The 62,065-nt window shown below is 50.5% G+C and overlaps 1 protein-coding gene across 1 annotated transcript; it reads right to left on the minus strand.

The window, feature by feature from the left end:
- Window positions 1–12,440: 12,440 nt before the first annotated feature.
- GRIN2C (glutamate ionotropic receptor NMDA type subunit 2C) lies at window positions 12,441–58,481 on the minus strand. Its single transcript, XM_024215216.2, has 13 exons — window positions 58,397–58,481; window positions 45,128–45,551; window positions 38,601–39,193; window positions 36,564–36,678; window positions 34,338–34,549; window positions 32,537–32,705; window positions 28,163–28,316; window positions 22,804–22,929; window positions 20,303–20,532; window positions 18,894–19,054; window positions 16,988–17,175; window positions 15,634–15,866; window positions 12,441–14,414 (listed from the first exon to the last, which is right to left on the minus strand). Exons 2-13 carry the CDS (start codon window positions 45,533–45,535, stop codon window positions 12,843–12,845), a joined length of 4,161 nt encoding a protein of 1,386 aa, XP_024070984.2. The 5' UTR covers window positions 45,536–45,551; window positions 58,397–58,481; the 3' UTR covers window positions 12,441–12,842.
- Window positions 58,482–62,065: the final 3,584 nt, after the last annotated feature.

Below are 62,065 nucleotides of genomic sequence, written 5' to 3' on the forward strand. Positions count from 1 at the left end.
TGACTTGCTCAGGGTCACACAGGGAGGCTGTAGCGGAGAAGGGACCTGACCTCAGATCCCGGAAGTCCCAGTCCAGTGCCTTTCCCATAAGGCCAGCTGCCTTCGCTGTGAATTAATGAGGCAGGGATTTCCTGCCATGCTAACCAGTGAATTCACATGCGTAGTGGGCACCGCGGGCAGCCGTCTCCTCATCCAGCGCTCGCAGGGGCTCCTGCGAGTCATTAATTTGAAATAAAACACAGTAAGGGACATGGGGCTTCAAGAAAATTGCCCGTCACTGCTCTCCCAGGAAGCAAGCGGGCCTGCAGGGACCGGAGCTGCTCTCTCATCCGCACCCCGTCCTCACCCAGATGAATCTAATTATCACGCACGCACAAGGACGGGAGGACCTGGAAACAAGCTGCCCAATTAGCATATAAATAAGATATGCAAATGACTCCAGCGTTGCTCCAGCCCCAGCCTTTCGTTACCACTCGGTCGCCACCACAACAAGCCGGCCGTTTGGGGAAGGGGGAGCTGTAGCCAAGTCGGCCCTGCTGGAAGCCAGTTGGGGTGAGGGCCGTGGCCACGGTGGGTGGAGCTCTCAGTCTGGATGCTGTGGCGTGGGGGCAGCGCTACCTTTTTCTGATCTCCAGGCGTTTAGCGCCATGGAAAGAAAAATCCTCTCCTGGCTGGCACCCATGAGCTGGACAAGCTCACCCACATCCGGACAAATCCAGCATCGTCCGACTGAGCTCCGCAGCGTGACTCTGGATTCACTCTGGTGTAATGGCAGGCAGGGTTTGGCCTGCGGCAGCCGCAGGCTGAGCCCTGGAGCAAAGCCTGGGGAATAAAATACAATGCAAATCCATTTGGCTTGGGGGTGAGTTGTAAGAAAAGTGCAATGAATTAATTAAAGGTTTTCAGCGGCTACTTTGGGGATGGGAGTGTCAGGGAGGAACCTTCCACTTCAGCTCCAGTGCTAAACCACTGTCTAGGGCCCTGTCTGTGGTCTAAACTGACCATAGAAGTCAATCAAAAGACTCCGTCGTGGGCTTTGAGTCCGGCTGGAAGGGCGAGCCCCATCCACTGACATATCAGATTCTGGCTCCAGCTAGGAGGACCGTAGAGCTGAGTGATGAGGAAAATCTACTTATTAGCTCCTTGAGTCCATCCCCCTGCCAGGACCCGCTGGACTCCCCTTGGAGAAGATGTATTAGACTGTGGCTCAGCAAGGCACAAAACGTTGAGCGCGTCTTTAAGCACGTGCGTCGTTCTGCAGGGATATAAGCAAGCCTTGAAGGGGGGGATTAGTCTCCCGCGTCCAGTTAAGCAGGTGCTCAAGTGCTTGGCTGAATAGATGCCTTCGGTATTTAGCTGATGCTAGACGTGCTTCTCGCCACAAGAGCTGACTGGGCCAATGGCCAGACCCCACCCAGCAACCCATGTGCCCCTCTGTTTTAAAACAATCATGCTGATTTTTCTGTATTCCGTTCCTGGCTGTAGCATGCTCCCCCCTCCCTCACTGAGATGTTTGGGGTGGTGACATGGAAGCCGTTAAGAGACCTGCAGCAGTAGATAAGTAACATGAATTAACCAGCGGGTGCTGATGGGAAATGGCCCAGTAGGTGGCCATTCAGGAGTCCAGGGAGATGGAAAGGGTGGGAGTTACTTGGTTTTAGACCCGAGGCCTTGCTGCAAACCCGTTTCCACCCAGGGCTGTAAACCTTGAATTTGATACTCAGACCCTTCTCTGACATGGGCCAACCCAAAATACCGAGTCCCTGCCCCCTATACATTTGGGGAACGCTTGGATCTACATCCAAAGACCGGGATGTGGGCCCATCTCTAGTTGTTAGCACTCTGTCATTGGCATTAACCTGTTTGCTCTTCTCCCACCACTCTGGTCCGTTCCCATTTGGCAAAGGAGGCTCAATTGTTTCCCGCTTCGTTTGCGGTGACGTCTGCCCGTCTTTGGATTGCTTCCCAGCATCATCAGCCAGGCTGCCAGTAGGCACGTGTGCCTCTTCCCTCACACACTTCGAGCTGTCCTGCTGAGGCACGCCCCTTGTGCCTTTCTGCAGCCACCCGGGCGTCAGTGGGCTCTGCTGGGCTTTGCAGGGTGAGTTAACCCTTCGTACCAAGCCGCAGGGAGGGGACACATCTGCGGTGAGTGCCACGGAAAAAGGTGCCTGGTGTTTTGTTATGAAATTCTCTGAGGCAGAATGATGGATTGTAACAAATGAAAAACATAGTCACTATTTAGCATCCCGACGCCTCTTCCCACCAGCTTGATTTCGTTCCCAGCCTTGAGGCACATCTTAATCAATAGCATCAGTTTAGATCACGGTAAAAAGTGGCATGGGGGGAGGGGAGATGAATAGAGTTGAATAAAGAAGAACCGAAAACTAACTTTCTTTACGTGTGTTAGAGCTTAGAAATAGCTTCCCTGTTTGCTGGGGGTTTCCTTGGAGGACTGAGAGTGAAAAGGTATTTTCTTGGGAGAAACCAGCCGCATGGGCTCTGTTGGGTGAATTACTAAGCGGCCAGGAAGTTGGGTCTCACACATGCTCAAGGTGAACATGCCATCTTATGCTATGATCCCACACATGCATTGAGCTAGGTTAGTACTTGCACGAAAACCCTGTCAGGAACATCCAGCTGCTGGAGTCAATGGTACTGATGATTCACTATCCAACCTTCTCCCTGAGTCCACAATGAACCAAGTGCCCAGACTAGGTCTAGTCTCCTGCTGGAGGAGAGAAGACGAGCCTCAGGCTGGAGGTCCCGACCATATGTGGTCACTGAAGAACCTATGGCCGTTTATAGGAGTAGGAGTGTCAACTCTGATGACCTGGCTGAATTCCATTCCGCCTTCATCTATGCTCCCTGTAGTTTTCAGCTGGATGCAGTATTTGTCACTTCCTGTCCTAACAGGGCACAGGGCACTGTGTTTCAGTGGTGGTTTGGGTGTTTGTGTATTGATGTACAATGCACCTTGCTCTTTCTCAGGCTAGAAATGGAAGACCAGTACCAAGCTGTACTTCCCAGGAATCAGTCTTTAAAAGAGTTGAGAGCGGTTTGGCTTGCACAGCCCCAGCCGTGTCTCGTCACAAGTATAAAGTGGAAACCACTGACTCCATCAGAGAACGACCGTCAGAAAGCCTCCCCTCCCCTTCCCAGAGATCAGAAACGCGCCCCCAGCTCCCGCAGGTAATCTGCCCCTTCATTTCCCCCACGGCTGCTGCTGCTTCATTCCTCTTCTCAGCTTATGGTTTCTGATGCCACATGGGAGCCAGCTCACTTCCAGTGAGAAGAAACTTACACTGTTTGATCTACAGCTCAGCGTGTCGGCTGGGGCTGACTGTTTATCAGCAGTTCAAAGTGAAGGCTGCACTTTCCCAAGCTATAGTCTCCCCTGACCTCTTGCTGCCTCTCAAACTCTATTTAAAGCTCAGGCAGGGGCTAGGGTGCTTGGAACTCAGGGTACGGTTCATAGCGTTCCCCTTAGCCCTCCCACGTGCCTTTACAGCTCTGCAATCGCTTTTGTGGCCCTCGCTACCAGGATCATATTATTGCAGCGTAATTCAGAGTTCAGAAAAGGGCAACTAAAATGATTAGGGGCTTGGAACAGGTCCCATATGAGGAGAGATTAAAGAGGCTAGGACTTTTCAGCTTGGAAAAGAGGAGACTAAGGGGGGATATGATTGATAGAGATATATAAAATATGAGTGATGTAGAGAAAGTGAATAAGGAAAAGTTATTTACTTGTGCCCATAATATAAGACCTAGGGGCCACCAAATGAAATTAATGGGCAACAGGTTTAAAACAAATAAAAGGAAGTTCTTCTTCACACAGCGCACAGTGAACCTGTGGAACTCCTTGCCTGAGGAGGTTGTGAAGGCTAGGACTATAACAGGGTTTAAAAGAGAACTAGATAAATTCATTAATGGCTATTAGCCAGGATGGGTAAGGAATGGTGGCCCTAGCCTCTGTTTGTCAGAGGGTGGAGATGGATGGCAGGAGAGAGATCACTTGATCATTACCTGTTACGTTCACTCCCTCGGGAGCACCTGGTATTGGCCACTGTCGGTAGACAGGATACTGGGCTGGATGGACCTTTGGTCTGACCCAGTATGGTGGATGGACCTTTGGCTGTTCTCATGTTCTAATTACAGACAGAAAATGTATTGCCCCTAGCCATGGCTGTTGAGGGGTCCACCCACACACAGGTCAGTCCTCTGACAGCAAACTGACTGTACAATCAGCCCAGCCGGGTGTAAAAACTCTTTTACACAGCTGCAGGGGTGGGCTCAGCGCTCCCTGCTACAGCCCAGGAGGTAGCTACGCTAAGGGCAAAGCTTGTCCGTGGGAAGGCAGCACTGCCTCAGGAATGACCCCCCCCCCCCCCCCCCAAGAATGCAGCACTATCACAAACTTCAACCCTTCCCAGCCGCGGGCACGGCGTGGCTCTTTGAACCTCACCACCTCTAACCTAGCTAGATTTAAAAACCAAAACACCTCTACAACCACTGCGCCCGCTGCCCTCTCTGAGGAAAGGCTGGGAGAACAAACACCGGACAGCCGTTGGCCATGGTGTGTAATGCACTCCTGGAAGGGATGAATACAGTACAAGAACCTGTGTAGAGTAGCCCAGGAGCCTCGCACTCCTCTGGAGTCAGTCGTCTCCATTCTCTCTGGCAAGGGCTGGTCTCTCTCTGGTGTTCACCCCACCACACAGGTTGACAGCACTGTCCCTGGGTGTCAGAGCGAGCTGGCAGCAGCTTTCCATTCCAGGGCTGGGATTGCTATAGGATGCAGTCAGGGGTTGCCTTGATGTCTTGTGGCAGATGTCCCTGAATTCCTGGGTTCTCTGAGACCCCCCCCCCCCTCCCCTCCTCATGTATGGCACCAACATTTCTCCATGCAAGGTGTGTAAAGCCATTACTGTGTCTGTGGGGGCAATTACTGGCAGGCGTTATCCTCACCTTGCTTAGCCAGGGGCTGGCACTGACCAGCCTCAGCCATGCAAAGGGTTTGCCCTGACCCCGTTGACGTGGTGAAATGCTTCCCCGTTACCACCCAGCTTCTAACCGCCTCGTCTGGGGGAAGATGGTGGCAAAAGCGGTGGCTGCAGTGTGGGCTGCTGTGCACTCTAGTGCCAGCTGGGGAGAATTCCAGTATACGGGCGAGCGTTTTGACTGTCCGCTTGGGGGGGCTTGCTGGAACATCTGCTTTAGCTAGTGAGCAACTGGCCAGTCTGGCTTTGTCTACCCTGCAACTATAAACCCGTGGTTGGCCCATGCCACCTGACTCGGGCTTGCAGGGCTCGGGTTACGTGGTTGTTTAATTGTGGTGTAGACATTCAGGCTTGGACTAGAGCCCAGGTTCTAGGACCCTGCAATGTGGGAGGGCCCCAGAGCTCAGGCTACAGCCCAGCTAAACAACCCCTTAGCCCAAGCCCATGAGTCCAAATCAGCTAGCACGGGCCAGCTTCTTCTTCTTCCTTATGCCATTGTTCCTGGTGGCAGCACGGAGAGTAGGGAGGCCCAGACTGCCCGTTCCTCCGCGACAGGTTTCCCCAGCATCCCCAGGCCAGCCAGGAGGTATAATCCCGCCAGCGTGTCCAGGGTCGGCCTTGGGGCCTCTTCCAGTAGGCCGTGCCGGTAGAGTTCCAAAGGAAACCTCCCAGGGGGCCTCCTTCTCAGGTGCCCAAACCACCTCAGCTGGCTCCTCTCGATCTGGAGGAGTAGCAGCGCTACGCTGCGGGTCTCCTGACTAGCCGAGCCCCTCACCCTGTCTCGGAGAGTAAGCCCAGCCATCCTGCGGGGAAACCTCATTTCCACTGCTTGTACCCACGATCTCGTCAGCCCCCAAAGGTCATGACCATAGATGAGAATGGGGACATCCATCGCCCTGTAAACGAAGAGTGTCATGTGCAAACTCAACTCCTGCTTCACCACCACGGCTCAGTACAGCGCCCACATCACTGCTGTTGCCGCACTAATCTGCCAGGCAATCTCCCATGCCCGTTTACCATCAGGCGTGAACGAGACCCCCTAGATACTTGAACTCTTCCCCTAAGGGCAGCTGCTTCCCACCCATCACCTGGAGCGAACAGTCCATTTCTGCTGCGAGAGGCCCATGACCTCTGAGTTGGAGGTGCTGATTCTGATCCCAGCCACTTCACACTTGGCAGCAGAACATTGGACTGCGCATCAGAGCTCACAGTCTGAAGAAGCAAGGACAACATCAGCTGCAACCAGCAGAGCTGTGTCCCCATACTGGCTGCACGGCACAGCTCGGCTGTGCCTTGCTAGCCTGGCCATGAAAATCATGAACAGGAGAGGGGACAAGACACACCCTTGGTGGAGCCCAACCCCCACCTTGAACGAACTCGACAGTGCCATGAATACAAACACACCTCTCCTTCCAGGACTAGAGGTACCAGTTAGCACGCAAAAGCGGCACCACACAGTCCTGCAGTACTTCCCACACGACATCTCGGGGAACACGGTCATAGGCCTTCTCCAGGCAGGGGTGCTGGAACAGGGGTGGGTGGAGCGCCATGAGGCCACGGCTCCCATTTTGACCATGGAAGGGCCTGTCCTGTCCACTTTTCACCATGGGCCCAGCCCCTTCCGCCCCGGGGTGCTGCCCCCTCCTCCCCGGGGTGCTGCCCCCCACCAGGCCCGAAGCTGGAGTCTGGCCTTGGTAAGAGTGACCCAGGCAGCTGTGGGGAGCCATGGCCCCACCATCTGCCCGCAGGGTGGGGCCCGAGAGCAGCCCCTGGACCATGTCCCCATCCCCCGGGGTCCTCTGCCCATGGGAGATGGAGAGTCCACAGCTCCCCACAGCTGCCTGGGCGGCTCTTACCCATGGCCGGGCTGTGGCTCTTCAGCCCCTGAACCCCCCCCCAACCCTCTCCCTCCAGGGCAGGCCAGGCCACACCGGAAGCTGAAGCCGGGGTGGGGGTAAAAGCCATGCAGGCAGCTGTGGGGGCCACGGACCCTCTATCTGCCCTGGGAGGAGAGCCCGGGGGACAGGGACACAGGCTGGGGGGGGTGCTCTCAGCCCCCCCCCCCCACCTCACCTGGGGCAGGTGGAGGAGCCCGGGCTCCCCGGCTCCAGCTTCCAGCTTGGTCGGGGGTCTCGGGGGGAAGAGGATGGGCAGGGGTGGGGCCTCATGGTTTCCCCCCACTTTTAGGCAGAACTGTCGCCCCTGTTGCCAGGTCTCCAAAACCTGCACAGGTCAGCTGCAGGTGTCTAATGGCACTGTAGCCATATCCTTTGAACTGCTGGGCTGCTCTACAGCTTTTGATGCAGCCGACTGTGGGCTGTGATTTAGGCAACTGTATTGCTGGTGTGTCTTGGCCTGCCCAGCAGTGGGTCAAGGGCACTCACATAGAACAGGCCTCAGCGATGGTTGCCTACAGTGATTGAACTAGCCCCCGCATACTGGCGAGCTCCTGCCCTGTGGGCCCTGGAGAACTGAGTGACCAAGAGTGCCAGCTGGATGCAAACACGCGCCTGTTATTGTGTACAGCTCACTGTTCTGAAGCTGCACGTGCTTTCCTCAGAGCCCTGCTCGCTGACAGGACGCACGCGCAGGAAGTGGGCCTGCTACCTTTACTCATGTGAGTAGGCCAGTGCCTTCAGTAGCGTGACTCATTTTGGTAAGGCCGGCTCACGCAAGCCGGCTAGCAATAGACCCCTTAACAGCGCCATGGCCTAGCCCTGCAAAGCTGCCAGGCGTCAGCCTGACACACAGAGTTTATTGTAAGCTGTTCAGGCTGGCATCTTACTTATCCGATGACGACACAGCCACGACAACCCTTGCCCTTGTGCCCACAAGATTTGCTTATCATAATTCCCTCTCAGCCGGGAGTCCAGCAGTGCCTCGCGCTTACCAGCAGCTTCTTCAGGCAGCAGCAGCAATGTGCTGGCTAGTGCCGCAGCCCTGTTCTCTCCTGGCCGGTCTTCTTCTTCTTCAGGCTGGCTGCTGCTAGTGGGTCAGAGTGACTAAGGTGTGCCAGGTTGGGGAGCTGGGGTTTTTAGAGACAGTCTTGAGCCTCATCCGGGTGGGGAGAGGTGCTCTAACAGCACCTGCTTTTTAGGGATTGCAGTGGTGTGTCCTAAACAAGATAAACCACTCGCTCCTTAGGGTGTAACTGGCCCTCTAGCGTGAGCTCCAGTTTAGTTCCTCTCATTCCTTGATGCTCTTAAAGTTGCCTTCTCAAAGGTGTCAGTGGTGGTGTTGTGGGGGCTTTGGTATTGTGCCCTTCTCTAGCCCCTTTTGAGTATCCAGGTCCCTCTTTCCCTTTTTCTCCTCTCTGTCAGGCAGCCCTGGCCGACATTCCCAGAAGCTCATGGCTTCAGCTGGCCACCCGCAGTGGTCAGAAGGGTGCCCTCCTCATGGACTCTGTGTTTTTTGTTTTCTTTTTTGTCTCCTTCTGAAGCATCAGGGGTGGCCCTGGCTGGATATGAGACATTGGACAATGCAGACCTTTGCTCCAAGATGGCACCAAGCAGTGTCTCTCTCAGGTGCTTGACTGGCTGGTTCTTGTTCACATACTTGGGATGAATTGGGGGGCTTTTCACCTTCCTCTGCAGCGTGTGGGTCATTTGCAGACATGTCTGGATATAGCTCACCTAACCATTTCCTTTCCTAGGCAGGGGGCCTCACCCACTGTTGTATCTTACTCCAGCCTGCTCTCGCCCTGTGGCACCAAATAGGCTAGTCTGCTGTGGTCTAGGTTTGGTTGTTGGGTTTAAAATTAATGGAGATATCCTATCTCCTAGAACTGGAAGGGACCTTGAAAGGTCATCGAGTCCAGGCCCCTGCCTTCACTAGCAGGATCAAGTACTGATTTTTGCCCCAGATCCTAAGTGGCCCCCTCAAGGATTGAACTCACAACCCTGGGTTTAGGAGGCCAATGCTCAAACCACTGAGCTATCCCAGATGCTAGGTGAGGTTTAGTGGCCTGTGATACCAGGTGGTCAGACTAGATGAGCTGATGGTCCATTCTGGTCTTACATTCTATACCTGTGACTGATTACGAGCTGCTGCCTGGTTGATCACCTTTCATAGCGCAGCACCTACCACAGGCTCCCCTTTGTACCATGTACAGAAATAAGGTGCTGTCACTCCCATTCCCATGTGTCCACAGCTCCAAGAGCCAGCCCCTGCCATGGCTCTGGTGGGTGGTTTCACTAGAGGCCAAGGCATGAAGGAGCATAGCTTGGCGGATGTCCCTTCAGGGCAGGACAATGGCCCGTCAGCAGAGTAGAGGGTGCTTATGGTCAACTTGTTCTAACGGGCAACAGAATTGCAGGGAGTGATTCACGGTTATTCTGCTCTCCTCTCTCACACAGGAACAGGAGAAAAGCATCTTTAAGAGACCTTGGTGGTCCCTCGATCCTGTGACCATGCCCTCACGGCTGCTCTCGCTTACTCTGCTTCCCAGGGCAGGAGATAATAGCAACAGCACAGCATATTCCTGTCATGCTCCTGCTCTGCCCCCTGCTGGCAGAGCCTTCTGGCCCAAGAGTATTCTCAAGGGGTCAATGACACCTTTTCTATGGTCCCAGGGCAATAGCATAGGTAAGGATCGGCCCACAGGCAGCAGGGCTGTAACCTCTCTCCAGCACCACATGCACTTTAAAAAAACCTGAAGCCAGAGTGAATCCCAGCACTAGTGGGGTTTGGTCAGTCACTTCATTAGGGGCAGAGGTTCACCCAGGCGCTGCTACCCTTTTTCCCTCTGCCTTGCCCGAGCAGCTCTGCACACTTGTGCCCTTGCCCAGGAAAAATAACCTTGAGTGGCCAGTACAAATAACCACTTCAGCTGGCTGCAACCCCCAGTGCAATTGATTTTTAACGAAAGAAATGAAACGTCAGCAGTTTCAGGTCAGAAGACTCCAGCGGCTGCTCCTGGGAGGATGGTGGGGTGATCTGGCAGGGAGACAACAGCTCTGCTTGGGAACCTAGCAAACAATACCAACCAGAACATCTCCTCTTGGCTTTAGTGTGTGGGTGTGTGTTTACCTTCTTATGGCTCAGTAGCTGTTCCCAAGGGCAGATAATTAAGTGCTAGTTGCTCCTGTTTCAGGACGTAGGGGAGGGAGCACAGGCAGTGCAGCATGGCCTGGAGAAAGGAACGTAGGCTAGAACAGGCAGAGCTCATGCCCTCTGCCCTCCTACCCCCAGCCAAAGTTAGATTTTCAGTGATGATGATTTAATTTCATGTCCCATAAGTCCCAGAGGCTCGTATTAATCCTGTACTTTTCCTTCACAGCATTTTGTTTGTTTGCACATTAGTTCCCTGGGATTTCATTTTGTTGTATTTAACTGGCCGTGGCCTCAGGTAGGAGAACAAGTGCAGGGCCCACATGCTCTCAGTCGCTACCCGGGCATTTTGACACTTGTGTTTACTGGAGAAGGGGGGGGGGTAGGCTTGCTTTCCTGACTGGGGCTCTGTAAAGCCATTGCTGAGACGGCACATGCCCACACTGATGCATGGCATAAAAAAAGCCCACCTCCGCCCATGCAGACATCAAGCCACACCCCTTTAGGGGAAAGATTCCTTACCGTTCCCTTTACCTGACAGACAGATCAGCAAGAGAAAAATAAATTGGTGTGATTCTGAATGTTCCCCAAGTTTTTGAAAGCAGCTGCACTCTAGTGGAGGGGTGGGAACTAGGACGCCTGGGTTCTATTCCCACCTCTGCCAGTGACTTGTTATGACACCTCACCGCTCTGTCCAGGAAAAGGCACCAAGATCTAGTGCTGAAGAGGGCTAGGTGGTAACTGCATTTATTATGTCCAGGAAGATGAGTTGGGCTCCTTGTGCAGTTGCTGTGCTAGGAACCCTGCCTGCTAGTCGCTGTAGATACAACATTTGAGGTTAGTACATGAGCCATACAGAGGCAGGGATGAGACTAGGCCTGAAGCATCTTCACTCCCGCAGCAGCCCCTGGGCAGGGCAGCAGCTGTGATCTCTCTCTGGCAAAAGAACAGTGAGGTGTTTTGTGCAGAGACGGGAGAAATGGCAGCTCAGCGAGAGAAGGCAAATGAGGAAACACATTAGTCACGCCAACCCCTGGCTATCTTGTGACAGTAAATGAAAAATTAGCAGGTAGGTGATGTCTCCTCCTGAGGCCTTTGATCCTGCTGTGACTATAATGAGACCAAGTGACTGAACACAAGGGAGTTAATAGAAATAAGATACAGAATAGCAAAGGGCTTTTTCTAAACACTCTGGATTTAAATTAAATACACTTCTCCTGATTTCTATTCAACAGCTCCACTCTCCTCGCATCAAGCTTTGGGTGTGAAAAAAGGCCAGGCAGTGGCTGGATTGAATTATCGTGTTAACCAAACATGGGCAAATAGACTGTGCCTGTGAGGATTTACACCGAGTTAAAAACCCATCAGTGAGTGTAGCATCTCCAGTGGAGTTCCCCTCATTGCATATTTACCAAGTGAGCCCAGATCTGGCAAGCAGCACCCAGCAACACTATTGCACACCATAGGTGCTGACTCCATGGGTGCTACGGGGGTGGAGTGCACACACAGCCCGGCAGCCACCCCCGCATTAGCTCCTCCCCCAGCACCTCCTGCCCACCGGTGATCAGCTGTTCTGTGGAGTGCAGGAAAGGAGCCAGGGTGAGGCATGCTCAGGGGAGGGGGCAGCGCAGGGGCAGGAAGAGGTAGGGTGGAGTGGGGGTGGGGCCTGGAGTGGAGCGGGGGTCGAGCTCCCCCTGACAACTCAAAGACAGCGCCTCTGGCACAGCTTCCTGTTGGACGGCTACCACCTTGTATCCCAGTTACCATTTCACACACACCCTCCCCCAGGAAACCAGAGACTTGGTCCCTGCTCCTGAAGTCAGTGGAGGTAGGTGCAGGCCCCAGGGCCCGGCTGGAGAGACTCAAGTGCAGGATTCTGGTCGGATCCTCAGCTTGTGTGCATGAGTAAATCAGTGTAAATCCACCGATTTCACTAGAACTCAGATGATTTGCACAAGCTGAGAATCTGACTCATTTACTTAACCAGTTGCAGGCCTTCCGGATGAAAAGGCGGCTCTCTGCATGTTAGATAGCAGTAGAAACCTTGGCAAAAATGACCCTGAGTTTGGTTCAGAATGATGGCAGAATTAGAGAAATAAGATTTAAAACGTCTCTTTAATGACCTGGGCATGGCCTTGTGAGTTCTCGCTTTAAGAAACCAAAATGTGAAGAAAACTATTGAAACTATCCTAAGAAATGTGGGTGTTCCTGTCCCTGGTGTGGTCCCCATTCATTAGCAGACCATTTCAAGCAGTGCAGCTTTAGAAGCCAGACAGTCACAGTTGGGGGGTGGGGAGCAGGGCTGGAAGATGTCCCCATTTTTTCACAGAGAGCAGAGCTGGGCATGCGCCCCCCAGTTAACTGGAACCAAAAATAAATGATTGACATTGTACTGGATACTTTATAGCTATAGCCACATATGACTGAGCATTTCAATTGGACAAGACACAACCAAGAGCATCGCACTGCCCATGTTAAGTCCCAGTGCCCAGCAATGGAAGACTTCAGAATTCACACATTAAAGTGCCTTCTACAGTTAGATTTGTGCCCCGTATCAAATAGCTGCTGCTTTATTATTTTTTTGGTCCGTCAGTAGCTGAGGAAATGGGAAAAGATCTTCCGGCTGGTGCCAAAGAGCAGGGGAAACTCATGGACTGATATTTTAGAGTCTCCCTTATGGGATCAATCCCCAAGAGTCCCACCTGAAGCGGTTATCTCCAGATGGTGTGTGACAGCAGTAACATGGATATAGGCTAAGTAACGATAGCCCTAACCCTGCCCCCCTCTGTACCGTCACACCTCGGACTCTAGGCTAGAGATTCGTCTCCAGGACCGGGCAGCGTAAGGACTGTTCATTCTCTGGGCTGCCAGGAGGTCCCTCCTCTCCGTATTGACCATCTGGAGGAAGGACGGCTCTGCTCTGCTTCGCTCGGTACAGTCTCTGTACATGCTGTCAAAGTACATGGTCCTCCGGCTGTCCTCTTGGACCAAGTAGTCCCTGCTCCTGGGTGCCCAGGGAGCCCGACTGACACAGCGCTGGCTGGTCCTGGAGTGTTCGCAGAGCGGGGGAGGCCCCTGGTAAAGCCGCCCCAAGTACATGGGCAGGTTCGTATAGGAGTTCATGTAGGCGTACTGTTTGTGCACCACGGTGGAGGAGGCCCGGTGCACACCGGTGGCGTTCTGCAGGCATGCCTCCCCGTAAGAGGGCAGCCTCACCGCCTGAGAGTGCAGGAGCCGCTGTCCTTTCCAAGGGAGCCTGGAGTTTGCCTCCACGCGTTTTCTGTTGCACATAGCACTGGGCCTGAGGGCTTCAGTGGGATAGTACATTGGTGTCTGCCTCAGCGCCACACCGGCTTTGGGGAAGAGATCTGGCACATCTCCTCGGGTGGAAGACTTGCCATCGTATCTCCGGATGCCTAGGGAATGGTGTTTCTCATTCTGCTCCCAGGCAGACCTCAGCAGGCTGGCTCTCCTGTTCGGCTTCTCCTTGCCCAGAAGAGGTAGCTCCACTGGTTCCGGTTCCTTGAACACAGTAACTAAGGGTCTGCAAGGCCTGTCGGCTTTTGAGAAGGAGCTGTACATGCAGTCGGGAGGCAAGAAAGGGCTCTTCTCGGAAGTGGAGAACAGCTTTGTCAGCTGGGCTGGGCCCCCATGTCCTCCTTCCCCATACACAAGGTGAACATTTGGTGGGAGCTTCTCCTTTTCCTCTCCCCTGGACACAGGGTGCTTGTGTTCTTTGTAGATGTCTGGGAGGGGAAGCTCCCTTTGAGTTTTCAGTGGTGAGAGGGGAGTGCTAAGATGGTTTCCCAGGGGCACGTGGCTCCCGAAATGGGATGGAGGCATGGTCCTCACCAGGAGGTGCGGAAAGCCATCCACGGTGGAACCTGGAAGAACTTTATCCCCAGAATAGCTTCCTCTAAACTTTAGGGGGTGAAGTATTGGAGGTTGCTCATTTACTGCCCTCCAGTTTTCATTAGCTGGCAGCCTAGAGTCCACAAAGGGCTGTTGGGGAGCAGAGATGGGTGATGGAACAGCCCTCTGGGCACAGTCCCGCCCAAGCTTCTCTGTTGCGGCCATATTGGAGGAGTAGGGTGGCCTGTTGGACACACTGGTGTTCTGGACAACAAGCTGAGGAGTTCTAAGGGAGAACGTGGTCTGGAGGTTTTCGCTCCGGTTCGTCCAGTTCTCGATGGTGCGCGTGGCATTCTCAAGGGAGCTCCCAACAGTGGCTGTTGACACCATGTCCTTGGCAGCCTGCAGCATCTTCAGCACGTTGGCTTGGGCAGAGTTAGCGGTGACATCGGGAGTGCGAACACGAACAGGGCTCTCCAGATTCTGGACTCCATTGAAACAGCTATAAATGCCCTGAAAAGCAGAGAGAGAGAAAGTGGCCAGAGCAACCCTGAGTGCAGGGGGCACAGGGTGGGAGGTGAAGAATGATAAATCAGTGCATCTTGGGTCCTTGGAAGGGATGAGCCAGGGCAATCCCTCATGTACAAGCTCCATGTTCATGCAGGATAAAGTGGATAAATACTACAGAACAATGATAAACACCCATAGTTGAGATGCAGAGCAGCCCAGGACTGGCCTGAGGTCACATTGCTGTGGGCCAGGAATATCGTCTACTGTGCAAAGATCTCTGTATTTCTTCCAAATACCCTGATTCCAAACATCTTCCCTTTTTAGAATAGTTTCCTCCCACTAGTGATCCACTGGACTCATCCCCAGAACAAGCACTTTGATCAGCAGTGAAACTTGAGGGCAGAACACCATCCATCCCCAGGCCTAGCCAACAAGCATGTCTCCACGATGTCTTCCTCCTGCCTAGAGAAACCCAGACCTTAGTCTTTCCCTCAGTTCTCTCACTCACTCACCAGCCTCGCTTTGAACAGCATCCCCATTAACTTTGGTTTCACACCAGATGAGGTGAGGGCTTGTTGGAGCACGAGCCATATACTAAACTCAAGGCATTTCACGTGCGATAAGCTATCTTGGCTTAGGAATGTGAAAGTGACAAGGTGAGGGACTGGCGCATCCATTCATTATTCATTTCCTTGGTGCGCTTTTAATTGGTGCTCGATTGTTTCATGTGAATTTAGGGCTGGGAAAAGGCTCCCACCAGAGAACCCCGCAGCCATTCAGACAAGAGGCTTGTTTTTATCCACAGAACACAGACACTGTGGGCAGCACAAGCTTCCTCCCTCCTGCCCCAGCAATGTGCCTCTGACTTGATCTGGAAGGACATCTCTAAGGGGGAGCGGACAGGCCCAGTCAGTCCTTGGGCCAGTTGTGAAAGTGGCTCTTTGATTCAGAATGTTATCCGCAAGGAGCAGAACCGAGCCCACATATCCCTCTCATGCAGCCACCAAAGAGCCAGCAGACGTTGGCAGCTTTTGGTTACTCATCAGGACCATATTCTGATCAGTAGCCTAGAGGCAAAATACTCAGCATCCCATTACCAGACACACCCACTCAGCCCTTGCTCCTGGTGACAAACTAGCCCCTCCTGAATAAATAAGCTCAATAAAGAGCGACTTGGGGGGAACATGGCCACGTAGAGGAAACGTGTGGGGAAGGCACTTACCCTGCTTATGGCCAGAAGGAAGTCAAGTTTGTGCGACTTGGGGACAGAGTGGCGCAGTTTCCAGTACACCAGGTGCTCCCAGGCAAAGACCAGCAGGCTCAACCCCATGGCCACCAACAGCATGTAGAAGACCCCGGCCATGTTGTCAATGTCTAGCTTGCTGCTCATCACCTCATTCTTCTCATTCTGGCAGATCCCCGACAGCCAGACGGTCTCCAGTTTCTGGGTTTCCCCTGGGAAACAATTACACACACAGGGACAGACTGAGATTCTAGCCAGGTGCATCCTGTGCCCCTGCAGCATGAGGCACCGACCCCCTCACTTCACAGTCTAACGTCTACGTTGTTTTAGGAGCAGAAAAGAAATCCACTGCGTCCCAGAAGTTATTAATAGAATTCTCCTCTAGTCAGCCTTCAGGATTTCTCCCCGGTTTGTGCCTTCACCGAACTCTCCTAGATTTGTACGTGTGATAGCCTTTTTCTGACTCCTTGATTTCTTCCCCTCCATAACCATACCCTTTTCTCCCCATAATTCTCTTCCTCTGTCCTGATCTGCCTCTTTCCCCCTCTCCTCCCCCCTTAGCTCTGTTACGTTTTTACTCCTGAACGTCCCGTTCCTCTCCCCCACATGCCTTTATACTTTGCACACAGATCACTTAAGGTCTCAAAGCTGCCAGGAGAGTTTTATTGCCTATTAGCGGGAAGAGAGAGATTGCAGAGAGAATAACGTCCAGGAGAGGCTGGGCCCGATTGAATGTTAACCACAAACAACCTGACAGAGAAGAACAGCTCTCTGAATACTTCTTGATGTTTCCCCTAATGCACAGCTCAGACCACAGACTGACTGCTTGACTACACAGAGTCCAGCCGGGGCTCCCTCAGGTACCAGGAGACCAAGAGATTCAAAGCTGCGTGCCATAGATGACTTCCATGTGGCAGGTGGAGGAGAAAGCTAGGGCCAGGATTCCCAGCTGGTATACATTTACACCAGCTGAGGATCTGGCCCCTAGATTACAGGGATGGAGCCCTAGATGTCTGGGTTAATTCGCAACGTAAGTGCTGGTTTTGATGGACTGTCTGATCCTCTTCCAGTTTTAATGGATAAATACATTTTTAAATAAAACAGCAGCATGTTTGTGCCAGAGAGAGAAAGGAAAGGAAAAGGGAAGAGCAAGCAAGTAAGGGAAGGTGAGAGATAGGAGAGCCACCTTTGTGCGTGTCTGATTCTTGGGTAACGCTGTTTCCCCAGCTTTGCAAGGAAAGAAGTGCAAGAAGGGAAGGGCTAGGCTAACACTGTCACCCAGTCAGAGGAGTGACACCGCTCCCCGGTGCTGAGCGGGGAAAGAAATACCCACCATCTCCCAGGAACTGCAGAAGGGCCAAGTCAATTGGCCTCTTCCACTTGGAATCCTTCTGCAGAGCAATGCCATAGCCGGTGGTAGCAAAGACCTTCCCGCTGCCAATGGTCACCAGCTTGCAGCCCTCGTCCTTGCCGGCCATGTAATTCAGCACAGCAGCATCGTAGATAAAGGCGTCCAGCTTCCTGGAACCAAACAGAGAGTTCAGGGCCAGGACAGCAACAGAGGAGATGGGAAAGGAGTGGCTGGGGAAGGGAAAGGGTGAGGAGATACCGGGAAGGGAGGAAACAGAGTATCCACAGGGGCTTTGGATTCAGCATCTCATCTCAGACAGCCGGGGAGGAAACTTGGACGCTTCCCTTTCTAAACAAGGAGGAGCTGCTAATGGTATTGAGGCTCAGCAGCTATATGGTCATCAAGCCCAGACTCAACTAGAGTTTTGGCTCCAAATGCCCCAAATGGGAGAAGGCTACCCCCAAAAAAAGGCTTTCCTCAGGCCAATATCATTTTAAAGGCAGTGACATATCTATAAAGATCACTTTGCACACCACTGAAAGGCAGCCACCTCTGAGGTAAAAGGTGGCAGCTGTTTAACATCACATAGCAACACTCACAACAATTAAGGACACAAAATGAAGGGAAAAAACCCTGTCCTCCATTGAAATTGAAGAGGTGATCTAGGGGATGTCTACACTGCAATCCAAGATATGACGGCAGTACGTGTAGACATACCCCCGCTAGCTTTGATCTGGCTAGTTTGAAGAACAATCATAATGAAGCTGTGGGAGTAAGGACGGCAGCATGGGCTACCTGCTAGAGTTACATACCCAGGGTCTAGGGAGGCTTGTACAGTCCATTCTGCCATGGCTTCACTGCTATTGTTATTCAAGGGAGATAGATCAAAGTTACCTTGGGTGTGTCTACATGTGCTGTAGTCACACCTCTGACTGCAGCGTAGGCATATCCTCAGGTCAACAGCCTGTAATCAGCAGAGGCCTGGTCTACACTAGAAAATTAGGTCAGTTTAACTAGGTTGGTCAGGGGTGTAAAAAAACCATACCCCTGAGCAACATAATTCATCTGACCAAAGTCCCTGTGTAGACAGCGCTAGGTCAATGGAAGAATTCTTCTGTCGACCTAGCTACTGCCTCTTGGGGAAGTGAATCACCTACACTGATGGGAGAACCCTGCATCTTGGCATAGGTGGTGTCTGCACTGAAGCACTAAAGTGGTGCAGCTGTGCCACTGTGTAGACAAGCCTGAGCTAAAATTTGGCAGCAGCAGGATACAGTTGTTAACACGCCTGTGCTCATGAGAAGTGCCATAGGCTCAGTAAGGACCACAAGCGGTCAGGACTTCAGTCTGCCCTCTCATCTGGAAGATGGTAGTGCCGGGAGGGAATATGTACTCAGGAGATACCCAGAGAGAGGGTGGATTTCTTACCTGATGCTCTCTGCAAGGACAATGTGTGTGTGTCTCTCTCACTCCCTAGCTTCCTACCCACTCATCCCCTTTGAAAGCTAAAGGCTATTGTGCAAGAGGATGAGGCATTCTTAAATTACTTGATTCACTATCGAAAACGCACACACACCAGGTGCCAGATGGAGATCTTGGGACATCTCCTTCTTTACTTCTATGGCGCTACATCCCCCTCACAGCAGTGGAGGACCTGGCCGTGTATGCTTGTGTTAGGTGGTGGGACCTCTTACCTGGAGTAGTCTCCTAAAGTCAGGCATGTTGATCTGACTTCATCTCCATCCCCCCACGTTTCTGATAACGTAAATACGGGATGACGGTCACTTCCTGCCCCACCCCAGGCATTTTGGGGGTAGAAGCCTACGCACGCTCCAGCTATGGAGGTACACTCCTGTTTCAGAAGAGTTGCTCTTAAAGGGAGACGTACCCCATTTTGAGGCTGGTCAGGGCATCTTCCACCGAGCGCTGGTTGTATTTCACCATGTGCGTGTGCATATCTGGATAGTTGCTCCGAATGTTCCTCTCCGTGCTGCCGTTGGGAACGGTGCCGAAGCGGAATGGGGGATACTGCTCCTGGGGCCGTTGGAACTAGAACAGCAATCACCACGAACAACAATCAATTGCCTGGTCCAACAAACAGGTCCAGCACTGCACTCCAGGCCTCCTCCTGGATTTTCTACTTAGCCCAGTGATAGACCCAGGCTCTGTTTTCACCCTCACCTTGAGCCCAGCTTCCACTCCATTTCTACCCCTTCTATCTATTCCCACCTTGTCACTGTCAACCTGTATCAGCACCAGCACCGGCTGAAAAGTGGGATGATGCTGCCACAAAAAGTTTCCCACTTTGTCAAAATTGGTTTGATTTGGCCAAGGTGGAACAAGTCCATGGGAGAGCTGGGAATCAAACCCAGGCCTCGTGACCCTTAGTCCCACAAACCCTAGCCATTGAGTGCAGGAACCCTATTTCCTGGCACTTGCCCCCCAAAGGCATTAGATTTATTAATAGGTGTTCCTAGCTGGAGGCCTGCCTGTGCTCTGTTAGCAAGAGCCTGGCTTAGTGGGGAGGAGAAAGGGACACACAGGAGAGCTACTGGGTCCACTTCTATCATAGCACACGAGCATCTCCTATTGACCTCTGTGGGCAATACTTGTATGCTGTGGTGGGAGAAGAGGGCCCACAAGTCAGGTTCTGCATTAGAACGTTGCTCCCCTCTCTCTGCTCTGCTCTTTGGTTTCAGTCTCTCTCTGCTGGTCACTCTGCTAGCTCTCCATCTTGGTTTCTCCCAGGTTACTTCTCTCAGCCTCTTTTTTGTTCCTTCCCCCTCCACCCCACACTCCGACCATTCAGCCTTCAAATCTGTTCAACCTTAGGCAAAAGGAGTTCTTGCTCCCTCAAGACTGTGATGCCATTAAACTTCTCATCTTCAACCCAACCACCATTGGAATAGTGCCCTAAACCCATCCATTCGCCTCGCCCTCTCAACGCACACTTATCCCACCATATTCTTCCTGTCCAGGATGTACACCGTGGGCTCCTAGTCCCGCTCTGCCCCGGAGAGGTGTCACGGCTGTCAGACTGAGGCACACACATTCAGAGTAAGCAGTAACCACGCTTAATGGATTCTACACATTGCTCCTATTGCTGGTATCCACCAGCAGTCCATGCTATGGAAGCCTGACTTGTTCAGAAGGCAAAGCAGGTCAGCTCTCTTCAGTCCTTACTTGATTAACCTAATATACCTACCCTACTCATTCTGTGTGTTCCATACCCAGCCATGGTTATGCCCCCATGCTTCCCCTCCCAAACTGTGGTTATTTTCTGCGAGCCCTCCTCACCTTCTTGTCACTCAGCCCAGAGACGGTGTCAATATATTGCTCCTGGATCATAAAGGCTGCCAGGTTAGCTGTGTAACTGGCCAGGAAGATCACTGCGAAGAAGGCCCAGATCAGCACCATGATCTTACTTGTGGTGCCTTTTGGATTCTCAATGGGCACCGAGTTATTAAAGACCAGGGCCCACAGCAGCCAGACAGATTTGCCAATGGTGAAGGAGGGCCCGCCGGACTCTGGGAGGAGAAAAGGAGAGAGGCTTTGGGTAGCTCAGAATGAACCTGGGCCTTTTGATAAACACAACACGGCTCTCCAACCTCAGGCATGCTGCTGCCCCAACTTATGTTTCCTGGAAAACAACTAGGGACGATTCCTCCTGGCTTTTAGCCTTGAGCTGGAGATAAATGAGATTTCCAGTTACGCTACTGCCTTTTTATACGTGTAACTCACCACCAAACAACGTGGGCCCAGGTTTGCTTTTGGGGAAAGTTTTTTTTTTCTTCCTTAATTCCTGCATTCACTGGTGGGTTCGGTATATGGAGAGAGGAAGTATTGCCTGAAGCCCAGACACCACAAACAGGGTAACACTTTCTGGGCCCACATCCTACCCCTAACATGGAGCAGGTAAGTCTGGCTGTGTTTCAGGGACCTTCAAATGACTGTCAGAGATTCCCTATTAATGTAAAGATCTACCTGCTTTGTTGAGTGGAGCCAATTAAAAGCTGGCTGTTCACCTAAAACTAAAATATCTCGGGGCCATGTCCCAACAAGCACCGGTTCTGTCTCAACAGGAGTCGGTCTGAACACTGAGCTTCTCCCAACATACACTGAGCATCTCAGCACGAGCCTGTCCCAACATCTGATCTGTTGTAGATATTGCTATAGCGCTAGTCCTTGCAGCATCCAGGCACTGAGTCTTATAGAAAACCTGGTAGAGATTCTTTGGTGCTTGTTTTGTTCCAAAGTCCTGGTGAGAAAGCGCGAGAGAGGAATCTTGCCAGGACAGAGTACGTGGCCTAGGCAGGTTCTGGCTGGGCTGTGAAGGAAATCTGCTAGACCCATTTCTGGTGAGGATCCAAGACTGGACTTCAGCACAGAGACATAGAGACCTACTACGCAGCAGCTTTTCTGACTTCACCTCCGGAAATAGCTGGATGGTTGCCTCTCTCTGCAGGAGAGAGTGGAATGGAAATGCGTTTTGCTGCCCCACCACCTCCCAACAACGTACCAAAAAATTAAAACTAGGGGGAAAGAAGGAGACAAAATGAGAAATGAGGCACGAGACTCGAGAACAAGCCAGCGCTCTCTGGTGAGAGGAATGGAGCAGCAGGGTTCCGGCTGGCCGAGTTCTGCTGGAGCCTTTGTTCATTTGGAAGATGAAAGCTAAAAATAGATTGTGTATTTTTACTGTGGGCTCAAGGCTATTCCCTCCTGGTAGATACCAGCTTCCTTCTGACACTCTCCTTTCCTCCCAGTGTCTAATCCCTGACTGAACGGCAAACCCTCCAAGGTTGACGCTGAGAAACTGTCCGGGATCTCTGAAACTAGAGCAGGGAGAGGGTTGGTCCTGGAGTGTTAGTGCACAGGGGAGTCATTGATGCTGCTTCAAGAAGCATTTTCATTATGCACCCGTCAGGATGGATGCGCTTTAATGAACATTCATCAAGGGCAAAGATGGCACCCTGGCCTGGGGCTGACAGCTCCTCAAAACAAATGTGAGAAAATCTCCCCAGCTAGCTCGGATGTGGGAGCTCTTAGCTAGAGCAGACAGCAAAGTAATAGGCTGATCGGTCCTGCTGGTGACAGCCACAGACAACAGGTCTGGAAGGAATTGGATTCACTAGATGGTCACCATGGACCCTTCTGGCCTTGGAATTTATGAATCTATCTCCACAATGGGCATTGGCAAAAATCCCATGTCAACTTGAAGTGGCCCGAGGAATCTCCAGCTGGCATCCTGTATTGCAGAGCAATGGGGGGGAAAGACAGAAGCGTGTGCACAGTTAGGGGGAGGGGTATTTTATGGCTTTTCAGTTTCCCATGTTGAGGTTGAAGTGGAAGACACTGGAGGTACCGTTTTGGTACCTGGTGCTAGGCAAAGAGACTCTCAGAGGCCCTGGCTGAGGAAAGGAAGACTCCCTCCCCCAATAACAGAGGCTGGGGAGTGGATGAGGCCCAGCTCATGGAGGCTGGGGTCTGCTTTGCAAAGGCTGAAGCTCTGCTGAAAGAGGCTGGGAATCAGCTCCTTCCCCCCCGCCCCCCTCCGCACCGTAACCCACGGATGTGGCTGAAAACATGACCCTGGGATGAGCCAATGCTTCCCCAGGACGTGAGGGGCTGTAAGAACCCATGGAATTATTATGGTGCCTTCCCACTCATAAAGCAGAGCTCACAGACTGCAGCTGCCTGCATTACGTGTGTGTGGGGTGGGGAGGGGCAGGGTGCTTGTGACAAAGGGCACCGTCCCATTGCGCAACATTTGCTCGTGGTTCCTTTAAGCAACTTACTTTTGCCGCTGGTTAGATTCTGGTTGTAGCCGACGGGGCTGAAATATTCGAACATGAAGACGGTGATGGCGACCACAGTGAGACACATCACAAACATCATCACCCACACCGCCGGGCTGTAGGGCTCTGCAAGGCAAGAGGGAGGCAGTCAACTCCAGTTGTGCTGCATCTGGTCCCATGCGTGTGTCACTATAGGCGACTGGACCCTCCCACCGAGTAATACAGCAGGACCCAAACCTAGAGGCTCAGGGAAAATCCCCCTAAAGCATCACACAGGATCATGTGACCCTATAGAGACAGATATACCCTTCTCAGCAGAATACATTTGTGGTGATCCTATTAGTGCCCTTGGATCTAAAGGGCATCAGGATTACACTGAAAGATGACCGATAGCTCCTGGGTGTCCTCATCTACAGACTGAGCACACGCTAAATACTCCTGTCTTGCTATTTATTAAGTAACTCAGAGTGGGAGAAAGAGGGAAGTAAAAGGGAGAGTCTCCCTCACAAAAAGAGCTAAATTCAGACCTGATGTAAGCAGGTTGAGAAATTAGCCAAGGGCAGCTGGGAGAGAGAGAAACCAGCCGTGTAAAACCGTCATGAAAATTTACCAGCCCAGGCATAAAATCTACTCACCTGCCCTGATCATAACATAGTGACAGAGGAAAAACGAATGAGACATTACTCACTTGTCAGAAAGTTTTCAAGTAGCACAGGTGAACAGGTGTATGTTTATTAGTAGTAGTATTGTTAAAGCCCTACTTCATTTGCGATATTGTGGATCCCGCAATATTAGGCTTCCGCTGCAATTTGACAGTGAGAACCCAGGGCAGAAAATCGTGGAAACGTATTTGCGGTAATAAGGTCCATTATTACTTTTCCGTGATTTTCCATGGCTTCTCCCAACTGAGCTGCAATTTTTGGACAATCATCCTGTGATTCAAGTAGGGCCTTAAGTATTGTTTATTATTTGTATTACTATAGGACGTAGGAGCCCTACTCAAGGACCAGGGTCCCATTGTGCTAGGTGCTGTACAAAGACAGAACAAAAGGAGTTCACAATCTAAGATTAATCTGAGTGGCATAGAATCTTGCAAGGCTGAGTTTAGAACTGAGTGAACACTGCAAACATCTGTCCATGAATATTTGTTTGAATGCATCATTTATTCAAGAGACAGTGTTCACATCCTGTGTGTGTTCATTTTCTCATCAGTGAATGAGCTTCCAGGCAAGAACATTTGTGGAAACAAGACATTTTAAGTGGATATTGCAGAACATTAGTGAAAAGTGAATTTTTAAGTTGTAATCACGAGTATTCACTCCAAAAACCTGATCCTAAGAGTTACTTTAGTCCAGTCAGGGAACAGAAACATGCCATGTAACCCACGTGTCCAATCCAAACAGCTCAGGAAGCCAATACTTGGGAGGAATTGCTCTCACACCAGCTGCAGATTGAGAATGCTGATTTTTCTGGAATTTACTCATTGTCTAGAATTCTTTCCTGAATAATTTCTGCAAATAACAATCTCATGGCTGAAAAATTCACCAACCGAAAAAAGGACAAAATACATCAGATACGTTATTAAATGTACTGAGCCAGGGCAGAGATTTAGAGAGAGAGGGAGAGAATGGGATGTGGAGAAAGAACAAGGCAAACACAAAAGAAGAGGAGACGCTAAGAGAGGGACAGAGACATCAAGAAGGCAGGAAGAGGTGTGAACAGAAAGAGGCACTCAAGGCAGAGAGAGACCAAGCGGAAGAGACAGTGGCAGTTGCTGGGTGACAGCAGCAGACACCCAGAGTGATAGAGCTCTGTCGTTAAAGGGCAGGCTGAAGGATGGGATTAATTCAGGCCCTCAAAATACAGCAGCAGAGGCCCATTTGTCAGCATGTCCTTCCCTGTCAGGGAGGAGAAAAACTTTATCTGATGGCATCAGATGCATTTCATTAGCATGTGGAGGGAGCTGGGCGGGGGGGGGGGGGGGGGGGGGGAGAGGAGGAACCTTTGACCCTGGCTTCCCCTGGGCTTAGCTTTCCTACACACGTTTGCTGGTGAGATGACTGTGCAGTAGGAAGAGAAGGCCCAGATCTGAAGACTGCAGAGAGTTAAAGTCCAGGGGCCTGATTCTTCAAGTAACTGAAATCAGAGAGGGTGACTCGGCTGGAGTTAGGGGACAGCAACACTTTTCTGGAGGGGGGGCGGAGCCAGGGGGGCTTGCTGCCCCTCTGTCTCCATAAGCTCACTCCAGTGTCCTGGCACTGAGCTTATCTGTCCTCCAGTGAAGGTGGTGACATTGGCTCCCTCTGGAGCAGATACACTCTACTATGCAGTGCCAGGGAGCCTGTATATTTCTCCTGCAATCCCACAGCACAGGAGACAGGAAGCTCTGGGGAGGAGGAGACACTCATAGCCTCTGGCAGCAGCACGTCTTTGACTTGACAGCGCACAGTTTAAAGAGGCCTTCAAAGCATATACAGGCTTATGCCAACATGTGTGCAAACATACAGAACAAGGACAAGCTCAGACATATGCACAAACATAAGCAGGCATACTCGGACACTGTGCTACACATGCCCTTTCGTAGACATTCTGCATACACACACCGACATGCAAGCTTGTACATATACACAAACATACATGTACACTTATGCAGCCAATGATCCACATGTTCACACACCCACACTTTCCTAAGAGCAGGTACTCACATACAAAAAGGTGCATATGTACACACACACAAAGCAAATATACCCTCAGCAACATGAAGACATGAATTCTTTGTCACGCACACTCAAATACATCACCACAGACGTACACACACACTCATCTGCATGTCACATACACGTACTGAACACAAACACAGATGTAGAATCATAGAAATGTAGGGCTGGAAGGGACCTCCAGAGGTCATCTATGCAAACCACCTGTGCTGAGGCAGGATTAAGTAAACCTAGACCATCGTTGACAGGTGTTTGTCTAACCTGTTCTTAAAAACCTCAAATGACAGGAATTCCACAACGTCCCTAGGTAACCTGTTCCAGTATTTAACTATCTTTATAGTTAGAAAGATTTTGCTAATATCCAACTTAAATCTCCCTTGCTGCAAACTAAGCCGATTACTTTTTGACCTGCCCTCCGAGGACTTGGAGAAAAAATTGATCACTGTCCTCTTTATAACATCCCTTAACATATTTGAAGACTATCATCAGGTCCCCCCTCCACCTTCTCTTCTCAAGACTAAGAATTGGGCATGTTTTCAACCTTTCCTAATAGGTCATGTTTTCTACAACTTTATCATTCTTGCTGCTCTTCTCTGGAATCCAATTTGTTTGCATCTTTCTTAAAGTGTGGTGCCCAAGACTGGACACAGTACTCCAGCTGAGGCCTCACTAGTGCCGAGTATAACAGAACTATTACCTCCCATGTCTTTTGTACAACATTCCCAGTAATACACCCCAGAACGACATTTGCCTTTTTCCAGCTGCATCACACTGTTGACTCTCATTCCATTTGTGATCTACTATAACCCCTAGATCCCTTTCTACAGTACTGCTGGCTAGCCAGTTATTCACATGTGAAACACATGTGCACATACATGCACATATAGGGACAGACTCACACAACATGAACTGCAAACACACTCATCCTCACATAAACACAAACATGCAACATGCACTGCTAATCAAATTCACACACACTCACATACAGCATTAAACATCCATCCACACACAAACTTTTGTCTTATTTAAACTTACAGGTTATTTTTCTGGAAAGCACTTCAAAATCATCTTAGTTGTTTTTTTTTTAACTGTAATTACAAAATTCAAGTGCAGAAGAGGCAAGAACTGGATTTGTGGAATGAACCTCCCCAAGAACATGCTCAGCCTGGCCTCCACCTAACAAGTCCCTGATTCAGTTTAATAAAATAACTATTGCATACAAGCTCAGCCACTTGCTTAGAGCAAGAAAGGAATTCAGTCTTGGGGCCTGTCCAGACCTTGGCCTGTAATGACATCACCAGCAGGGAGACTGATCAGTGCCAATTTGTGGAGGTGACTTTTGTGACATGGACCCTTATACCCTGGGAGCTTGTCTGAGACTCACCAATTCATTTCACAAAGGCCAGTGAAAACCACCAGCAGTGTTGGGCTTTGACTTCCACTGATCTGGCCCATAGTTAAACCAGTGGTAAAAGTCTCTATAGCAGTTTAGCCCTTAAACTACCCTGCTCCATTTTAATCACTGGTTCATTGGACTTCAAAGTTTCCTGGTCTTGCGATCAGTGTCCCATCTACAAGCCCCTATAACACAGGCTAGAACACCAGTATTAAACTCCAGACAGTCTCCCCCAGGTTCCAGGAGGAGCCTAGAGGGACACAGAGAAGAAGGCCCATGGGATACAGGAAATGAGCACAACCCGTCAGAATCTGGAGAAGTGGAATCTAAGCTTGCATTTTGACACTGACTGAAAGTGATGCTCTCAATCAATGCATGGGCAAGCAGTGACTTTGTATGCAGAGGACACTCTTGGCTTTGCCAAGATAAAATGAATTGCATCTCATAAGTTAACTCTTTCATTGCTGATCCTACACAGAAAATGCAACACAGCCAATGTCCTATCAAAATCATGGGATGTTAAGTTCATCTGGCAGCTGTCAAGGAGCTCAGCCACCAAAAAAAGTTTGGGAAGCTATTCCTATGCATGGGTAGTAATGACAGTTCTTTGCGCTTTCATAGCACCTTTGATCAGAAGAACGCCAAGTGCCCCATCAGACAATTAGTTCAGCCTCCCCAGGCCCCTGTGGTGTGGTGCTATTATAGTCATTTTACAAAATGGGGAAACTGAGGCAGAGAGCTTGAGTAACTTGCCCAAGATCACACAGCAAGTCTGTGGCGTAGCCAGGAATAGAATCCACAAGTCCAGAATGCCCCCAATCCCCTTACCTAGCAAGAGACAGGTTAGAATGGAAGTACCCCGACATGACGGGGAGGGGAGTTGAGCCCAGACAGGAATATCAGCCCTTTGATGGCATCAGCAGTAAGTCTCGTCCCAGAGAAATCAAGCACCTCTCTGGCTCAGCCTTGCTTCTGGGTACTCCTCACCATCTGAATCCACATGCCAGGCACATTCCTTGGTACCAAAATGGCCCACAGCCACCACATTTACACAGAGCGTAGTCTAGGCTCCCCATGGCCTCACCAAGCCCAGACCCACTGAGATTCACCCGAGACTCCAGAGCTGGGCCTGCCTTAACCCTCCATTTTTACTCTATGCTTTTCCCCTCCTCGAACGCACCGTGCTCACCCGCAGCTCCACGCATAGAACAAGCATCCACCCTGGCACCAGGCTGGCTCTGCTCACCTAGGAAGGCAGAAGGCGAGACTGTCCCATTGCTTCTAGCCACCATGACACTAATGCCGGTCTCCACAAAGGGCACAGAGAAGTCCACAATCTCAGACCGCTCCTCGTTGATGGTGAGGGACCCTATGGCCATGTCCGCTCGCTGGTAGTACACCTGGAGGACGACAAAGGAAGCAGCCAGGTGAGTCTGGAGCTACGCGAGCGAAACCGCACGCCAGCAATTCACAGGGGACCCAGCTCCAGCATGGCTAACCATCAGTCTCAGTCTAATCCCACCTCCCTTTGCTAGCTGAGTGGCAGAGAGACTGGCCCCAAGGTGACCCACTCCCCCTTTCCCCATCCCAGCTTCAGAGACTGGCTGCACAGGAAAGATGCCTCCCTTCCCAATTGGTTCTCCCCTAAGAAGCTCAGGGCCTGATGCTCAGTGACCCCACATCCCTTTGACTCCATTCTGGCAACACAAAGAGGGTGGATACGGCCCCCACAGGGCCACCCTGGCTGTTGCAGAACTGGGATAAAGGCCCTAGGCCAGCCTTGCTACCATTCCCAGACGTTGGGGGCATGGTTATAGCGCACTGCACAACAGCTCTCCTCTGCTGCCGGGAGTCCCAAAGGGATGCACAGCATAAGAGTTAGAGTAGCCAATGGTACCACAGGGCAGCAAGGCCCCTGCACAAGCTACCTTTGCCCCTCCCTAGCCCTTAGCACAGGAATGGAGCAACAGACTCAGGTCCTTGACCTCTAGGTCAGACTCACACTCCCCAACTACCTCCTTCCTTCCTTACCACTCACTGGATTCCTGCCTTGCTACACACTGGGCCGAGCCCTGGTCCACTGCAGTCAGTGAAAGTCTGGACTGAATGTACATAGGGACCCCTGACCCCAGATAAATTACTAGAGCTGGTCAAAAACTGGAATTTCTGTTTTGCAGGAAATCTCAAACATTTAAAAAAAATTAATTTGTTCCAAATCAGAGTGACTAAATATTTTTGAAACGTCCCATGAAGCAGAAATTTTGAAGTTTTGCTTTAAACTTAAAATTAAGAACATAAGAATGGCCATACTGGGTCAGACCAATGGTCCATCTAACCCTGTATCCTGTCTTCCAACCGTGGCTGGTGCCAGATGCTTCAGAGGGAACGAACAGAACATGGCAATTATCAAGTGATCCATCCCCAGTTGTCCAGTCCCAGCTTTTGGGAGTCAGAAGTTTAGGGACACCCAGAGTATGGGATTGCATCCCTGATCATCTGGTCTAATAGCCATTGATGGACCTATCCTCCATGAATTTATCTAATTCTTTTTTTAACCCAGTTATATTTTTGGCCTTCACAATATCCCCTGGCAATGAGTTCCACAGGTTGACTGGGCGTTGTGTGAAGAAGTACTTCCTTACGTTTATTTTAAACCTACTGACTATTAATTTCATTGGGTGACCCCTGGTTCTTGTGTTATGTGAAGGAGTCAATAACACTTTCTTATTCACTTTCTCCACACCAGTCCTGATTTTATAGCCCTCTATCATATCCCCCCTTGGTTGTCTCTTTTCTAAGCTGAGCAGTCCCAGTCTTTTTCCATCTGGGGAAAGATTAAGCTGTTCCAGACCCTTAATCATGTTCCAATTCTAATATATCTTTTTGAGATGGTGCAACCAGAACTGCACACGGTATTCAAGGTGTGGGTGTACTCTGGATTTATATAGTGGCACTATGATATTTGTCTTATTTTCTATCCCTTAATAGTTCCTAACATTGTTAGCTTTTTTGTCTGCCGTTATACATTGAGCAGATGTTTTCACAGAACTATCCACAATGACTTAAGCTCTCTGAGTGGCAACACTTAATTTAGACCCCATCATTTTGTATTACATTTTCAACATTTATTTTGTTTGTGCTTTTCCATTACTTTTATTATTTTGACCTTACGTCGGGACATGTCATATTATGCACTACTATGCCTGACATGTCCCGACATATTGTCAAAATAATAAAAGAAATGGAAAAACAAGCAAACAAAATACATTTTGAAATGCAATTTTAGCTTTGACATAACATTTAGAAATTTTTCCTAAACAAAATTCATGGAAGTTGACATGATTTTGCAAAAAAATTTCCATTTTGTGAAAACAGCATTTTCCAACAAAACTATTTAGACAAAAAATTTCCCAAACAGCTCTTTCAGATAACACCTTTCTGGGAGAAAGGGAGCTTATTTCCTGCTAATGCAAAAGTATCCACTAAAATAAACAAAAAATACATGAAAATAACACTGCTCTGGAAATTAATAAGAACACAACATCAATGACTCATGGCTGCAATGCTATACAATTAGGCAGCCTCAATATACTGACCACCACCTCAGAGCTCCTCTTGCTTTCTCACTGCACCAGAAAAAAGATAGACCATATGCATCAGCATGCTCTGGCTGCTTGGTGCTGCTTCAGTGAAACTTATCAGCTTAAATCTATTTTAGCCAGGTTTACAACTACTTGGCCTTGCTGATCAATGCAAAACAGCTTGAGCATACCAGGGAATCGGGCCCAATAAATGTAAATAGTACACACATATACTATGTTAAAGAAAGTTAAGGTTGCAAAATCAAGCACTTAAAAGTTAGGAAATGCCAGAGTTAAGGATACCTGTGCAACCTTAATTTTGCCCCCTTGTGCATATGCATTATGATACTGTGCTTGATTATGTGATCCTATCCTATTTTCCCACAAAACTCCTGCCTCAGTCAGTGAAAAGGTAGTTATTCAATATGTCTTTTTACCCTCATTCAACGTGTGGCCCCAGGCACACCATCCAAACTCCATACGGAATACAAAATTATTAAATGTCCTCCTGGGCATGACTATGATATTCTCACCATAGTACCCGAGTGCTTCACAAACATTAATAAATGTATCTTCACCACACCCAGGAAATTAGGTGTTGGTGGTGGTCCCCATTTTACAACTGGGAAATGGAGGCACAAAGACATCAAGGCCAAAATTGTCAACAGTGCCCACTAATTTTGGGTGGCCACGATAAGACATCTAGGGCCTGGTTTTTCAGTGCTCAGCGTTTTTATAGCAATTTGTATATTCACAGCACAGCTTCAATCTATTTCAGCTGCAGTTGTGATTGCTCAGCACTTCTGCAAATCTGATTCCAGGCGGCCTGCCGGGCACCCAGAAAATCATGAACGTACAATGACCAACTATGAACATTTTGGTTTCAGTGGCTTGCCCAGCATCAGAGAGGCAGGGACAAAATCCAGTTCTCCAGCCAGTATTCAACTGCTTTAACCATGAGACCAGCCTTTCTCTTCCTTCAGTTCCCTGCCTCATTCACTACACACCTTCCAATGTCTGCAACAAACACAGCAGAGGTTCTACCGACAACAGCCTCGTTCACTACATAGCCTGTCTCCTTTTTCCCTCCCACTCTTCTCCTATCCAACCTCCTGCACCCCACATTGCCTGCCCCCATCCCATGCTGCTATGCATTCCCCTACATTGACTCCTGCCCCCCACCCCATATCACCCTGGCTCCTACCCCTCCTCTGATCCTACTCCTCCATTGTCCCCCCCCACCCCTCTGCATTCCCTTCAGGTACATCCTCCCCCACACTGCCTGGGAACTACCAGGGGAGCACTGAAAGCACATGCAGAGAGTCTCCTTACTCTCACTTCCGGTGCTTGGCACCACAGTGGCCTCTGGCAGATGGGAGGAGCAATTGCAGGAAATGGAGCCCCAGGTTGGAACATGCTCAGTACAGATGGAATCTTTGGAGAATTTAGCTGCCAAACGAACAGGTCTCTCGTGAGCATGTGCTAACTGAGATATTTTTTTTGAGGCTGATAACCTGGACCAATTTGGGTACATTTTTATGGGAACAGCACAAGGCATATCACTGATGCTAGGGCAAATGTCTTGCTCCAAAGCACGCAGGCACTAGCGCTTCAATGATAGTATGAATTTTTTAAACTTGGACAAAACAATGTACTTTTCCCTAATCTCAACCATTTTAGCTAAAATTTCCCCCAAAACATTCAGCATAAGGCAGACACCCAAATTTCAGCCCACACAGTTAAAGTTTGGAAAAGTTATAAACAACTGAAAACAATAATAATGCAAAATGTTAGGCTGTTAGGCAGTACTCCCAGCTTTGCCAACAATTACAGCCCCAGCATCATCCATGTCATATTGTGCCTTACCCAAGCATGGCCAAGGATCAGAAACTGACTCCAAACACTGAAATTCTGACCCAACTCAAATGGGAGACTCCTAGTTCAGATCATTGCTGCAAGCATTTTGGTAAACTGATTGCAGGCATGGCCCTCCTTGAGGAAAGGTGCATTGTGGGAATGGGTCACACCTGTCCCCCTACCTCGCCAATCATGCCATTCCAGATGCCACGCACTATCTTCCCATGTTTTCCATTGGTTACCAGGTAGAGGTCGTAGGAGAACTTCACTGCCTTGGCCAGCTTCTTCAGGATATCAATGCAGAAGCCCTTGCAGCAGAGTTTGGTGTAGGGGTCCACAGGTCCATCCCCACTGGAACCAGGACATTAAAAATAAAAACCAACACAGACATCGGTCACTTCCTTCAGAGGATCTCCATGGTAATGCCAAGGCCATTCCACCACCTATGCCACCTCATGCAGCATTGCTGATATACCACTGTAGGCAAATGCAGGGCCTGACTAGTCCACAGAGTGCTCAGGAAGCAGCACTAGGGTTGCTGAGCCTGATTCTCACAGCCCTGCATGTTGGGTCATCATTCATGTCCATGCAAAGCGAGTGTAAAATGCTACCATGCCAGAATTCTCCCCTCACATGCCACCAACCATGATGTTTCAAATGCACTTTTCACAAGAGCAAAATCTCAATATAAGCAGCTTGATTCTCTGCTGCCCTGCCCCTCATGTAGAGGTTAAAACTGATGCAAAGTAAGTGCAATATGCTACTGGTCTGATCTGACTTGGTAGCATTTTACACCCACTCTAGACTCAACTTTGCATTGGTGTATGTGACTGCACAAGGGGCAGGGTGTTGGGGAATTAGACCCAATGTACGGTTAGGCAGTGAGGAATCAGGACCACAAACCAAGTCCAAATTACAAAGAAAGAGGTGGCCTTGCCAGTCAGCTGGAAGAATAACTTCCCAGGGGGCTAAGAGGGTAGCTGCAGAATACCTGTTGCTCCCCTGGGAAAGGAGCACGTCTCTCCACATGGGGGTGAGGGAAGCTTCTGAGTAACATCTGTGATCCCTTGTGTGGGGAAACATAGCTGCAGAATAGTCCCCTTACCCCTCGATTCCCAATGGGAGGAGGGCGTATCCTTTCACTTGAGGAAGGAAGGAAGGAGGGAGGGAGAGAGGGAACTGTGGAAATGGGAGGGCAACAGGGGGGGCTGCTCCAGCCGGGAAGTGAGAGAGGCGCTCCAACAGGCTGTCTGACACAACCTTGATCAGAGAGTTGCGGAGGTCAGCCATAGGCAAGTGATTAATGAGCATGCACAGGCCTGCCTGGCTATGTCCCTCCGGGGGCACTTTCCAGGCCAATCTCCATGGCCACCTTTTCAGAAGGCTCTCTCGGGGGAGTCTGGGCCGTAGCTCTGGATCTATTGGCTGGCTCTCCACACACACAGCCCTGGAACTGTAATTGATGGGCCAGGGCAGCAGCCAGTCTGGTGGGAAAACACAGCATTTATAGACACTGAACTGATGCCCCAGAGTCTGCTCCAGGGGCTTCTCACAGTGTCAGAACTAAAGTCTAGCGTGAGCCAGAGGCTCCCAGCTCTGACAATCGGGACTGGACTGCAGCCCAGTTCTACGCAGCATCTCCCAGCTGTGAGCATCAGGCCTGAAGTCAGAGCTATTACAGCCAGCATAAGAAATCCTGCCTAAAATTCCTGTACCGAATCCTGGCACCACATTAAACCCACACCAGCCACATTCCTGTTTGCAAACACTCAGAAAGCACTACCCGAGCAGAAAGCACCATTTTATAGTGAGGTTGCTCCTTTCTTGGGCAGGGCTTGGAACACCTGACGCTCCCTTCTACCGGCCTTGTGAGAAGCAGAGCACGGGCATGTCTAACCCTGCTCCAGCACACCTAGGGCAGCTGAAGATGAGGGCTGCAGCATGGCATGACACCTCCAGCAGCCCATCTGCGTGCCTGCTTACCTGTCGGTGTAGTTGGTTTGCTTCCGGCAGGGGACGGTGTTGCGCACACAGACGCCAGAGGCCGGGTCCGTGTTCTCCACGATCACAAAGGGCCTCTCTTCGAGGGTGGCCACGGTGAGGTGGCGATTGTCCGACACGGGCTGCAGGAAGGAGCCATAGCGGGGCCACACTGGGTACTTCATGTGGATGATCCCCTTCTCCCATTTCCCCACCTGCCCAAGATCGGAGAACAGTGTTACTGTCCACACAACAGGGGAAATGCCCGCGACTGCCTGGCAATGGTGCACATGAGGTTATTCCTGGGGAGGAGGGTCAATGCAGGCCCTTGGCTTCCCACAATCACCACCTTCGCAGCACTGCTGTTCAACTAGAGGAAGAGACAGCACGTCGGGGAAGTTACAGGTGGGTCTGGATATCGGGGCAGCCTGGCCCTGAATGGACAATAGAGCTCTGATAGGCAAACAGCACATAACAAATGACCCATTTTGCCTCTCCCTCTGCCTGTGAACAGATCCAGACCCCCTTGTATCGATCCGCTATTACAAACCAGTCAGTTGCTTCACTCACCACCTTTGGGGCGGGATGCAGCACACAGCAACACCACATCCAATTATCCTGCAGCTTTACTTTAGGAAGGCTGAATGTAATTAGCTACATTCCGTCAGCATCTCAAAGTTAATTCCCCGGCTCTTGCAAAAAGATCTGTGGGATCTTTAGTGAGCATTAGTGGTTCTTTGTTATACAGCTCATACCAAAAACGGCATGTTCCCCGCTCAAAACCATTCTGGGGCAGTGGCTTAGAGGGAAGAGCATCCCTCCTAAATCACTAAAGCCACTTACTGCAGCCTCTCGGTTTTCTTAAGTTGCTCCATTTCCAGCTCTGACCCTGATCATTCCCTGAGAGCTCACCATGCCACCTTGGGCTGGGCTGTCGTCGGGTTTGCCTGAAGGCTGCTTCCTACCTTGGTGCTTTTCACCCTCTCAGAAGAAAGCAGCCTGTCTAAAAGAATATCAGACCCAGGTGCAAACACACTCCTGCGCGTCCAACCCCTGAATGCTGGGAACAGAACTCTCAATACTAATCACATCAAATGCTAGCCTGATTTTAAACACTGCAGTTCAGAGTGAGAATCCCCCAGTATCCCAGCTGGTGTGAAATAAAACTTCACATAGCAGCAGCAGGACTCGGGGTGGGTCTGGGAGGCCTATAAGGGGAGTTGTCAGTGGTATTTAATGGGAGCAACCAGAGAATGGGGATGTCAGGCTGCAGAAGCAGAACTGGGAGTAGTTCTAGAGAGTGCGATGGAGTCTGTGTAAGGAGCAGCACCAGGGGGCTCGACGGAGAGAATAGAAGGGGTTCTCTAACAGGAGTATGGGGAGTCTCTAAAGGGGTGGTCAAGGTGGCGTAGGAGCCAACTGAGAGTCTGTGGGAGAAGTAAAAGCACATGGAAGCCTCCAAGCAGAGGAGCAGGAGAACATGGGACCTCTAAAGGAGCTAGGGAGCTTGGTGGCTAGTTTGTGGCAGTCTCCAGAGCACATGGTGGAGGGATCCTAAGAAGTGCTTATAGGTGTTCCTGGGGATGGGGGTGTTAAGGGCACTATGGGTGCCTAAAGATGTTTAGATTGGTTGCCAATGGGAGGGGAGTATAAAAGAGCTTGTCACAGGTCTTAGGGGATCTGGAACCTCGAGGGGGAGAAGCCATCGGGTAGAGAGTCTGGAGATACTGAAGCACTGGGGATGGGTGGGTGTGAGCCTGCCCATTGCTAAAGCCCCCCACAGTAAGGAGAGGAGCTGCCACAGGACCCAGGCATGAACTAAATCCACAGGATTAATGAAAAACAGGGATGGGAGTGAAGGTCACAGGGATAAAATCATGGATCCAAAGGGAGACATGGAGCAGAGAACCCTGGACAGCGCCCACTGCTCCTCAAAGGTGTCCAGGGAGGCAGAGGAACCCTGTCTTGAGACATGACATGAGGAGGGCTCAGAAGTCGTAGAGTCTGGAGCAGACGGAGCAGCAAAGCGTGATACGGTTCCTACGTAACTCTTTAGTAGGATGTTATCTCTGTACAGCAGCCTCTTCTTTTCCCCGCCCCTTCCCGTGTTGGTTTTAACCTATAGCACCCAGTGGATGCTGTGCTTTGCAGGGGGAGGTGTTCCTGAGTGGCCATGTCTTAAAAGGGAGGGTGACGACCGTGGGTGCTGGAGGGAAAAGCAGCCCTTACCATCTCCCAGAGCCGATGCCGGTTCAGTGAGATCACCACCATGGTGGGCCTCACCAAGTAGCCACCTTCATTGAAGGAGAAGTCCCTGTGCTCCCACGTCACGTTCAGCAGGTGCCTGTGGGGGGAAACGAGAAGCACTGTGGCCCGGGAAGGTGGGAGCTTCCCAAACAGGGCTAGCAACCTCTCTCCATCCCACAGACGTCATCACCAGCATGGGCTAACTCAGAGAGCCCAGATTCCAGCCTGGCCTCTCTCCCCATCACTGCCTCTAGGACCATCTGGCAGCCCGGTCTAGCATACAAGACCCTAAACTGAGGAAATCTGGGTTCTATGCCTGACTCTGCCACTGACTAGCTGAGTCACCTTGGGAGAGTCACTTCACCGCTGCCTGCCTCTGTTTCCCGACCTGTCAAAGAGGGATAATGATCCCCTTTCTTGGCAGCATGCTCTCAGATGTAGGGCCGGAAAGCACTATACAAGTGGCATAGTGGAGCTTTGTTATCCTTTCCTCAGTATGGGCCACAGTTATAAGTCCCAGGGCTAGGGTGCAACAAGGCTTCCCAGACAAAAGCAACCTGAAGGGAAACTAAGGCAAGGAGTCTGCATGGATTGGGATGGCGGGAGATGAGGGAGAGCTCCACCTGACTTACACTTTTACACTGAGCCTATCACCACAGTCCCAAGATACTGGCAGTACATTACGTGACTGATCGACAAGTTAGCCCCCCCAGAGCTTACACCCCACTCCCTCACAGTCCAGGAACCAGAGGGAGGCACAGAGGCAAAGCCAGACAGCCCTCCAGCGATTTAGAGACACACAAAACATAGCTGACATCCCAGGATCTTAAAACCCTCCTTTATTTTCCCTGAGAGTGCGGTCTGCCAAGAGGCTAACGAGCTAAACGGACAGAACACTCCAAATCAGTTAACAAGGCGCGTGGGGGAGGGGAGCATTGGGCACGCAGCGGCAGCAAGGTCACTGGATTGGCACCATGCCTGCGTGTGCGAGCCAGGTGCTGGCATATTCAGCTGTAGCGCACAAGAGCAGCCTGGTGACTGGTATCACTCACCCTCGGTGTCATTCCTTCAGACAGGTGCCCTTCCCTCTCATCGCACAGTCTCTGCCCCTCGGTCTCCTTCCTCCCTTTACCTAGCTCCCTCCCTCCCTCCCTCCCCCACCGCCCGGTGAGTCAGTGACTCTGTGGGACTATATCACCCAAGCAGTACAGGATTTTCCAAACCCAGAGCCAAAGCCCCTTGCTCAATTAGCCAAGGGTCACACTCCAGGAGAGTTAATTAAAAAATGTTGCGCTCAGACAGGTCCTTCAGGCTTTGTAGCCTGGCCCTCCCTCTCCTCCTCTTGCCCTTTGTGCCCGCTGCCTCCTGCACTTTCCCTCTGTCTATCGTCCTCCTCCTTTGCTCCACACTCCATGTTGGCGGTGACCACACTGCTGCTTTCGCCCTGAGCGAGCACTTGGAGGAAGGGAGAAAGAGAGAGAGTTTTCCCTCTAAACCCATCTCGCTAGGGTCTATCTGGCAGTGGGGCGCAATGGGCAAGTCACTGGCCCTGGAGTCTGGACACCTGGGTTCTCTTCCTGGCTCTGACCTTGTCGGTGACCCTGGGCAAGGTAACATTCCCTGCTGTAGGTCTTTGAGGGGTATGGGGAAAAGTGAAGGAGGCAGAGTTCTCTCACCCCCAGGAAAGGGCGGTCCCGGCAGCTCAAGGCTGAACAGGAAGCACCCCTCTATCAGCCAGGAGGTGGAGCTCAGCATCGTTAAGCTGATCAATTTACTGGGCCCTCATGCTCTCTGATGGTGATTCCCCCCCCCCCCCCCACACACACTTTCAGGAGGTCCAGGGGGGGATTTCCCCATCTGGTAGAGTTCAGTATCTCTGAGTGGATACTGCCAACCTACCCCTGCCCAAGGGAGGGTACCTCCAGGCCTCTCCGAGAGCTTTATCCCCTTCTTTCCTGATCCCCACTATGCAAATCGCTAAGTCTGGTGGCTACCCAGGAGCAGCTTTCCCAGGCTGACCTGTAGAAAGTGCTGTTAGCGGTGGTGGTAGGTGGCGTCTTACAGTCCTTGCCCACATCTGGGAGGTACCCGTGGGTCCTGAAGTAGCTCTCAGCCCCCGTGGCTATGATGGCCAAGCCGTCCCGAACCTTCTGCCTCAGGCTCATCTTCCAGCTCTCGGTCACCACGCTGATGAGGCCGACGGGGAAAGAGACGGGCGGGATCTCCATGTTCCCCACCGTCAGGCTAGGCACAATCCAGATGTAGCCGGGCCCGACCAAGCCCGCCTGCTCCGCCACCTGGAAGAGGTACACAGCCTCCTCCCGCGAGCAGTACACAATCATCACCTGGGCATCGATCTGCCGTAGCAGCCGCTGGGTTTTGGAGTTGCTCCCATCCTGGGTCATCTCAAAGGTCAGGACGTCCTGGAGTTCCCAACCAAAGTAGCTGGCATCTGTGAAGGAACGGATAACGTCCACAAAGATGTTGTGCCCTGGATACAGGCTGGTGATGACCGCAAAGGAGCCCCAGTCATATTCCTCCAGGACTTTGAAGATCACCTGGATCTGCTGCTCAATGGAGACTCCCAGCTGCAGGAAGGCAGAGCCGGGCTCCTGGAAGAGAAAGCCACCCGCCATAGAGAGAATGGATTAACAACTGGTTAAGTGCAAAGAGCCCCAGGGTGCCAGGCTTCTCCCCTTTCCTCTCTTAGAAACTTTCACAGGCTGAAGAGGTCACCACCAATCCAGCATCCCAGCTCCCAGCCCTATGACTGGCATGGATAGACTGCCCAGTCTTGTGCTCACAGTTCAGGGCTAAGAGTCAGGAAACTGGATCTGTCCCCACCTCTGTCACTGACTTATTGGGTGACCTCAGATAAATTACTTCACCTTGCTGTGTCTCAATTCTCCCCCACCCCCACGCTGTAAAATGGGGATAAAAACCAGCTACGTAACTTCCAGGGCTGTTAAGAGGATGAATTAATTAATGTTTGTAAAAGTGCTATTGAAATGCCGAGGATTATTATTGCTGCTATTTGCAGTCTGGCATCAAACACTTATCTGCTATTCCAAGTCAAGTATTTCCCATTCCCAACCCTCCCTCCATTTCTTATCCCAGTGGTTCTTCAAATTGCTTCACTCTGCCGAGCAAGGGAGGACCCCACAGACCACTGGTGGCCTACAAATGATAGTTTGAGTCTTATCCCATATCTGCTCAGCCCAGTCTTTATATACCTTTCCCTGGGATCATATCTTCCATGGTTTATCACTCATCTCCCCTCCTGATTCTGGATGTTGAATATCTGCTTCCCAATCCAACAGGATCAGGGATCTCCAACTTTCATAATTCCAATTCTCAATTATATTTCATTCCTCATTTTGTACATTCTGAGCCCTTCCATTTTCAGCCCTGTATCTCCCCGACTGCCCATTCCAAAAACCTACATTTTACTTATGATCCCATAGGCCTTAAAGTTTGTCAGTATGAAGAGATCATCTCAGCAGTGCCAGGAGGTGGTGGAAACCCCATTGCTTGGGATATATAAAATTAGCCAGTTTAGGATTTTCCCCTATAATATAGTCACTGATGCTTTATCCTGTCTGAGAGGGATGGGCTAGATGACATAAAAGGCCTTTTTTGTTCTTAATTTCTATGACTAACTCTTCCTTTGACCAAAATTCATCCTCAATTTAATTTTTCTGCAACTTCAGAAGAGACCAACATTTTGCTTTACAATTATGAAAAAATGAAACATTTGGAGTAAAAAAAAATCTGCCTGGTGAATTAATGCCATTAAACTCCATTTACACCTGTCCAATACCCACATTGCCTTTTCAAGAATCCCACTGGCTGGCTCCCTCTCTCCCACACCACCCCAACCATCTGTCCCCCTCATTAGCAAATCTTAATTGATCTGATTCCATCTTAAATAGTTTATAAAATGGAATTTGCAGAAGGTCACAGAGAAGGCAGTGGGATTTTTTGGTGCAAACTGCCATAATCTCCATTGAATTGTTTTTCCAGGGAAACGTTGATCAGTCGCCCTGGAGATGAATTCCCAGGTAAACTCAGAGTTGTCAGGTAGATACTTTGTTTTGGGGGAGACTACCCTGGATTTGAGAAGCCTGTTGTAGAGGAGTTTGCAACCAAGAGACATACAGCTCCAAGGAGGAAACGGAGGACATCCCTGCAAATGAATGAGAACCCTAGCACTGCTGCAGGAATTAAACCCTCTGTAAAATATATAAAGAGAATCCACTAGGAGGAGATGGGAAGAAGCAGAGAAAGTGCTGCAGCCCTCCGGGTCCAGAGCACAGCAAATTCAAGGCCCATTTGTAATCATTTGGAGCTTGATTCTGATACCCTTAATCATGAGTAGTACCTTACACTCTAGCAGTCCTATCAAGCTCAATGGTTGATGATTTTGTGGGCATAAATTTGCACCACAATTAACTGCAGGTGCAAGTTACACACACAAAGCTTTCTGATGGCACCCATAAGTCAGGTAGCTACACATGCAAACAGGGTCATTTGGTCCAGGTACAAAATTTCAGGCAGTATTATCTGCAGGCACAAATCTGCACCCACAGAAATGGAAAACAGGTTAAGGCCCTTTTGAACATCAGGCCCAAAAAGAGATTCCAAACTGCTAAAAAAAAAATACATGTGAAGGGTTAGAATAGATCAAGACCAGCTCTAGGGTTCTATGTTTCCCACTTAGTACAATGCATTTCTAGGGGGAAAATCCTGCAAACTCTCCATGCACAGAACTCTTACTGAAGTCAAAGAGAAGTCCACTTGCAGAAGGCTAGCAGGATCAGGGCCTGGTTTTGCACAGAGATGACGTTCACACAAACTGCATCCCAACACGCCTTCCAGACTTACATGGGTATGATAAACATGAGCAGAGGGGAGCTCAGAGGTGCAGCGGCAGAGAAAGGGGTTTCACCGGGGAGTTATGAAATCAGTTGAAGATCAGACGAGGCAGAGAGATGCAAGGAGGCTGTTTGACATGGAAGGACCCTTGAAGGAGACTATTGCACCAAGAGCGGCCAGATTGCATGCAGTGGAGCAGAGAGACTGGTGCTATGAAGAGTGGAGGGAAGAGAGGTGATAGTAGGGTGAACAAATGTCCCGATTTTATAGGGACAATCCTGATATTTGGGGCTTTTTCTTATATAGGTGCCAATTACCCCCCACCCCGTCCCGATTTTTCACACTTACTATCTGGTCACCCTAGGAGATAGAGATAAGGTACAGGAGACTGTTTGGAGCAGGGCCATGGAAGGTTTGGAAATTGGGTCCATGACGAAGAGGATTAGATGGGACTCCATTCATACTCTGTCAGTACAGCTCCTTGAAACCAAATGTCAGCGTTAGGGGACCTACACATCCCTGTCCGAAGAGCTGAGCCCCTCCTTCTGCAACACCCCATGTCCTGGCTGCATGAGTAACAGAGCCAGTGCTGAGAACTGGACTGGGTTGTCTTTTGTCCCAAATAAAAAACACAGCTATATCGTCGTGATCTCCCACACTAAAAACAGCCTGAGGGGCATTCTTCCTATGTGCCCTAACCCCCGCCTCCCCCCAACCTATTCCCCGCCTCTAAGGCCCTGCATCATAGTGCCACTTCCTCCAGTCAGGGGTCCTGCCAGCTCTTTGCTGTCTCTCCTGAGTTGGCTTGTAGGTCTCTCCCAGATGGAGCTGGGCATGTTAATACCAAACTTCAAGCTCACTGTGGCTGGTGAAGGGGCTCAAGATCTCGATTTTAGGCATTGCTTCTGGGCAGGCCAGGCTAGGACCCGTAAGGTACAGTGCTTCCCATAAAGAAGCATTTGGGCACAGTCTCTTCTCAAGCTCTTCCTCCTCCCTCAGCTCTTCGATGGGACGATGAGGTATTTTTTATTGGCTCTTAAAGATTTGCTGATTACAGAAACTGCCCGTGAGAACCTGGCATCAAACTTCCACAAACAAACATGATCGCATTTGCAGTGAACCAGGCTCAGGGAAATCTTTACACATTTCCCTGCAAGCAGATGACAGTAACAGTGTCTGACACCCAGCGATGGGCAAACAAGCTAAAAATAATTACCCAGCATGCAGTCCACCTGTAAGAAATCGCAGCGCCCTGCAGCAGCCTAGGCAATGCATGTTCAGCCAGCTTGGGCTGGTGATTTAAGACACAACCGCCGCTGGCATGAAACATGGGGCTGGATTCCATCCTCACCAGCCTGAGCTGAATCCCAATGGGCCTGGCGGGGACACCATCTGTCTTGGGAGCCTTTGTGTGGACTGTGGTGACTTAGGACCACATCCTGCGAGGTGCTGGGCACCTTTAACTCCCACTGGAGTCAGCAGTGTGTGCTCAGCACTTGCAGGACCAGGATCTTGGCAGGAGAGCTTCGGGGACCAGTCCCTGGGACTGTCCTGCCCTCCCCTGGCTCCCCAGGGCGCAGAGATACACCAGCAGGGTCAAGGGATGGCCTTGTTTTCACTCAGCACCTTCCATTTCACATCTCCTACCAGCTTGTGTGTCACTCAGAACCTTGGTTCCCTCTCCCCAGCTCTTCTCCTTACACCTCCAATGAACTCTGCCTTCTCAGCACACTCCCCTAACCACACATAACACACGATGTGTATCCCTCTTGGGCCCTCTCCACATAGCCTACGTCTACACTGCTGCTGGAGCTGTAGCACCCAGTCATGTGGACATACACACACAAGCTCTGATCAAGCTAGCCAAAAGTAGTGGTGTGGCCACACCTGCACAGGTGGTGGCTCGGACTCGTCACCTGGAGACATGCCTAGGGTCTCAGGACTGTGCTCAGGCAGCTCGATCAGAAATAGCACATAGACCTCTACCTGTGCAGGGAGTTACATCTCCCAGCTGCAGTGTAGATGTACCCATAGAAGATACGACACACCCAAAGAGGATACCAGCCTACTACTGCTGACAGCTAATTGAGTTCCTCCTTTAGTTCAGGTGAGGGAGATTCATGTTTTAGTGCTGAAGTTCCCAGATTTAAACCCTGTTGACACCCATGGCAGGCCAAGGGGGTGTCATTACTTATACATAACCCGAAAGAAGGGACTGTAGGGCCTGATCCTGAGACACTTCCGTGGGGCTCAGTGACCATTTCTCAGCACCAGTGTCCTAAAGGAAAGCTGCACTAGTTCAGTGGAGCCCCCTCACTCGGTGTGGGCAGGGTTGGCCCCGACTTCCCCACTTTGAGTCAGAGGAGTTTCATCTGCTACTATCGCCAGGCTCCAAGCTTGCCTTGCTGGGCCTACTTTGTCTGCACTGCGTGAGTTACATTCCGAGAGGCCGCCACATACACAGCCACTGAAGGAGTTCTCAGAACCGTGTTTAACAAACCCCTCCAATGTCCTCACAGTCTCCGTTGTGGTGGTGTCCAGCACATCCCTCGGCCCATGCTGCTTCCCACAGCCCCCAGTGGCCTGGAATGGTGAACCGTAGCCAGTGGGAGCTGCGATCGGCCGAATCTGCGGACGCTGCAGGTAAACAAACCATCCCGGCTCGCCAGCGGATTTCCCTGACAGGCCGCGTACCAAAAGTTGCCGATCTCTGCCCTAGATTGTGAGCTAATTGGAGCCAGGACCATTCTTTCTGAATGTTTGAAGAGCACCTTGCTCATAGAGGGCACTACCAGAAACTGATGATAATAATAGTTCTTCTCTTACAATCACCATGACACTCTCCTGCTTCCCCATGCATTCAAACTCTGGTCTGCATTTCCTGTGTCTTAAAATACATAAGAACGGCCATACTGGGTCAGACCAAAGGTCCATCTAGCCTAGAATCCTGTCTTCCGACAGTGGCCAATTCCAGGTGCCCCAGAGGGAATGAACAGAACAGATAATCATCAAGTGATCCATCTCAAGTCATCCATTCCCAGCTTCTGGCAAATAGAATTTAGGGACACCATCCCTCTATCATCCTGGCTAATAGCCTTTAGTGGCCCTATCCTCCTTGAACTTATCTAGTTCTTTTTTGAACTACACCTCTACCCCGATATAATGCTGTCCTCGGGAGCCAAACAATCTTACTGCGTTATAGGTGAAACCGCGTTATATCGAACTTGCTTTGATCTGCCGGAGTGCACAGCCCCCCCAACCCTCCGGGGCACTGCTTTACCACGTTATATCCGAATTTGTGTTATATCGGGTCGCGTTATATTGGGGTAGAGGTGTATGTTATAGTCTTGGCCTTCACAACATCCTCTGGCAAAGAGTTCCACATCATCAGATAGCTCCTTGCCTATTGAGCATTGCAGACACTTTAGACAACATTGTAGTGATTTGTTCTTCCCTGAAAATAAAATGATTGGAAATTTATATACGCACATCAGAGGCCAGATCCCCAGCTGATGTCAACTGACACAGATTGGTTGACTTCTATGGAGCGGTGCTTGTTTACACCAGCTGGGGATTTGGGCCTATATAGTTAGAGGATTTCATGAGTCTCCCTAATTCCCCCTCCTCCTCCCGCTCACCGTATCCAGAAATAATCAATGAAGAGATTTCACCTTGGGGGTCAGGACCACGGCAGAGCCCCCACTGATGCTGATGATGGGGACTTGGGTCTGGGAGGATATGAAGTCCAGGATCTGTGCCACAGCCTCTGTGCCGATGTTGTCCTCAAAGACGATGCCGTGGATCTTGGTGCTGGCGAGGATGTTGCAGATCTGGGTCAGGAGGGTGCTGGGGTTGGTGTCGTTCACAATCACCGTGACCGGGTGGATCTCCAGAGGCAAGTCCAGGAAGCTCTGGTGAGTCAGATGGCTGCGGATGTGGAGAGGGTATGAGGAGCCCCCGAATACCACGGCCACGTTTACCACTGGCTCCCCAGGGCTTGGCAGCAGGAGATCCATTATGACAGCTGAACAGCCCAGCACCATGGACAGTACCAGAGTGTGCGTCAGAGCTCTGCCCATGTCCACCACCGAGTCCCTGCAACCCAAAGCAAACAGAAACCAGGGTGGGAATGGGCAACAGACAGACCTGAGTGCGGACGGGGTGGGAGGCCCGGAGGGGGAGGGGGAGCAGGGAGAAAGAACAAGAACTTAGCAGGAGAGGGGCTTAGAGCCTGGTAACAGGGAGAGAGGGGCCTGCCAGCAAAAGCTCTGGCAAGAGGGCTAGGAACATGGCTAGCACCTGGGATCCTGTACTCCATGAGTCACCCACACTCCTCCTGCAGGCCAGCTCTCCTCCGCACATCAGCCCCATGCTCAGCCTTCGAGGGGCAGCTCCAAGCCCAGGAAGTTCTGGATTCTTCTGTTCAGAAATGTCAAAGCCAGGGGCCTGGACTTGGCTTGAAGCATTCCTGGCTGTGAGGCACTTTTGTTGAGCTGACCCACGGGGCGTCCATCTTGCGGCTCTGATGAGCGCTCGGAGGAGATGAAAGGCTGAAGCCCCATGCATTGGGCTGAGTGTATCCCCCTCAGCAGGGAGGTTTCCAGCCCCTCCCTGCTTGGCATGCTCTGCACCCTGCACGCCAAAGCCAAGCGGAGACTCAGCAACAGTCAGTCACACCGCACCCCTTCAAATGCCCCTCTTTGGGCACCATCCAGCCATAGGGGGTGGAAGCAGCTCCTGAGAAAGCCTGTCAGCTCAGCTCCTGGGGTTGGGAAAGGGTGTCACTCAAGGCCAACAGCCGATGCCTTCCCATCAACCCTGGGTCAATGCCCCCACACACACTGGCTGAAGTCAATAGGACGTGTGCATTCAGAATGTATGGGATGATCAGATCCCTGATATTCAATGTCCCCCCTTCCCACTGCTCCTAGCCCAACCCCCAACCCATCCCAGTGCCCCTACCTTACCACCGCTCCCCCTGGTCCAACCTCCCAGTGCCCCCCCCACTGCTCCCTCCAGCCTACCCCCCACCCCATAGCTCTAGTGTTTGCCGGCTCCTTTCACTCTGGGTGCAGGCTCCCTAGCTGCTCTGTAAGCTACTATTGCTGTGAAATTCCTTTTTAATTTCCTTTCACTTCCCCAGTTTTTCATAGCTCTGTTTTATCACACATGAAGAGGGGGTGGACAAAGAGGCAGAAGATGCAAAGAGTTGGAGGCTACATTGCCTGGCTCTTTGTACACCTGACAATCACTTCAAAGATTTAAAGTCAACATTCTCCCAGCCGATCCATCCAACGGCACTTTCATCTGCACTGCGGGTCTCTACGGCACGTTCCACACTTGCTGACACTGCTGGCAGGAGAATGGTGCCCTTAGCCACACACGGTGCTGGGCCTTCCTCTCCCCATACTAGATTGAGTGGAAGATCAGATTAGAAGCCCACTATGACAGATAGGGCAATTTCCTGCATATCCTTGGGAAAACTTATTGATTTAAGCTTAACTGTCTTTGGGGTCCATTGTATTAATTGCAAAGCTTGTGTATTATTGTGGGCCAGGACTGCATGTGACCTCTCTGGGGGAGATGTGAGGTGAGGCCTGGGAGTCCAAAAGATTACACTGAAAATGTGCCAGACGAGAATGGACTTTTGGGCTAATAAGCATGAAGTGGATTTCTTGGGGAATGCCCAGGGAGGCGTTACTGCAAATTTCCCCATCTCTAGTGATGTCTTTTAAAGCTATGCCCTGAGGAGTGGATCACTGTCTGCAGATTACCTGTTCCTGGAGACGAGATCAAAGGCCTGAGTTGTAGGAGAAACAGATGAACTGTCCAGCCTGGTTCTGAATCTGAGAGTCAAACTTCCATAGGGAAAACCAAGTTGGGGGTTTGAAGGACTGACACCTGCTCTAAGTTGGAATTGGGGTGACCTCTGCTAAGCTTTTTACCATGTGTGTAAGTTCTTCTATTGTTTCGAATACGTTTTTTTCTATAATGCTTTCACCTTAAGAATTAATGTGCTTGCTTACAAAGAGCTGTGTGGTAATTTATAACTGCAGGCAATACATTAGGCATAGCCTCTGGAGAGAAAGCACAGTGCAGACGCTGGCCTGTTTAGGCAGTCTGGCTTGCTGGGAATATCACAGTGTAGGCAGGGAACTGTGCAGCCTTGAAAAACCCCTGGTCAGGAGGGAGAGAGATGCGGATCTCCGACCAAGAGAGGTGATGGCTGAGGAGCCAGGAGCCTACAGTGGGTGCCCTTAGTGGGCCACGGAGGAGGAATACAGGTGCAGTTGCCCTGAACTGTGACACCCACAGAGAGTATAAAAGCTCTAGCACTGTATTACTCTGAGCTAAGCGATGATACCTGTCACAGGGTGGCTGGTCCTTTAAGGGGAAATTGGGCCCAGTCTCACCTGTGATGGATCAGCTACCTCCCAGCTGAAACTGATCAGCTGGGGATCAGATGATTATAAAAGCCAGCAAGGAGGCCAGTTGGGGGAGAGAGCTGCAGGAGATACAGGGAGAAGGAAGGTTTGCCCTGTGACAGGCCCTAGAGCAGGATGGTTCCCAGGCAGGTTGCCTGGAGGAGCAGGGAGGCTGTGGCAAGGAAACCACTGGCTCTGGGGAAAAGCAGCTGTTGGATTTACATGGAACTGGGGTTCGCTGAAGACTGTTGGGCAACAGGGCCTGAACAGCCTCTGGGCATGGTGTGAATCCTTGCTGGGCTGGGGAGGCAGGCCTGTAGTCTCCAGCCCCGTTAGCTGACATGGCAGAGGTCTGAGTTTGGGGAGCTCAACACCCCAATTTTTAGCCCTAATGCTAGGTGTGCAGTTGGACTGGTGCCATATATACAGCACGCAGTCACACTCGTTACAGCCTCGCAGTCCCCATGTCCCTTGTATGGAACAGGCCTCCTGAAAGCTCTCTGTGATCTTCTACTCTATGCTGTTCCTATCTAGAGCATTGCAGCCTCAGCGATGGTATGCAGGAACACTTGGCACTTCTGTAGCTTTTCATGGGTGGCTCTTAACGCACCTTGCACAGCTGAGCAGGAACCATCATCTCCATCTTGTAGAGAGGAAAACGGAGGCACAAAGAGGGGAAGGGACTTGGCCAAAGTCAAGGACTCCCCATTCAGTGCCCTATCCTCCTGCAGCTCTCTCTCCTTGCTGGATTTTATAATCATCTGATCCCCCCTGCTTCCTTGCTATATCAATACATCAGAGCCCACCTGGGTGGAATGAGTTTCATATTTCAGTCAGACAATAGACTACATTAGCCCCCTGACAGACACACATACACACACCCCTGTGGTGCATTTTGCATGTGGTTAGAGAATTCAGAGGTGAAGGAGTTAAATAAAAGCACAGTTCTCCTTGTCTCCATCCTTTCCTCCTGGTGCCCTTTGTTCCTCAGCAACTCAGGCTCCAGGCGCCCTCGAACGTTTTTATATTATTTTAAATGATCTTCAGCAGCAATATTGTCTCCACTTTCCCATTCCCTTCCCTCCCCACCCCCAGCTCCCGCCATCCCTGGGCTGTCAGCTACCAGAGAACTGCTTGCCTTCCGTTTTAAATTTAAAAAAAGAAATGTATTTCACAGGCTGATAGGCACCTTCAGTTCCATCAACTCAAAGATTAAGTACCCAGGGTAATAATAAAATATTTAAACATTTGAGGGGAAGAAAATGAGCTGTAAGTATTTTGGAGAAGGCAGAGGTTTAGGCAGCTAATCCCACAAAACGACGACATGTGACAAAGCCCTGCGAAGTTCAGGGAGATTCTAATTCCCGTGAACTTCAGCTCAGCTGGAAGCTGGACACACGGGTAAAACCTAGGGAACTTATCGGTGAGGACAGGAAGCTAAGTATCCCTCCCCCAAAACTAGCCACTCTTGGCTCTAAGGGCCCATTGATGTCTGGCAGGGACTGCCTCTTCCCTTCCTGCCCTGTGTATGTTGGTTTCATTATTATTTGCCAAATAGATTTTGATTGGCACCAGATCCGGCCAGTGGTCAGCCTGGTGCAGTACCCTGTCTGACAGTAGCCAGATCCTTTTGAGGAAGAAATTCCAAAGTGGGGAATTATAAAATAGCCTGTCCAGAAGGGAAGTTTCTTCTAAACCCAGTCACTTAAAAGTCATTTTATGCACTGAAACAAGAGGGATTAGAAGCATCAAGGGCTAGAACCCACAATCCTCAGCTCAGGAGGCCAGTGCCTTATCCATTAAGCTCCTACAGTGCCACGAGAAACAAGGCTGAGTCAAAAGAGATCAAAATCTGAACCTGCCTCCTTGGGGCTCGTCAGCTCTGGGGCTTTTGTTCAGACTCTTCTCTGATTCTGATGCACTATTTACCTTGGTCCCTTGCTCCACAGTGTCCTTCCCCTCCACCCATGAATCACACAGCCAAACCTGCAAAGATTCTTACAACTGGCGGTCTTAGTGTGGGGAGACCTCTGGGTGATGGCAGCTTCCCCCACCCCTCCAAGCAGTTCCAGGGTTAATAGGAGGTGTGCACGCAGAACGTATGGAGCTGCTCTTGGGTTTCCATCTGATATAGAACAATAATTCTAGGCAGCAGCTTAGCTTATGAGGGCCTAGTTCTGTTCCCAATGAAGCCACATGGTTTGCAATGGAAACAGGGTTGGGTCCTAAGTCACTGAGGGCCCCAATTATGCCTCCAGGTTCCATGCCTAGATCTACCTCTCAAACAGCAAGGAGCTTCAAACACATCTGCAGCAGCACTTCCCCACTCACCAGCCCACCCTTCGCCAGACTCTGAGGAAGGTACTCTGGGGGTCCAGGAATCGCACCAGGGGAGGAGAAGGCTGGCTTTGGGGGGAGAGGGATGTGCATCGTTTTCCACATCAGCCCCATAGTGCTCAGAGTGGAAATTCCCTGGCTGGAGGCTACATTACATACACCCTCTGTGGCAGGGAATCACGGCTTAATGGGGGTCCCAAAGGCAGCATGGTGCCAATGCAGCTGCGCTGCAGGGGAGCAGTTGAGGGGCTCTGGATCTCCAATGCCATCTCCATTAACCCCTCTCTTCCCACCCTTCACCCCTCATACCCATGTGGATCCCAGGGGAGCCACAGGGTTTGGGGTCTGGCCCCACAGCTCGTCCGGGGGGTGGGGGGCAGAGACTCCCACGCTGCAACCCCAGCAGGATGGCTGGAGAGATCCTTGCTGAGCTTTCTGCCCCCTCTCATGGGGCAACACAGCAGGCATCCGGCCTCAAGCTGCACTGTCCAAAACATAGTCTCCTGCTCCCACGCCGACAGGTGTTCCCTGGTGCATCCTGCTGAGAAGTGGCCCCATGTGGGGGACTGAGCTCTTGGGGCAGGCACTGTCTTTGCAATATGTGGGTGTATTGTGCCCATCCCAACTGTGCCTGTGACCTGCAGGCCCCACCCTGATAGAAACAACAGACGCCAGCTAGTGACTCAGCTAACCAGGGAGGGTTAGCACATGGTTGGGCCCATGTGCAAAGTTTGCATTTGGATCTAGATGCCAGATGTCCTCCCCTCCCCCTGACACATTGGGGTGTTTGGATCCAATTATGTCACTGCGTTATTTATATTGTGGTAGAGCCTAGGACCCCCAGTCCTGGGCCAGGAGCCCACTGTGCTAGGCACTGTACAAACACAGAACAAAACACAGTTCCTGGCTCAAAGAGCTTCCAGTCTGTCTTTGCCTTCCTGTAGCACTTTCCATCGGAAGACGTCAAAGTGCTTTGCAAACCTTAGCGAAGACTCTCACCCTCCACTGCAAAGTCAGTCAGTAATATCATCCTCCTCGCACAAAGGGGAAACTGAGGCACATGGCAATGGATTGACTTGCCTCAGGTCACCCAGCAGGTCAGGGACAGAACCCAAACCCCTGTGCGCTATGCTTTAAGTGCAAGGCTGCCCCACTGAACCTTTCCCTTCCACATGCAATGCCGACTGACCAATCCAGAGAGGATTGTTAATGGTTGAGTAATGAAAGGAGATCTTTGACCGTCCTCTGATGTTAAGAGCAGGAACGGAGCAAGAGGGAGGCTCCTTTACACATGGACACCAGCCTCCCACCCTGCTACTGACACAAACGCTGGTGTCACTTTTGCAGCAAGATGTTGGCTGCCAGCAGGAGTCTTGGAAATGCCAATTGTAATTAAAAGCTGTAATTCCAAACGCATCTTTGCAGGGAGGAGCACCTCCCACCAGGGGACCTGCAGCCTGCTGGGCTGCACACACTGTTTCACATCCCAGGCCCGTCCCTTTCCTCATGCTTTTACTCCTCTCCTTTCGCACTCCATCCCTGCTTTGTTTCATTGTTAAGAAAGGTGGGAAGCGGAGCCTGCAGCACAGGCCTAGAAGACAGGACCACCCAAGTTCTACTCCTAGTTCTGACACTGGCTCCCTCTGCAGCCTTGGGCAAGTCACTTAACCTCCGCGCCACCTCTGGACTAAGTAAATGCACTTTCTCCCTCCAGCTAAGGGGGATGAGTCAAGTTACAGAGGATGGCTGGGAGGATTCGGGTTTGTAGCTAATATTATTAATAATAATTAAAGCCCAACTGGAAGGTTTCTAGCAGAGGAGGAGCCATCTTTAACAGAGGAACTTATTGAATTGCACCCCTGCTGCACCAGCTGTTGGTCAAGATTGTCAGCTCTGGCAAGGACGGTCTTTGTTCTGTGTTTGTCCAGCACCTAGTACAACAGGGTCTTGGGCCATGCCTGGGGCTCCTAGGCCCTACAATAACACAAATACTATAGTGATGAGATTTCATCTTCTTTCTCTCGCCACAGGCTAGAGCAGGGCTCATCTCCGGCTCTTACAGAATAACAGGCAAAAGGTCTCGCCCCCTTGGACTCTCCTGGATCTCCTCTGGGAAGGAGAAGCCAGGTCGGCTTTAAGCATTAGCAGGACAGTGACCCCTGCAGCAACCTGCACGGTCACAGCCCCATCCTCCCCACCTAGCAGGGGAACCTGGTGTTCTGTTGCCAATAAGCGTAAGGTCCTGTGTAAAGAAGCAACACTAATGCATGGCCCAATCTCACAGCCTGGCAGCGAGACCAGACAGGGAAGCCAGTGATTCTGTCCTTTGACTAGAGTGATGGGCACAGCGTGAGCACTGCTGGATCATTGATTACCCCCATCCAGTGACCAGGGGGGAAGGCCCTGCAGTTTTCTCCTTGCTAGGGAGCCAATGGAGAACAGCAGTTTGCCTCAAATCTGCTTTCTGTCCTCGAAGAGAAGTTTAGGTCAAATCCAACAGGAGAACCAACTCACCCACTCAACTCTCTCCAGCATCTGCTCGTATTCAGGCCAGGACTGGACTGAATCGCCAAACCCTCTCCAGATAACCCACACTGCTCAGTAACAGCTGAGGTTTAAGGGTTAGGCGGAGGGAACGGCAGGAACAAAGTGACGCCTTAATACCCGGCTATGGAAACCTAGGACTCTCCCACAGTTCTAGGGTTCACCGTTACACTCATTGCCACAGGAAAACAGATAGTTGACCCCAGCCTAGCACACCACACACCCAGTCTCCCAACCCACCCGCCTGGGCTGGAGGAGGAAGAATCTCTTACACTCTTGCTGTGAATTTCCAGGTATTTTTAGTCCTGCAATAAATAATTCATAGGGAATATGGCATCAACTACCTGAGCCGAGGAAAAAGCCTTTCTTAAAAACAGTGATTTGCCCGTTTAATTTCTCCTCAAGGACATTTAAATATACTTTAGGCAGCACTTTGTCCTCACAGCTGCTGATCAGATTTGTTTGCACCTGACACATCACTAACACATAATCAACTTCTCATCATGGCTCAACCATTAGCAGCTCCACAGATGGTCGAAGTCCCCTCCATCCAGTGGGCTGGCTGCAATGGAAGGAGTCCTCTCTCTCCCTCCATGGCTGATACCCTGCCTGAGCTGGTAGCAGACCCCTCGTTGTTGCTCCAGCATCCTCCCCAAAGCCAACATCCTGATTGGCAAGCTAGCTAAAGACTCAATGCCGGAACGTGCCAAGCACTCTAATCCCAATCCAGCAAAGCACTTATGCAGGTGGGTTAAGTATTGACTTTAAACAGACTGTTCACCTGCTGAATGTGCTAAAGTGCTTTGCTGGATCGGGTCCAAAGTGCTCAGCACCTTGCAGGATGGAGCCCTAAAGTGGCAAATGTTCCCACCACCCCACAGCTAGCACCCTGACTGAGATGATAAAGGTGGGTAGATTGACACAAACACAGGAATTAACTCACCCACTGCTGAAATGCATCCAGGGCTAGGTTGGAACGTAGCAGCTGCTTAAAAGCCAAGGACAGACTCTGACTGAGAATACCCTCTCCAGTTCTGACTGCAGGGGGAAATTGAGGTCAGCAGAATACAATGATTTCAACTGGAACTTGGCCAGACTCTTACTCTTACAAGGCAAGTGCTATGGAATCTTTAATTGCAGTAATTGGCAGGACCTCCCTCCCCTCTTACATCTCCTATGAAGAGGGGACCTCAAGCACCAAACTGGGATTCAGTTCCGACACAGGGGAATGGTACATGCCTCCTCACACTGGGAAATTCATCCTCTCCTGACCACTGGCTGGAACACCTGGAGTTTGCAACACCATGTCACTGCCATCCTTGGCGTTTTAGGATCATTGGCTGTATCATCTGTCTTCAACACCAAGGAGAAGGTTCCTCCTGTAGGCCCAGCTGAACCAGTGCAATCTGCACTGGTTTCTCCACAGCATGAGCAGCATCCCCTGACTCTTGCAGCTACCCTGGTTTAGCCACTCCCCTCAGAATGCAGTGCCTCATGCTTGGAAGTCACCCCAAAGCCCCTTCTTCCCAACAACAGTTCCGGAGAATGACGGGACTGGTGCTTCAGGAGTCTCTGAATGCACTGGGACAACCGTGGCGATAAGGTGCCTGGAGGAGGTGCTGAAATGGATCTGTCAGGAAAATGTCCTCGTGCAGATGCACTAAGCCATCAGGTGGGTGAGCTACTGCACAAGCCATTTCACAAAATCAGCCCCATCTAGCATAGCCACATCAGGGAGAGCAGCATCCCCCAGTGAATCACCAAAGGAGGGCTCCCCTCCAAGTCATGACCTGCGCCAACCCTGCTTAGCTTGCCAGAACTCCCTATAACCCTATTTCCAAGGGTCTGGTAATGAAAACAACAGCAACAGTCTCTAGGTACCTCCACCAACAACTAAACATCCCTTTACCCTGGGAGCTTCTTTAGCTTATGGTCCGGGGGGGGAGGGGGTGGAAGTGGTCCGGACTGGCTGGTGTTGCTCAACAGCCACTCCTCTGGGTGATAAAATAGCTGCACTGATAAACTACATTGACTTCAGTGGCTGGATTGAATGTAAGGGGCCAGCAGCCAATAGGGTGGGCACAGCAGGGCCTTGCGGGGGGGAGGGGGGAGTTGTGGAGCAGGAGATACTTAAGTTTCTGACCAGGGCACCAAACACCCCCAGTCTGAATTTGCACCTCCATAACCTGCCCCTCCCAGGGCCAGTGGAGGTGACACATGCTTTTGCTTTTTTTTTTTTTTAAACGAATACATCTCCTGCCCACCTGCCCCCCTCCAAAGCCAACTTTGTGTAAACTTAGCAGATGCCATAACTGTATCCCAGGAAAGACGCTTTTTAAGCAAAAGGAGTAAATTAGATCCATCACTGAAATCGCTGGATGATCTCGGTGGGCATGAAGGGAAGGAATCAGGACTCAAGCTCTATGCCTGGTTCCGTCACGGACTCGCTATGTGATCTTAGCCTCTGCCTCAGTTTCCTGATCTGTAAAATGTATATAGTAATACTTTGATCTATTATTATTCACTATTATCTAGAGTCCCCTATCAGGAATTAGGGCTACTTGGTGCAAGGCACTATCCACACACCACATATGTGACAGTCCCTGTTCTGAAGAGCTAGATCTCTTTATCCCATCAATACCAGCTTGCACCTACCTATTTTACAGGGATGTTGCAAGACTTACTGATCGTACAGTGCTCTGAGATTCTCCATATAAGGAGTGAAATAAATGCTAATTATGTTTATTTTAAACAGGAAAGGGGTCAAACCCACCTCATTTGGTTTAGTTTTAGTGGTATGTACCCCAGCATGAGAGGATGTGGTGGGGGGAAACATTGTTGGAGGGAGAGAATGAATTAATAAAAGAGATCAGGAATTGCACACAATAGAAAGACTGATGGTAAAAAGGAGTGGGGGGGGAAAATCAGGCAAAACAAAACTGAACTACGAAAAAACGGCATCAAAGCAACATCTAGGACTGCAGCAAAGCTAAGAAAAGCCCAGGAAATTAAAAGCTAACGTTCAGGCTCTGCTCTTTGGCATTGGCAAGACCCTGTGCTCGGGTGTTTACATCCCAGATAGATCTGATTGCATCCCTAAGCACAGAGTGGTGAATACAAGGATAGTTTCCCATCTTGGGTCAGCTTGTGCCAAACCCTTATGGTTATTTACACTGGGAGGAGAGTCATCTTTGAAAGAAAAGGGTCATCTTTGCTCAGTTGGCTAGTTTTTGGTTTGGTGCAAGCTGTGGATTTTCTGTTAGTACTAACCCCCCCCCCCCCCCCCCCCCACACACACACACCGTAGTCCCTTTAATCCACATTTTTAAAAGCCTCTAAATAAGCATCACATAAGTACTTATTTAGGGAAATTATTTAAAAGGCAGATTATCAGCCTGAGGGAGGCTGGCTGCGGCAGTGTGATGGGTGGCAGGTCAAAGCATGTGGCCCATTTGTGGACAAGGTAGAGACTGGGGGACCATAGAATAAGTGTCCACATCTGTAAAACTGGGGTAGTAACGCCTACCTCCTACCGGGGACGGGGCGGGGGGAAAGAGAATAACAGGCCTGAGTCCATTTCCATGGAAGCCAACAAGAGGTTTGCCACAGATTGCAATGGGAGAAAGCCTGAGCTTAATGCACTTTGAAGATTTGAGCTTTGAGCAGGGGATTGGACTAGATGACCCCCTGAAGTCTCTTCCAACCCTGATACTCTATGATTCTATGAAGATGAAGACCACTATATAAATACCAAGTATCACGAACACGCAAGCTCTGGGTCCTGCTAAAGGTACTGATGGTGCCTTCGGAGACCCGAAAGCTTGTTCAGTGTATTCTGCATTATCTGTTGATCCAATAAACGGTGTCGCATTATCTCTCTTGTCAGCTCTGCCTTAAGAAACAATATGGCTCCAAACATTTTTCCAACCCACTCATGCAAACAGTTATTTTATGATCACATTATTGAGCTTAAAGTCCGCAATGGTTATTTCCTTAGGGTCTGCCATGAAAACTTGTATTTACCACACTGTCAGAACATAGTATGGTTGACAACATCATATATGGAAATAGATGAATGGAGGAAGGGTAGCAAACAAAACATTTTAATGCTTTGGTGTTTGCTTTTAAACTAACAGAAAACAAAACAAAAAATGCCTTCATTGCATGTTATAGACCAAGTGCCTGCAAAATGTCATTTTAAAAGCAACAACCTATTGAGTTTTTCTTATACTTCCACATCCTAAAGCCATACAGGTTTGTTTGTTTATTTTAATTGACGTGATGGGTGAACATTACTTGTATTTTAAGCCTCTCTGTTGTTCCCCCCAAATGCTGAATGTTGGGGTCTGACATGGAGAAAAGCTCTTGCTGACATTTTGACTTGAGGGATTAAATAAAAAAGGGTCCTGCTACTTAAAAAAAATCTTAATTAGAGAAACCTCCAAACCTGAGAATGCAAGTGAAAAATGTGCAGTGTTGGGGGGAGGGAGGGAAAATAGAGCGTTGTTGATATATTTAAAGTAATGAAATCAATGCAACCCTCAGGTGAGAACTACTGAACAGAAGCATGACTGGGGGAGGAAGAGGAGAAGGGGAAAGCCAGGAGGAAGGGGAGACTATTAATATATGTTTGTCATTGCCTGGATGAGTGAGAGGGATCTATCAAGCAAAGCAAATGATGGGAGTCTAGACTGAGCCAAAGAGAGGAAAAAGCTGCAATGGATTGTAAGTTTTCCCAAAAGGAAGATATTCCAACTTCCCTCCTGCCCCCCCATCATTTCCCCCCTTACTTTCTTTGCCATTTTCTTCCAGCCCCCCCCCCCACTCCTTTTTCCCCCTCTCTTGGGACTCCACATGGAAAATGAGTTGCAATTCATAGACTCCTCTCAGTCAAGCTATGTCTCCTTTCAACCTTGATCTGCTATACATTTTTTCCCTTTCTTGCCTAGCTCCTCCTGCAGCAACAGTTGGAGACGGGGAGCCTATCGATAACAATTAGAAGACAGAGCAATAATCATTGCCAGGCAAATGCCAAGAGTGCAGAGGCAACATGGAAATATTTCTCCCCGAGGCTTGGCGCCTCCTTTGCCAGGCTCGGGCTCAGACACACACAGAAATATGCAGCTTAAAAAGGTCAAATATGGATTAAGCAAAAATAAATGCAAAGTGTCCTGCCTCATGCTATGTTACGCAAGGTGCTAGATGGGCATGTAAATATCGACAGCGGGAGTCGTTTTTAAAGGACACATTAAAACCTCATTTTCGTCCACTTAATCGCTTCTTGCCAACGCATTCAACATGGTGCTAGGGATTCAGCCGAGGAAGGAAGCTAGCCCAGTGCTCTGGAGTGCCAGGCAGAGGGGATCTGAGCAACAGAGTGCCGGGGTGGGGGAGGCTGGAGGGAAAAGGTTAAGGGAGATCACCGGAGACGGACCACCAGCCCTGCTGCAGGCTAAGTTCCACAGACAAAAGTTGCGTCCTCAGGTGTCAGTCCCCCTTTGCGGGGCTGGAGCCCTCCCTGCCTGCGACGAGACGAGGGATCGCTCGCCCAGCCACAGCCCCGCTTGCCGACCTGAGTCGAGGCGAGAGAAACGGGTCGGCGGGGGCCCGTGTAAAGGCATCGCGGCTACTTACTAGAGGGTAACTGCGGGCAGGCGGCAGCCCCGGCTCGTCAAGGCAGGTCTGGGCGCTCCAGGGTCCCGGGCTCTGTCCCCGTGGCTCGGGCTGGGAGCAAGTGCCGGGCTCGCCGTCCCTCCTCCCCAGCAGGGGCTCAGGCAGAGCGGGCTGGCGGCGAGGGCTCGCTGGGGCTGCCGGCTCCCCCCGGGGGAGCAGCAGGCGCAGCCTTCGGGGGGGCCGGAGGGCTGCTCATGGCGGAGGTGGGGGGAGAGCCCCACGGCTCCGGCCGCGTTACGGGAGCAGGGCGGCGGGGACGGGGGTGGCTGCGCGCCCCGGCTGGTAGCAGGTGTCCCCGCCCCACCCGGGGTGGGCGGACGGACGGAGCAGATGTCCTGCCTCCAGCCCTCTGCCGCGCGACTCTGCCCGCCTCAGCCCGCGCGGGACCCACTCCCCGCGTGACCGGGCAGCCCCCGCCCCACGCGCGCGCCTGCCCCACGCCCGGCCCCGTGCGTCCTGGCGAGCCACGAGATCGGGGGCGGGAGGAGCAGGCGCCGTCAGGGGGGGTTGGAGCATCCCAGTCCGGGGGGGGGGGCTGTGAGGGGTGGTCCCCCCCATCGGGGCGCTCGTGCCTCCCTTCCCACGCTCCAATTCCCCCGCCTCTGCCCCCCTCTTTTCATGGTCCCTGCCCCCATCCTCTTGCCCCACTCCCCACCCTCTCTACCTACACTTACTGTCCCCTACCCCCTCTCACTCCCTCTGCTCCCAGTCCCGTCCCCCCCCCAACTTTGGCCCAAACTCCATCTCGACAACTCAGTGGAGTCCGACAGGGCAAGAGCCTGGCCCTTTAAGGGAGCCCCATTCCCCTCTCCGCCAACTGTGGCCTGGGCCCAGTATTAATGGTCAGCTGACCACACAGTGCTTAACTTAAAGAATATTTACCAATAAATAATAAAAACCACGGGGGGAAAATCCTGCAAAGGAAGGGAAAACCCCACTGGGGTGGGAGGTTAAGGGATCCCTTCCCTGGGGTTCAGGGTTTGCATCACCCCAACTTTCTGGTTTAAAAGAGCTTTACTAGGCTATAAAATAAACCCTGCTCCTCTGTGTGAGAGAGGGGAAGGGGCAGTTTTAGGAAGGGGAGGGGGCTTTGCCAACCTTCACATCACCCCTCTCCCCAGTGTTATTCCCCACACTAGAGCTGGAACAGTGAGGCTGTGGGCCAGAGTTAGCGAGTACCTGCCACCCCTGTTGGTGGCATCACCTCACAGGGCTGGCCCTAGGTGGCCAATTTCCAGAAGGCCTGAGTCTGACTCTGAGTGGAGCTGATGCCAACAGGAACAGAGGGTGGGCCGCTCCTCTCAGGATCAGATTGCAGTGAATCCCTGGCCCAGTAGGGTATAGAATTTAGGAGCACCTGGCTCCCAGCCTGGGGTTCAGCCTACAAAGGAATCATAGCTTTTCACGTGAGGTATTGACCTGGAACTAACGAGTTCTGGGGTCATGTGCTGGTTCTGCCAGAGGCTTGCTGTGTGGCCGTGTGGGCAAACCATGCACAGCCACCTTTTCCAAAGAGCTCAGCATGCACCATGCACCACACCTGCTGAGCTCTTCTGAAAATCTGGCCCCAGTTGTGGGTGCAGAGCCCTTTTGAAAATGTCATCTTTAATCTCTCTCTGGGCCCCAGTTCCCCATCTGTAAAATGAGGCTAATACTTCCTTCTCTGATCCTGGCTCTGTCTCATCTATTTAGATTTTTAAATTATTGAAAGCACGGACTACATCTTACTATATATTTGTACAGCACCTAGCACAATAGGGACTCATTCTCACCTGAGGGTGTTACCAATAATGACCCTCATGCCTTTCTAAGAGAGAAAGCTTAAAAACAAAAGGTAAAGCCTTGAAGCAATGAAATAACATTTTAATATCTCAAAAGATGTACAAAGATTTCCAATATACTTTATTTCAGATTTTTAAAATCCACCCACCCAACTCTCATATATGTGAAGTCTTGACAATAAAAATGTACAAATACAATGTAATATGATCAGGTTCATAATCTCAGCTGGTATTGTGCACAAACCAAGCTTCACTTACATTTCTTAGTCACACACCAGTTCATAAAAATGAGATTCTATTCTGGTTAAAACCGATAAGGAAAACACACAGAGAAGACTATTGAGAACATCATTGGGTTCTGAAAGTGACACCTGGCATTTCAAGAGAGACGGCAGCTTATGTAATGACCCTGACTCTGTTAGTTAACTATTCGCTGTCTAAACTATACTCTGACACTCTAATGGGAAACGACCTATTCCTGGGGAATTGTTGCTGTTACAAAACTGCTTGTAACACCTGGAGGAACTGTGACTAGCCAGAGTGACCTTTGAATGGTTTCAGGACTTTACACCAGTCAACTCAAGTTAAAAACAGTTACTGAGGCATTAAAAGCTCTGAGCTAAACCCATCAACACCGAGAGAAATAGCATTCACTCCATCCTTAATTCACAGCGCTGGACCAGGTATTATTGTAAAACATCTCACTAGGCATCTTTGAGTGCCTAAATACCTTTGACACTCTGGCTCACTGGGCTTGATCCCATTGAAGTCAAAGTGATGGTTTGTGTTATCATACTACCCAGGAGCCCTAGTTATAGAGCAGGACAAATGTAAAGTCTTTCATTTTAACAATTAGAAGGAATATAGAAGCCTGTTATGCATATTACAACTGGCTATTGCATGGGCCTGGATTCCTCTAACTGAAACCATGAGACACCCAGATTAACTGATGCTGCTGCATCGTATTTTCTTTCTTTACTTTCTTACTTGTACTAGGGAATAAGCTTAAAGGGGTCAGTGATGGGTCATTGGTGCCTACAATCTTTGCAAAAGTAAATTTACAAATGAAATGGTTTCATGATTTATTTTATTTCAATGAAAACATTGTTTCTTGATTGGATTTGAGCTCCCCCGTGGTGTTGGCAACCTGGACATTGTCACATGGTGGAGTCAGTCCCAAGGGTTTCAACTTCCCAAATAGCATATCCTAGGAACTGTATGTTCTTAGTGTATACCAAATATTTACCTTTTCCATATCAGATTCCCCTTTTCTGTACCAGAAAGCCAGGCTCCACATTTAGCAATATGGGGTGCTTGTGACCCCTTGACATCTGTTTGCAACCCCTTGGTTGAGAATGCAAGGCATATACAATCAAACACAATACAATACTGTCTACATTTAAAAAAAGGACAACAGGTACAGAAAATGCTGCTTGTGATGCCACATGGCAGAGTTAATAGGGGCAGTTTTGGAAACCCCAGTCTTTTGTTGATTTCCCTACCTTCACATTAAATGCAAGTACTTTCTATTAATGCAACATCATTGGTGTGTTTAACTGCATATGCTTTATAGGGGCAGATTCAGTGCAGCTCTGTACCCAAGATGGACAAGAGCTCAGGTGATCTCAAAGGGTCAAATTCTCTGCTAGTGGAAATTGGCATTGAGAGGCACCAATTTACACCAGCAGAGAATTTGGCCCAAAGTCTGGCTCTATGAGGTGAGCCCACTGTCCAACCCATTCCCCCTAGGGAGAGGGTGAGAGAACAAATCACATCACAGATGTTAGTCACATTGCTTAACGGTACTGGAAGGCACTCAGATGCTATATTGATGATCACAATATAAGAA

Source organism: Terrapene carolina, unplaced genomic scaffold (assembly GCF_002925995.2).
Source record: "Terrapene carolina triunguis isolate 2854851 unplaced genomic scaffold, T_m_triunguis-2.0 Scaffold192, whole genome shotgun sequence".
Classification (NCBI taxonomy): domain Eukaryota; kingdom Metazoa; phylum Chordata; order Testudines; family Emydidae; genus Terrapene; species Terrapene triunguis.

What these genes read in the sequence shown, in the direction of transcription:
- GRIN2C (XM_024215216.2), bottom strand. Translation starts at nt 45,535, where the DNA reads ATGGGCAGAGCTCTGACGCACACTCTGGTACTGTCCATGGTGCTGGGC. An exon ending in CCGTGGTCCTGACCCCCAAG is followed by an intron (nt 39,194 to 45,127) that starts GTGAAATCTCTT and finishes TTTCTCTTCCAG; the next exon opens with GAGCCCGGCTCTGCCTTCCT. An exon ending in GAATCTAACCAGCGGCAAAA is followed by an intron (nt 20,533 to 22,803) that starts GTAAGTTGCTTA and finishes TTCTCCTCCCAG; the next exon opens with AGTCCGGCGGGCCCTCCTTC.